Raw genomic sequence first — 67,469 nt, forward strand, 5'->3', positions numbered from 1 at the left:
CTTTCATCGTCCTCCATCTCCACCAAATCAAAAACTGTCTCTATACTCTTTCCAGGGTTCTCTTGGCACTTTTTTGCCAATTCCTTGGTAAAATGTGGGAGTTGGAGGAGCATGGAATCACGCTCCCACATGCCCTGAGTTACCATCTGACTCACTTCCATCGCAAGAAGGGCAAGACTTAACCAACCACTGCTGGAAATTACATCAACCATGGCTTGGAGCAATCTTGAAGCAAAAATAAGCACCTCTCGCTGGTCAGATGCCAAATTCCCACCTAAAAGTTGCCGAGCGAAATGAGCTTGCAGCAAAGCATTGGCCTTCACATGAGGGTCAGTGCATTTTGGGTTATCAAAGGAGAAACGCTGGTGATTAATCAACCTCCTAATCAACTCTTCTTCACCCGGTCTAATGGGAAGTTGTTCATACTCTGAGGCTGAAGCCAAGATATCCAGTAAACCCTTCAATTTGGTTTTGGAGTTCAAAGAAGAACTAAAACGTTCAATTGTTGTATAACTGATATAATAGTAGGATGCTATCATGCCAAGATTTAACGGTGAAAGTAAGAAATCTTCTTCAACAAGAATGCATTTACTTGCTTCAAGATCACTGATTGTGTTCTCAACAAGCTCTGACAGGTGATCAGATAGATGCCTGTGACTAACACCCTGCAAATTATAGTAGTTTGGATTCTGGGTGAGCCTCCTATACATGAATGTCCATGTTAGATAATCCACAGCATCCTGCTTGTTTTGTATGACCTCAGCAACCACCTCAGCATTTAAATTGTCATGCAGATAATGATGCAAATGGCTTTCAACTGGGAATGCTTCATATAGGAACTTCTTGTAGTACTCCTTCCTTGGCGCATGACAGAAGATGACACATTTCCCCGAGTTATCAACAAGGGGTCGACTGGCATGCCCCATCATCTGCAGCAAATCAGTAACAGGGTAGTCACTATGAGCACTTTCTCTGCCATCATAATGTTGTGTTCCCATAATCACCACCAGATGTGCAGACAAGGCCACTCCCCAGCACATTGAACTAGTCATAACACACACTTGAACCCATCCAGTTTCAAAGAGAGTCTTGACTATATCTTGATCAGTACCAGTTAAGCCCTCATGCAAATAACCCACACCATAACGAAGAGTCTCTTTCAACATTGGTTCTTTTATTCTATCAATAAAAGGTTCCAAATCTCCTGCAGACTGTAAAAGGAACATTATTTTGTCTGCGTCCACACTTGCATAGGTCATCAGATCCACAGCAGTCAAGCGGGCATGCTTCCTGGTAGGAACAAACACAATTGCAGGTTTCCCATTTTTGGCATGTTGGACGATAGCAGTATATGTGGGTTTTGTCATGGCCTGCATCCTGGCTTCAAAATTAGCAATGTCAATGCCCTGAATATGAATTTCCAAGGGTACAGGCCTCACACCTGGAGGAAAGTTGAAAAGACCATGAGAGGTAGCTCCAATCCATTCTCCCAAATCTTTGGCATTAGCAAGAGAAGTTGATAAAGCTACAATCCTTATCTTGTTCTCCAGCTGACTTGCAATATATCTCATTCTAGAAACTATAACCTCCAGAATGGGACCACCCTGGCCCCCAATCAAGTGGAGTTCATCAACAATGAAAAGACTAACTTGCTGAACATGCTTTCGCTGTTTCCAACGGCGAGATATAGCATCCCATTTCTCTGGAGTACTAATAATTATCTGACCTCTTTCAAGCAGTTTGATATCTGTTGCTGTCTCACCAGTCAACTCAACCACTTTCATCCCTAGCCCATCTCCAAACTTCCTTTTCCAGTCATTATACCGCTCCTTAGCAAGAGCCTCAATAGGAGCAATGTATACAGCACGCATGACACTTTCAGGACCTTTCTGGTGATTCCTCAATATGGCAAATTCTGCACAAATTGTCTTTCCACTACCAGTGGGTGCAGCAACTAAGACATTGTCATCTGAGTTGTACAGGATAGTGAAAACCTGAGTTTGGACAGGATTAAAATGCTTAAACTCTTGATATAGAGCTTCATAAGATGGATTTCTTAAAGCTGTCACAGGCAAGGGTTGTAAGTCTAATAACTCCGTGGGAGGAGGGTACTTCTCTGGCAGAATCAGATGCCTGAAAGAAACAGGTAAGATAGTCTGCGACCCAAGCCATCTATCTGATACGACACGAATGAAGTACTGGGGAGGCAGTGGTTCATATATTGAGACTGTAAAATCCAGTGTGTGATCCTCATCAATATATTGCTTCTTCAGCAAGAAATATTCATTATGGAGAATATATTCTCCGTCATTATCCTCGACAATTACCCAAAATGGTTCCACAAATCCATGTACTTTGTCATCCCACTGGAAATCTGGTGTAATAGTGAGTTCAACCCTCAGAACAGAACGAGTGATCGGTTGGACATGAGCAGCCAAGTTAAGCTTTGGGAATTGATGAATCAACTTGTGCAGAGTTCTCCCCATCTTAGGGAAACGGATGAGTTCTCCTATCTCCTGCGAGGAGAGGTCATAGTACCTTTCCCAAGCCAGATCTTTCTTCTCCAACTTCATCAAAATTTCATTTGGAATCCCATGAAATTGACGGAGTGGTGTCTGGACACTCCATATTCGCTTGTTAATCATTTTGCACCACTTCAATGCCTTTTCAGTTAATTGGGCCCATCCTCTCTTCAAAACAATCTCAAATAATGCTCGCATAAGACGCCCTGCACTCTGCAACAAGAATATAGCAATTTTAAACAAACGGAAGACCCATTCATACAGCCATAACAAATATAAATTTCAGAAGACAATGAGCAAACTCAGATAGAGCAACAATAACAAACCTGGGTAATGAACACCATGTCAGATGTCAAAGAGAGACCTTCAAGCTTCAGTTGAGAAATATATGCCTGTAGAAGAACATTGATCTTGGCACTAGGCTCTTCCAGACTTTCTTTGATAGGGATAGGGACACGTTCCAGAAGCTTTGCCAATTCCATCTTTTCATCTTGTCTCACTGTCACATACTTGAATTCTTCACTAAGGGAGAAAAGACGACATAGCTCAATGTCCCCCATTGTTGGCTTCAAGTGCTCATTATATGTAGAAATCGTTCCATGAGTTATATAGTAATAGCTGGCAATGCGTCCCAAGTCAGTGACCTGGAAATATCCACTTTTCCTGTCATATTTCACCAGGTTATTCTTGTCCAATAATGTTGCTGCTGAATGAACCTGCGGCATGAGAACAAAGTCATGGAATCAGACATGCAAGTGACACTCAAGAACAGATAATGTTACAAGCATTCCAGATGTAGTCATGGTTTGAATATAGGATACCATCAACTGGCAGCTAACAACATGATACATTCCAAGGGCAGAGAAATACTATTTCAAAAACAGTGATCAAACGCATGAAAAGATAAATGAAAATTCTAACTCATCAAGTAGGAAAACAACATAATGACAATTATTGCACCATAGAAGTACAAGGCATCATCCACAAGAAAAGATGCAACGAGAAAGACACATTAGAATCAACCCAATAATGGCATAGAGTTTCTTGCGCCTAATCTAAGGGTTTCAAGGGTCAAATCAAAGAAAAACCAGTCAATAGAATTTTCATGACCTATATACTACCATTAAATTAAATTAGTAATCTGATGGTGACAGAGCCACCATCCCCCCCCCCCCTCAAAAACAAACAAACAAACAAAAAAAAAGGAGGTCCGAGAAAGTCTGTTTGATCCACCGCCCATTGAATGCCATCCCTTCCCATCCCAAAATTCCAGGTCTTGTGGAAAAAATAAAGAAAAGCTACTTCATTAAAAGTGCACATATGTCTTAATCAAGCCAGCGAGTCATAAAACAAAATAGAAACCTCGCAAAGCAAATAGAATATAACTCAAGTAAAAAATATGGAAAAGATATAATGTTGAGCCATTCACATACCAACATTGTATTTGCAACCTCCCTTCGTAGAAGGGAGCTTAAACTTTAAACGTGTCTATCTTACAAAATCAAAAAAAGAAAGTCGATCAAAGTTAACTACCGCAGCAGCTTATCATTCCAGGTCTATTAACCAATCCTGATCTTTGATCCAACCAACAAGAATTCTATGCTTTCCTTCCAGTTTTCAAGTTTTCAAGCCCCTGACTCATCTATAGCTTTGGCATAAATGTACAATAAAAGATGGGGATTGTTTTATTTTAACTCTCATACTGGAAAATTTTCTAATAGGCCACAAGATCAAGGCAAAAGCAACAGCAAAACTCAGGGTTTTTTTTTTTTTTGGCTTTTCGGGGTGTGTGTGTGTGTTGTTAACAAAAAGCAGAGTTCATGAGAGTAAACTGGGTGTGAGAGGATAAATCTGATCTCAGACTGTATCTCTACTTACCACCTGGGTCCATAATGAACTTAACCTATCCCTAGCCATAACGGTGAAAAACTATAACGTGTGATCTCGTGAATTCAGGATTTGCAAATCTATAAGAGACCAAAAAAGACAGAGAGCAAGAAGAGACACAGAGGCAACAAGAAGGACGAGGAATGGGGCTAACAGTGCAGCAAAAAAAGTGAAGAACCTGAAAGTTTTTTCCCCCTTTGAAATACATCATAAATTAAACCTTAATATTGGCTATATTCTGACTCGATACTTGGTCTATTCTACCATATTAAAGGATCCAAAGTACTATTGCTGGAGCCAAAATCACTAGTAAGCGAAAAGAAACACAAGTCCCCTACACAATCACATGGCATGTATATGTTGCAACTAACAAATGATGATATCAGAATTGGCACACATTGGTGATTTGCATGAGAAGTCAACACTTTTCCATTTCCAAAAAAGTGCAGAATCAGCTTGAGACAACATTCAGCTCCACACAAACAGGCTCTAACAGCTATTTAAGGTAATTCAACCAAATTTTTGGGGGGCTGTGGAAAGAGAGGAGGGGAGAGATACTATGATGTGCACCAAATCAGATGAATGAAGAGACAAGGTATATTGCAGAATTCTTACCAGATCAGCTCTCCTTTCCTGCAACATATTATCTGAAGCAAGGGCATCAGCAGCTAAACTATAAACGGTAGGATTCCGAACCATGCGAACATAAAGATAAGTATAACCGAGCCAAAGGCAAGCTTCTTTAGCATTCTGAACGCTTCCAAGAACAATTTCCGCATTCAACTGATCAGCCAGCTTCGATACAAACTGACTTTCAATGGGAAGCTGCTGATTCATCAGAGAGAGATAATACTGTAGCTCGCTGTGTCCAGTAATAATAATTCCTTCACCATAAGTGTCAAATTGAGGCCTTCCAGCACGACCAAGCATCTGCATAACATCAAGGGGGCTTAGTTCAGTCCATGCTCCCTTTTCAGGATTGTATATCTGGGTACCTTTGATAATCACAGTGTGTGCTGGTAAATTGACACCCCAAGCTAAAGTAGCCGTGGAAACCAACACTTGTGCATGCCCATCTGAGAAAAGATCCTCAACAATTTGACGATCAGCTCTAACCATCCCAGCATGATGAATTGCAAAACCATAGGGTAGCAAGTCCTTGAGATCATTGCTCTTTACAAGCTCAGTGTGACTCTGAAGAATTTCACGGCTTGCACTGTCCTCTTTTAAGAACTTACCAAGAGTATCATTGGCAAGTGCAGCATCACGTATTGCACGAGCTGTCTTCGCAGTTTCTTTCCTGGAGTGCACGAAAATAAGCACCTGATGCTTTCCTGCCACACTGATTACTTTCTCATAGCACACGTCATTCATCAACTGAAATCTCTGCAGAGGCTTCTTTACCGAGATTCCTACATACTGTTGAGCTAGAGGCACAGGTCTATAGCTATTGTCAAAGTGAAAGAGACCTTTCTTCACATCAACACGCAGGAACAAAGCTACATCTTCATAGTTTGGAAGTGTAGCAGACAAGCCCACCAACCGTATGTGCTCTTTAGTGGTCTCAATTTGCCTTACAGTTCTTGCTACGATGCTCTCCAGCACGGGACCCCGGTTATCATGCAACAGATGTATCTCATCAATGATGAGCAGCTTTACCATCTGAGTGTAGGTACGATCACCAGATTTCCTGGTTATTATATCCCACTTCTCTGGGGTTGTAACAATGATCTGAGTCTCTTCAATCTGTTGACGGGTCAGTGTCTGGTCTCCGCTCAGCTCTTTCACCTTGACATCATAATCCTGGAGACGATTAGAGAGGTTACCAACTACTTCAGCAACCAGTGCCTTCATTGGAGCCACATAAACAATTTTGTAATTGTCATGGTTAAAAGACCCATCTTCATTTCTGTTCAAAGCAAGCTGCTGAAGGATGGTAAGCATAGCAACATTGGTTTTCCCTGCACCTGTGGGAGCACATAATAGAATATTATCTGCACCAAAAAGTGCTGTCTCATAAACTTTACTTTGAACCCTGTTTAATTGGGTCATTCCTTTGAAAGCCGGCTGTGCCCAGTCAGGCATGGAAGAGATCTTTACTAGTTCTTCACCAGGTCCTAATGGTTTCGGCTTTAATGCTGGTACATGAACTTCTTCGTATCCCTTTTTCTGATTCCTAAAAGAACCTTCTGGAAGCTCACACCTTTTGTTGGCCATCAAGAGACCTCCCTGGTTAAATGCAAGGCTGTCAAGATCAATTAATTGACGTTGCCCTGACAGCCAACCACCATCAGCATCTCTATCGCCTTGCCCCCTTCTTTCTCGTTGCCCATCTCCTCCAGTTTCATCCTTCAAACGGCGAGCCTCTTCTCTAATGCTCTTCTCCAAGTTCTTCTGCCTCTCTTTTGCAGTTGCCCTGGTGGCATACAACTGTTCCAGAATTGCAGCATGATCTGGCCCCTGCACCATCATCTCCTCTTCAATTTTCTTCCTATCCTCTTGGTCTGCAGCCCTTGCCAAGCGGGTGCACCAAACAATCTTCAGCCGGTTCCGCAACATATACTTGACAAGACTGAACTTATCAAACTGCAGATGCAACAAGAGCTTTGTTTCAACTTCACGATCATCACCTTCAGCAAGAATTTTGAGGACCTCCTCAGCAAGCTTCTGGCTCTGTTGCGGATCAATCTGTTGCTCATAAGCCTGTGAAATCTTCCTCTGAAGCCAGTAGGCATCAATGTCCTGAACATTCAAGGTCATCCCCTCATTAGCATCCTGCATCTCATCATCATCAATCCCACCACCCATCTGCATGGCACCGGCATTCGCATCGAGTCCATCATCTTCATCCTCTTCATCCTCCTGTACTAGATCATAGTCACTATCATCATCCTCTTCTTCATTCTCCTCAAATTCAACAGCAACACCAACATCATCATCAAGACCCTCATCACCATTGGCAGCAGCAGCTCCAGCAGCATCACCAGCATCTTGATAGTCAGTAATTAGCCGCCCGATAGATACCAGATTATCAAATACTTGGCTGGGGATAGGATTCAAAAGCTTCTCAATCTCCTTTTTCTTGTCAGGATTCTTGAGATTTTCATTCTTAAGAACAGCTAAAATCTCATCGGCAGCACCACTGACAATGTTAAGAGGCTGGCCACCTAACTGCTGCTGAATAGCACTGAGCAAGGCCTCATAGGCAGCCCGGGTTTCTTTAGTTTTAGGTTGATAAACACCCTCATCAGTGGTAGTAAGAACACTTTCCTCCTGTAGAAGGCGCCTCTTCTTGCTCTGCCTGCCAGGATTGGGTTCGGAAGCTAGTGGTTCTCGCTCCTTCTTCTTCTTGGACTTTTGAAGTTGGTCTTCCAATTCACGAGGCTTACCCCGCGAGGCACGGTCACCAAAGGTTTTGGGATCTATCTTGCCTTGAAGGGACTCAGGCTCACCAGTGGGCTCATGGGTGTCACGTGGGCGCGAGTCAGTGGTCAGGACAAGACTGGAGTTGGCTCGATACTCATACTGTTTGAAACGGGCATGAGCCTCAGCTCCACCACCGATATGCGACATCTTGATTGAACCAAAGACCCAAAGAAAAAAAAGAGTAGGGAAAAATTCAGTCAGCTACCAAAAGACCAGTACAGATAGGAACCTAATAATCAACAAACTCCAGTAATAAAACAAGGCAGAAGAGTGAATGGATTAACCAATAGATTAAACACAAAATTTTGAAAAAGACAATAGTCTTCAGAAGGAACGGCGATACGGAAGCTAAAACCCTAAGTAGGCAGTAAAACCCTAATACAGGAAGTAGCAACTGTAACAAAAGACAAAATCAGAAAAGGCAAGAGACGATTTCCTAGATACTTTTATCAGCTACTCCAATAAGCTTAAACTAACAGGCCGATTTGAGTCGGTTTCATATATTCCAATAATTAATTCACAAACTTTCTCAATAAGCTACCTGCCCTAGATTTCTACAGAGAATATATACAATCGAGCTTCTATAGAAAAACAACAAAAGCACCAAAAAGAAAAAGGAACGAAAAACGGCAGGCACGTGCAATAGAGACTAAAAAATAATAGCAAGAATAGTAAAAGTAGCCATTGTTGGAACTTACAGCTCACTATTTTGTTCAGAAGCTGCCGCCTACGGCGGAGTTATGGCTTCTCCTCCTCTGTTCCAGAGAAATATGGACAGCTACTAATCGTGTCTGTAATTTACTAGTAGTAATTATTAGGGAAGGAGGATTTAGGGCTAGTGCTAGGGCTAGGGCTACCTATTTTATGTGCACATCTAAATTTATGCAGATATACAGAGAGCCGACAAGGAGGGAATCAACCGCGGCCGAAAAACAGACCGACTCAGACGTAGGAGAGGCAAATCCTCTTTTTTTTTCCCGGAAACGATAGAAATATAAATGATAAGTTGTAACGCGAAGGCGGTGTAAGTATGGCTGGAGCGGGTCTGGGTCCGGTCCAGGTCCAATCTATCCAACCCGGATCAGAATTGTCCAACAATTTAGACATGGACCCGGGTACGATTAATATAAGGGAAAATCGCCAATTTAGTCCCTAAACTTTTTTTTTCCGTCAATTTAGTCCCTATATATTATTTCTAGCCAATTGGATCCCTAAACCTATATATCGGTTCCAATCAAGGATCTTTGCAGCGGCGCCACCGTATAATTTCCATTAGGTTCATAATCGTGCAATACAAAAGGGGCATTTTAGGGAATTCCATTCTGGCGCCTTTTCCAATTAAAAAGTAAATCGATGTAAAGCCCAAATCTAGGTACTACCTCTCTTGCACCAAAGAGAGCTGTCCAATTTTTGCAGACCCGCGTAGAAAAAGCACTGTAATTCAATGCATTCGAGAAAGAATTGGGACAAAGCATCCTCAAGCTCAGCCAGTGATCAATTTATTAACACCGTCAAAGGATCAAATGGTTCAGAAACAGGAAACTCGATTTATGAAGGAAACGAGAAATACTACAGTGGAGACAACATCGTGCGATGCTATTGCCAAGAACAATGCCGAATTGTGACTGCTTGGACAGAGGCAAATCCATCAAGAAGGTTTCATGGTTGCAGAAATTATGGGGTAATTTTTTTGTATGTGCATAAAGTTTAGAATTTGTTAAAATATTTCTTGTCTTTTAACTATGAAATGGTGGTAAATGCAGAAACGTGGTGCTTGCAGATTTTTTTTGTGGTATGATCCACCCATACCCCAAAAGATGAAAAATATAATGGGTGCACTTTTAAGGGACCTGAGAAGTGTTGAGAGAGAAAACGCAGCATTATTGATTGAAATGAACAAGTTGAAGGCAAAAGTGAAAATATTGTTTATAATTTGTATCTGTTTTGGCGTTTTACTTGTTTTTGTACTTGGAGGCAAGGAAAGGAAGAAACAAGGTTTGCTGGAATTGAAGATGTTGCAGTAGTTTTGAAGAATGTATGGAATTGTATGGTTCATCTGTACTTTAAAATGAAGTAAATACAATTGAGTTTTCATCTATGTTTGACTCTGTTTTGCTTCTGGATTTGTTATTACTCTGTTTTGCATCTGGATTGCTCATGTAAGTTTCTGTGACAAGTTCAATGTTATGCTGACAATGTTGACTGAAGTGGAAGAATTGCAGAAGTGATGGCCATTAAAAAATTGGGTAAACAACAAAAAAGCCCCCTGTGGTTAGGCAATCATACATAAAAACCCCTTGTGGTTTCATATCATACCAGTCGATACCCCGTGGTTTGAATTAACCTGAAAAGTGGACGGAAATCGTCAAATATTCGGCGTGTGTCTTAAACGAACTGCAAAGGCGCGTGCATATGCGAAAAACAGATTTCCACCACAAACTTTCACCTGATATGCCTATTTTAGCATTCACTCTTTAATAATAAGAGACCAGCTTCCGTTTCTTCTGAGTCTTCATTCAATCTGTTTCCAGATTATTCATTAACTACTGTAGACACCAAATTTTTAGTGTATTTTTATTTACTGTTATTTTTATTTTTCATGCTAGTTTTTATTTACTTTTAGTCTTTTATTTTTGTTTTGAGTCATTTTAGCATAGAATTTATTTTTTTTAAAAAAAAAAAAAGAGGGAAACCCGCAAGCGGGTTTCAGGCTATTTAACAAATTACTTAAAAGAAAAAATTTTTTTTTACATGCAAGCTGCGTTGAGTTGCACATGCCCATCGGAGGGCCCTAGGATGCCCAGCAAACCTCCCCTCTCATCCTCACCCTTCAGGTGAGGGTTTGAGAATATGTGTTTGATATAAATAGAACAGAAACGCAGCTTTTAGTCATTTTACATAAGGGGGAAACCCGCAAGCGGGTTTCAGGCAGGCTATTTAACAAATTACTTAAAAAAAAAAAAAATTTACATGCAAGCTGCGTTCTTCAAAAGGGTATTTTCGTCTATTCACTCAGGAAACCCGCAAGCGGGTTTCAGGCAGGCTATTTAACAAATTACTTAAAAAAAAAAAAAAAATTTACATGCAAGCTGCGTTCTTCAAAAGGGTATTTTCGTCTATTCACTCAGCTCCGTCTGTTTTGCCGATTTCCGTCCACTTTTCAGGTTAATTCAAACCACGGGGTATCGACTGGTATGATATGAAACCACAGGGGGTTTTTATGTATGATTGCTTAACCACAGGGGGCTTTTTTGTTGTTTACCCTAAAAAATTGTTGCTCAGTCGAGTCATTTGCTTTCTTATGCCCTCCGATTCCTTATTTAACACGATTTGCTTTGATTTTATTTAGCAGATCATCGACTCAAGCCCTGGATTTTGTCCAAGACATTTTTTGTTTTCATTTTGGATTTTTGGGTGTGTATTTATCGCAGACTTGTTTCGTTTACTTTTTAATTGGAAAAGGCGCCAGAATGGAATTCCCTAAAATGCCCCTTTTGTATTGCACGATTATGAACCTAATGGAAATTATACGGTGGCGCCGCTGCAAAGATCCTTGATTGGAACCGATATATAGGTTTAGGGATCCAATTGGCTAGAAATAATATATAGGGACTAAATTGACGGAAAAAAAAAGTTTAGGGACTAAATTGGCGATTTTCCCTTAATATAATACAATATAATATAAATATATAAATAAGTAAAATAGAATATGCCCATCATAACTGATTTGGAAAAATGGCCAATTTCTGCGTTAACTTTTATATAGTGTCAATTTCGTCTCAGTATAATTTTTTGGCCAATTTGATTCCTAAATTTATTTAGTGGTTCCAATTGAGGAATGTCGTGGTGGTGCCACCATGTAAATTCGATTAAGCTACTAATTGAGCAACTAATGATAGGTATTTTGGATGCTTTAGTGCTGGGGCGATAACAAAAGAAGTAAAATCGAAAAAAAATAACTAGCACATTAAATTTTTGAGAAAAACCCAAAACCTTGCAAAAACCCCAAGCTTTAGTGAATAATGTGTTGAACAAAATCGAAGAAAATCATGATGAATAAAGAGTCGAATAGCATAGGAGGTCGAAGAATGGAGATCGCAAGCGACGAAATGCATGAAAGAAGCAATTTTGACAAACGGGGGTCAAGCAAATTGAGTTGAAACACTTAAATCTTCTTTCTTTCATTATGTTATTAGTTTAATCATATTCAATGGGGGTTTGTCTTGTTGCAAACAGAAGGTATTGTACTTCAATAGCAAGATCGAATCAAAATTTTTTGCTGGAAAATGGTTCTCTCTCTCTCTCTCTTGAAAAGGGGTTTATGCGGTTCGTGACCATAAAATTAATTTGTGATGTTGCTTTCATGTTCTTCGAAAAGGCAAACAATGATATGCAGAACCATGTGTTTGTAAATTACAAATTATGGTTGTAATTTTTATAATTTTTTTGAAAATAAAATAGGTGATCACTCAAATTCGTTCAATCTATATGTCTACTATGGTGGAGCATACATTAAAGAATTGGAACAAAAATATATGGGGGGTACCGTGGAGCCTTTTGAGAGGGTTTTGGCTCCAAGATTAACATAGCTTCTGTGAAAGCCAAGCTTTTGGCTGTTTACTTGGGTGTCACCAAGATACCAACTATAGGTATATAATCCCTACTAGAGATGGCAAATCAAAACTTAGACAAATAGATAGTAAAGAGGATTTCACGGACATGGCTAGTATAGGTAAACAAATTGAGAAAGTTGAACTTTACATTGTCCATGACTTTCATATTAGATCTATGGATCCTAGCAGCAACAGGTCAACTTTTGAAAGTGAAGGTGAGAATGAAAATGAAAATTTGTTCTGTGTGGACATCATATTTGATGACTTCCTTGGAATGAAGAACTTCCAGTTAATGTATCTAAAAAAGCAGATTGGGGAAAATAAAAAAAAGTAAAGGGAAAGCTCCTACTATGATTGAAAAAGATAAAAGTGCAGATGATGAAAATGAAGTAGAATTAGAGTCAATGGACGGTGGTCAAAGCTTTCATGATAGTGACTACGATTTTAGGGAAGATGAGAATGACATAATATTCAAGAATTGTGCTACTACAGTTGACAAGGCAATTGATGGTCAGATTGGCATAAATGATGCTAGTTTTGGAGGGAAAACTACCATCCTAACTGGTGAAGAGAAGAAGGGACGTGTAGGCACATAGGCAAGAAAAAGTAAAAGAAGCTATTGCTGCTAACCATGACTTTAATATTTATGATGGTGACTAGATTCCAGTCGAAGAGGAATCTGATTCCATGAGCACAAAGGAGTTAAATAGTTGCTATGGTTCCTTGAATGAAAATACCTCAAGAAAGAAGCCGAAATATTAAGGTTCAGACAAAAAATTGATACGAAGGACCCTAAATTTTTTGTTGGTTTATTGTTGACACAAAGATGATGTTTAAAAGAGCAGTTGAATCTTATTCTATGAAGTGGGGCACGGAGCATGGTTGGGAGAAGAATGATAAGAACAGGGTCAGGCAAAATGCAAGAACGAAAAATGCAACTAGTTTGCTTATGTTGCAAAAGAACCAAATTGTGATGCAATTGTGTCAGAATGATGGACCAGAACATTAATGTGGTAGAACTTTAACTTTCTATAATAAACATGCAAATTCAGGTTACTTGATTGGGTATTACATGGAGTTCTTGACGACAAATAGGAAGGCTACAATTAGTGCATTTAAGTACAAGGTACATGAAGAGCTAAATGTGAACACTACAAAAGACCAAGCATACAAGACCTTTGGGAAAGCCAAAATTCTGATCCATGAAAAGTATAAGTAACAATACACAAGAATTTAGGACTATTGTGAGGAATTGTTAAGTTCAAATCCAAGTTCCACAGTGCATGTAGAGACAGAGGTTGATGAGAATAATGGAAAGGAAAGATTTCAAAGGCTATACATTTGTTTTGTATCCTTGAAAAAAAAGCTTTAAAGAAGGTTGCCGTCCTGTACTTGGTGTGGATGACTGCCATCTAAGAGGACCACATCCAGGAGCAGTCTTGACAGTTGTTGGGATAGAAGCTAATGACTGCATCTATCCTATTGCATATACAATAGTGGAGACTAAGAACAAGAGATCTTGGACATGGTTCATTGAGTTCTTAAAGTTTGATCTCAATATCTATGATAAAAAAAAATGGATATTTATCAGTGATAGGCAAAAAGTAGTATGATTTCAATCAACTAAACCAACCTTAATTAGAAAATTCAAATGTTGGAAAAATAACTTCTTATGACTAATTTCTAAATTTTTTCATATTTTATATGATAATGTTTGGGTTCTACCATCCAAGATATTCTTCCCAGATTGGAGCATAGACATTGTGTTAGACATCTACACAACAACTTCAAAATGCTCCATCTTGGTGAAACACTAAAGAGTATGTTTTGGGCTTTGTACAAGATCCTCTTATGTCAATAAATTTGAAACCAAAATGGATGTGTTGAATTAGTATGATGAGAATGCACACAAATGGCTAATGGACAATACATCACTATACCATTGCTCTATGTCACATTTTAGGACCAAAGCCAAATGTGATATTCTTCTTAATAACCTGTGTGAGAGTTTTTAATTCTGTGATATTAGAGGCAAGAGAAAAGTGCATCCTTGGTATGTTTGAATGCAGTAGGATATACCTAATGAAAAGATTGAAGATAGAAAGAGAGTGGATGAGAAAAAAGAATGATGTTATCTATCCAAAAATTCGAAAAAAAAAAAACTTGAAAAGGCAAAAGATGATGCTAGATCAAATATTGCTAGGAGGTCTGATGATGACAAGTTTGAGGTGACACATATGTATGGGAACACATTTGTTGTTGATTTAAAGGCAAGGACATGTACATGCAAAAAATAGGAGCTCACTAATTTACCTTGCTCACATGTTATAGGCTGCATTGCATTGATTGGAGCTGAGTTAGAAATTCTAGTGCATCCATATTACTCTGAAGACGCAAATTTAAAGGTTTATGAGCCAACTATTGGTCCAATTAATGGACCTAATAACTAGAAAAGATCTAACAAGGTCCCTATGTATGCACCTAAGAAATTGAAACTTCCTGGTAGGCCTAAAAACGCAAGAAGGATAGAATCGAATGAGCTAAGAACTAATTTCAAAGGGTGTACAAGACTATCTAGAAAGTGTATCACACAGATGACTTGCTCTGAATGTTACCAAGTTGATCAAGTGCCTGAATAAATTGATGTGCAACCCGCTGCTCCAAATGAAAGCTCTCAAAGGCTGTGTAGGACCATGTGTTTTTTTTTTTTTGTCATGTTTTGTGGTAGAGCAAAAGAACATGCAAGCACAAGCTTGGAGAAATAGGATGGTTGTCGTGCAAAAGAGAAAACAAACAGTAACCTTTTGTTACCCTGAAACTCTATACAAATTATTAATTGTTACTTACACTTGAAGGTTCTCACTAGACATGAATTTGCAGGCTCATATGATATTCAATGAGCCTGATGTATAGTGAAAATGAATGGAGCTGAAGGAGTTGCTGCTGAAGTTGTTTGATTGGTGGTTGGAATTTATCTTTTGTCCTTATTGGTAGTTGTTTAAGTTGCTGCTGAAGTAGGCTACTAAAGTAGGTTGAAGTGGTTGCTGTTGAATTTGTCTTTTGTCCTTTTTGATAGTAACAAATGGCTAGAATATGTGGCTAGGATTAGCTTCATTTGGCAACGATTTCAAGTATTTCTGAGAATTTGCTAGAAATTGATTTCATGGGGTTCACATGTTTTTGTAATGAATCTTGGAAGTTATTGTTTTTGGCTGTTAGGAGTTGGATTCTAAGGCTTATTTGTTGTTTTAGAAACATTGTGTAGCTTCTAAATAGCTAATTCCATTTGAATGAAGTTATGTTAGTTGATAACTATATACTCCCTCCGTCCCACTTTGATAGTCCTAGTTTTTTTTTTCACACAGTTTAAGAAAAAGTAGTTAACTTTGTTGGAACAATCAATTTAGGTAGCTATTTTCCTAAAATACCCTCACATTAATTAGAGTACAACTTTATGAAAACTTGAATTGATGGTAAAAAAAAAAATCAACTCTCATTAAATGGGATAGATTTATAGTAACAACAACTTACATTGAATAAGGGTATTTTAAGAAAATTAAAATACAACTATATTCTTCAATTGGAAAGTGGACTACAATTTGGGACAGACGAAAAAGGAAAACAACACTATCAAAGTGGGACGGCGGGAGTATCATATTATTCCATTTGACAATATTATTCATATGCAAGCAAACTTAATGTTATGCAATTCTGCCAATTTAGTTAACAATGACCAAACAATATACATGTATCACCAAAAACTCAATTAAGCTACTCTCCTTCATATCCAACATTGAATTTGTAAACATACAACTTGGAATTCAAAAATATTATAAATCCATAACAATCCATATCCAAAACATATCACTAACTTGATGAAAACTCAGAATTACTTCATTTTAAGAAGACAACATTACATGGTCCAAAACATATGAACCATAAAATTTCATACAATGTCCAGAGCTAGCACAACATCTTCAATTCTAACAAGCCTTGCTTTTGTCTTTGGGTGTCTCCAACTACAACAAGAACTAAAATGTAGCAACAGATACAAGCCAAGAACAATATTTTCACTTTTGCCTTCAATTTGTTGATTTCAATATTTAGTGCTGCATTTTCCCTTTCGGCATTTCTCTACTCCCTCAAAATTGCAGCCATCGTATTCTTCATTATGGGTAGATCATACCACAAAAAAATTTACAAACACCACGTTTCTGCATTCACTACTATTTCATAGTCAAAATTCAAGCAATATTTCAACAAATCTTAACATTTAGCACATCGACCTTCTCCTACCACAAAGCCACCGGCCGTTGCTCTAGATGGACTTCTCATGATTGACTACATTGCCCAGGCACTGGGTCTACCTCTCCTGAATCCGATCAAGGATACAAAGGCAAATTTTGAGCAAACAGCAAATTTTACCGTAGCCGGTGCTACGGCACTATCATCAGCTGTTCTCGCTCGTCATCATGTTAGAAATCCAGTGACCAACAGTTCCCTTGACGTACAGCTTCAGTGGATGAAAGATCACTTTCACAAATTTTGCCACAATGATTGTGAAAGGAAGCTTCAAAACGCTCTATTTATGGTCGGTGAAAGCGGAGACAACGATTATAATTATGCATTCCTTCAATACTTTGATGAGGCTAGAGATACGCTTAGAATTTAAGAGTTAGTACCTCTAGTTGTTGCCAAAATTAAGCATGCTGTTGAGAAAGTTATTAGTTTTGGAGCAAGGACAATAGTGGTTCCTGGCAACTTTCCAATGGGATGTCTGCCAATTTATCTTACAAAGTTTGGGCTAGAAGCGAAGTAGATGAGTTCGACGAGAATCATTGCATATGGCTATTGAACAGCTTTGCAACTTTCCACAATGATCACCTGAAGAAGGCGATTGCCGAGCTGCAAGAGAAGTACCCATATGTAACAATCGTCTATGGAGACTACTACGCTGCATATGAACAGTTTCTCAAACTAGGTGAAACTGAAGGTTTTGAGCTGCAAAAAGCTTGTTGTGGAGTTGGAGGGCTGTACAACTTCAATGAGACGCGAATGTGTGGATTTCTAGGTGTAAAGGCTTGCCGTGATCTCGAAAGATACGTCAGCTAGGATGGAATTCATTTAACACAGGAGGCTTACCGCATGATAGTGGATTGGTTGCAAGCTGATCTTTTCTGGAATTTGCGTTGCCATCATTGAACAATTCTATCAACTTTATCATGTTCTTCAAGCTCCTACAGTAGTAGTACTCGAGTCCCAGTATGCTTTTTCAGTCCAGTAGCTTAGTTTAGTTTTAGCTAATGGGAAGCTCTTGTGTGACTAATTTCGTCACCAACTATTTGAGCACTTACTTTTATATGAAACTTTTTCAGTTTTTATCAAAAAAAAAAATCTTAACATTTAGCACATACAAAAAATTACATCCATACAGTCACAATTCGGCATTGTTGAAGGCAGTGGCGTCCATGATTTTTTCTCCATTATAATATTTGTCATTTCCTTCATAAATCAAGCTTTCTAATTCTGATCCATTTGAGCCAATGCTGTTTGGGACTCGATCACTAGTTGAGCTTGAGAATGCTTTGTCCCAATTCCTTCTCGTATACATTTCATTGCAGTGATTTTGTGCACAAGTTTGGGAAATTTGTGAATTTATTTAGATCTCCTTTTTTTTGGATGAACCCTAGGTTTAGAATTGGGTCCGTCATCGATTTTACTTCTTTTGTTACTACCCCAGCATTGAAGTACCTAAAATACCCTTACTTAGTTGTTCAATTAGCAGTTTGATAGAATTTACATGGTGGCGCCGCTGCGGTGTTCCTCAATTGGAACCGGTAAATAAGTTTAGGGATCAAATTAATCAAAAAAATTATATAAGGATGAAATTGACACTATAAAAAATTTTAGGGACAAAATTGGTCATTTTCCCTAACTAATTTATAACCATTTTATTGAAACAAATGTTGTCGTATGAATCAAGTAATTATCTTGTCTTGTTGGTCGAGAATAAAAATTAAATATTAAATTATTAGAAATTTATTATATAAAATTTCTAAATTTATAACATTGAAGGTGGTGCTAATTTATTGGATAGTACTAATTTGGGTTTAAAATTACAACATCATTATGAATAGTCTTAAAATTTTTGACATTTTTTATTTATTTTGATGGCATTTATTTTTTTCTCTTATTTGGTGCAGAGAATGTTTTTATCTCTTTTTATCATATAAGAGGCGATGAGAGACTTTTTTTTCTTTTAATTGTGTTAGGAAAATATTTTTACCTTTTTGACACATTGCACTTGAAAGTTGATTGAAGTATAATTTTGAAAAACACTAGTGGATCAATAATTAAGATGATAGTATCAAACAATTTTAATTAATTAAAATTTGTAATTGGTTTTATAAACATCTCTAGTTGTATGAAAAGACATGTTTTTGTATTGATAATTTTTTTTATCAAATTGCTATGGGTATTTTTGTCATCTTAATAATAGAGGTGTAGATTTAGACTGAGGGGGTGTGGATTTAGCCCTACCCTTTCTATTATTTGCCATAAGACATATGCAAGCTTACCTCAAACATTTCTTTCAAACAGAAGTATGAAGAATATTTTCTCGTAACTAAAGAGAAGATGGAGTAAGGTCAAGATTAGCGTCCTATTCGATAACCCAGTTAATTATTTAAATTTAATGATTTAAATCTTAACATGTTTAAACGTGTTTGATAGCCAAAAATAGAACATCTAAATTAATTAATTGACATTGAATTTCCTGGCAAAACTTGCTCCAAAAAATAAATGATAAGTTGTTTACGTATCACTTAATGTGATATATACTCAAATGTATTAAATTTAGTAATTAACAATTCAGTATCTTAATTAATTCAGATTTCAGTTTTCAAACTTTAGTTTTATCAAACGCACGTGAAGCACCAATGCAGCTAGCTTGAGCCAGCTAGAATAATCACTCACCAAGTTTTCCAAGTAATCTGCTGAAGCTTTTCGAAGCTATCCCGCTAAAACAATAATCCAAGAATTTTCTACTTGTGTTTACAAAGTTAGAGAGAAATCAAATTAACAGAATTAATTAACTTCATCATATTTTAAACAAATTTTCAATCACAATTAAGTACATTTTATAATAGCATCCCTTCTTGCCACCAACAATTTTGAGTCAAGAAAGACGTCACAATAAGAAATTACAGACCATCTTTATAAATTTTAAAGCTACATTTACATACTAGAAAGTCTAGAATGGCATATAGTTCTGCCACCCGGGAATCAGCAATTGTAAAATGCAGAATGGGAAAGTTTGAGAATGAAAAGCACAATTTTCTAGTACGTTATCTATTGACAAACTGGAAAACAAATGGAGGACTAGAAGGTAAATTTGGAGAGGCCATTTATCAGAGACCATATTTTGTTTACAGGCACATTATGGTATGATTTAAAGACTAACTAAATTCTTCTCCTCGAAGCTTTTCATGGTATCCTTTAGGCTCATCTCCAAAGGGATGTAGTGAATCCCTAAACTTCTGACTTTTTCTTGAGATATTTTGTAGTCTGGAAAAGTAAGGCTGCTACAGTCGATGAATCTGTCGGATGACAAAACAATTTTTGAAATCAATAGTAAACAAAAGTGTAGATAAAAATGAAAGAATGATACGCTGCAAAAGTATGTAAAGATCATAAATCTTTCATGTTTGATGAAGGGTAATCTTTAAATCAGAAACCAGATTAATTGCCAATTTCAAGCTGGATGATGCATGGACTGTTCAGTAAATTCTTTTCTTTTCCATAATGTTGTTGAGGAGGTCACAGGTCTTCAAATGCAGTGCAGATACCAAAAATGGATCAAAGAGCCTAAATAACACATAATTAAGAAGGGAAAAATACACTCACTTTGCCGGGAATTCGAGAGTGGGGTAAAGTTCTTGAAGAACCTCGAGGAGCTGAGAACCGTTTGCAAATCTTTCAACGAGACAATATCTTCCATTAGCAGAAGGGATTTCAAAGGCGAGAATATGTGCACAGGCAACATCTCTAACATCAACCCATGGCAGAGTTGCATTGGGAAATGATTGAGCCCCTGTATTGCCATTAACTAGAATGATCATTCTTGCCAGGATATAAGTTTAGATATCAGTATGACTGCACGAAGCCTTGTTCACAGGAGTTCATTGAGCCATCCTTTCTTTGTTTGAATTTGAGAATACAAACATTTAGCGAGTGATAAAGCTCACACTAGATCAACATTTTCAGAGATAAAAATGATGATTAAGTGACCTAATAGTTTCCTGAAATTACCTGTTACTAGGTTCAGGATGAGTTCTACACTTTGGTTGATCGTTGGCTGCAAGAGAGGACCAATGACCAATGCTGGATTTATTGCAACCATGTCAATGCCATGCTCCTTTGCAAATTTCCACGCAGCATTCTCAGCCAAGGTCTTCGATAACATATACCACAACTGAAACACCAAAAATTTGGTAAGCTGCTAACAAAGCATTGTTTTTCAATTACAGAAACCATACCTGCATCAGTGAATATTTATATATATATATATATATATCTGACCACCATGCTAATCCTCAGAATTAATTCAGTATTTCTGATAATTTGTGAGAAATTTCTATCAAGTCATGCAGATATCTTATCTTTTCTCCATACTTGGACCAAATTAAAATACCATCAGACTTTGTCCATTTGAAAGCGAAAATTATACTAGTATGTATATGACTTCAAAGATAGTTTTTGCAGGAAGAATATAGTAATGGTTACACACCTCATTCTTTTCACAGTATGATGGATCTGAAAACCAGCTCTCGTCAACCACCACATCATCCTTTAAATCAGTATTGTTTATAACTGCTGCCATTGAGGATGTTAGAACCACTCTCTTGACCGATGGAACTCTTGCACAAGATCGTAGCACATTCAGTGTTCCCTTTACTGCAGGGTCCAGTAGTTCCGCCTAAAAATTGAAGGCAGAACAAGAATTGAGTCATTATTCAGGAAATTAAACGGAAATCAATTTTCGGTTCATACCTATAAAGAGCTACGACACCAAAATTCTGTTTTTAGATACCACTGCAAATTCATTGAGTTAAGTAGGTACATCATGTGTGAAATTTTTATTGTAGCTTTTCGTTACTCCTGATAACTAAAGCATACTGTGTCAAGCTCAAACTAATTATGCTCGCAATTAAGTGAATCTCCACATATTCTGTTCTCTGCACTACCTATATCAGCCCCAGATCATGTTCTGAAGTTGTTTGAAGTTAAAAGTTACATGTGAATGAACTATTATCATCTTAGATAATAGATAGTGAAGAAATAATTTCACTGCGGTGACTATACTAATGTTGCATTAAAAGCATATAATAAGAAGTCTAGAAATTAAATCTGGGAAATCTTTGAAGAATTTTATATTCCACGGGCTCTGTTTGCTGAATGCTAATACCATGTTTTTCAGAAAATTTTTGTCGCGAATCTAGTTATGTTTTTATCTCACATATACTTTTTTTTCACATGTATATATAAATTTAACGTAGCAAACAACAAAAAGTGCCGTTCCTGAAAACAGTTTATTAAAAAACCATCCAAACTGGTGACATAGACGTACCTGTGGATCTCTGGCTGGAACTGAAAATTGACAAGGAGATGCAGTATGAAAAACACCTTCGCATCCATTAACTATTTCATCAAAGGATCCCTCTTCTAGCAAGTTTGCCTTAAGCAAAAGAAGCCTCTCCTTGGCTCCATCAAGTGAAGTCAAATGCATTGTTTTTGTTGGGTCATCTGTGCATTTGTAGGTAGTACTCAGACTTGTTAGTGACATTTACGCTTGCTTTGGAAGTTCAGGATAGAATATGAAAGAAGAAAAATCTTACATTGAGAGAGAAAAGAGAACAAAAGCAAAGAAAGGAGATGACAACTCTTTACTATCCTCTATAGAGAATGTATAATCGTTGCCACTTAGAACACCTTAGTTCTTATGTTTATTTGAGAGCAAAAAAGCAATTCAAGGACTCGTGATGAACTGTGCAAACTTTCTCTCCATTTATTCCCACCACTCAAGCAAAGAAATGGGAAATAATGAATAAAATTTCTTTAAGGATCTTAGAATTATCTCCGTATCCATCTAAAACTCTTAAACATGAGAAAGTTTTAATTAAAAAAAGTACTTCTAAGCACTTTCAAGGAATGGTAAAGTATAAGACTCCACATGTACAGCGTGCAGTATGGTTCAAGTTGGTAACAGGCATAACAAAACAATAATAATATCCTAGAGACCTGTATGCAAACAGGATACAGGGACCATTCTTGATTGATGATTCTGCTCATGAATGAGAAGAACAAATGCATGGAACAACAAATCCATGGAGAAAAAATGGACTTACTGAGGTCACGAACTGAAGCTTTAACAGTATAACCGCGCTCAAGCAGCAGCTTCACCAGCCATGAAGCTATGTATCCTGAAGCTCCTGTAACACACACCACCTTCCCTGCACCAATCATTCTTGCTCTTGTATTTTATGTGAACTAATATTGCTGTGTTTTCCCCTCCTAGTTTATCTTATGTGTGCCTGAAGTACAAACTGTTCTGCTACATATATATATATATATAGGAGAAGAAAGTCAAGAATGAAGATTTGACTACAAACTGCATGATTACAATCCTCCATTTACCTTATTCAAAATTATAATTCAAAATGATTTATAATTGAATGTTGACCGCAAATTACGTGATTAGATCCTCTATTTCTCTTAAAATTATTGCGCAAAATTATTTTTAGAGACACGAGGTGTTGATAACTCGATTGTTCATTGTGGAAATCTGGTCAACCCTAGTTATATGCAAAGAACAGAATGTACAAGCATGTTTACCATTTGATTATGCAACAACAGATTATGCATAGTTCAAATTAGTATCATGCATAAATAAACATATTGTATAACTGATCTGATTTTTTTATGCAATTAGTTGTTTACTGTTGGTATAAATTTAAGTGGTACATCTAGAGAGTGATTTGGACTCTGCAATTAATCCAACCACAACAATAAGCTAAATCCCATGTTAGACCGTTAAACTATAGAAACACTTCCATTTTAATTTTTAAATTTTAATATTGGACTTTTTATCCCTAAAAATATGAAATTCATCCCGTTTTAGTTTTTAAACTTTAATTTTGGATAGTTTACCCCTAAAGTATGAAATACATCCTATGAATGTATCAAAACTAACAAAATAGTAAGCAAGTGATGCTCATGATTTAATGAATAAAGTGAGATAGATTCATACTAGCTAATTTAGGGGGTAAAGTGTCAAAAATTAAATTTAAGAACTAAAGTATGATGGGGATAAAATGTCTAAAATTAAAATTTGAAAACTAAAATTGGTGCATCTATAGTTTAAGGGTCCAAAATTGAATATACTCACAAAATATTAAGAAAAAACCCTACTTTCCGAACACATACATAGTGGACATATAGTAAAATGTTAAGTGATTCCTGTTTGTTTAGAAGTAAAATGTTAAGTGATTCATGTTGTATTCAGAAGTAAGAAATTTTTGTTACCAAACAAGATTAATTTAAAACATACCTAATTCATTAATTTTAAATATTTAATGAGTTTACCAACACCCTTTTAGTCCTTGAATATTCTCTTTTGACAGAATCAAAAGAATATTATTGTTTTCTTGAATAAGGATAATGTATATAAAAATGAGCAAGTTGATGGAAGTTACTATGTGGAGCAAACCATACTCATGTAGGTGAATTGAAGCTTTGAATTGAATGTCAAAATATGACCCCATTCTTTGCATGGATGTTTAACTTATTCATCAACTAATACAAACACAAACGACATGATACATTTTATTTCTTATAGATCTCCATAGAGGAAAGTGGGTAGTAAAATATACAACCAAAACAATTTATGGTCAATTCTTGCCAGCTACCTTCATAGGGTTAGTTCAGATTGGTTTTTCAAAAGAATAAAGCAAGGGTCCGTGTGTGTGTATATGGTCTTAAGTACTTATCATTTGGTTCTTTCATTTGAATAAAAAATTAAAAATTAAGATAGTGAACTAGACAAAAGCTCGAGTCCAATCATAATTTTATGGTTAATTATACGAATAACTCAAATTGCTTGATTGATTGCCATAAGGTTAATAGTATACATATACAATGTTCTTGATGTATATAGATTGTTTCAGCCACCACATATTCAATTGCTATGGAAAAATATGCTAATTAACCATGTGAAATCTTGGGATTATTTCCTTCTTCCCATTGTTAGTGTGTGCTTTATTTTATTGATGGTCCCAAAGTTGAGGTAGTTGCTATCTATGTTAAAATTAAATACAAGGGTTTAGTCTTTAGTGGTTAAACTCTTGGATTTTGCTTCTTCCAGCTTAGAAACAGTCAAATGAAGTTGGTAGTTGAGTCTGCTCATTACAGGCAAATGCATGTAGCCATGTGAGGATAATGCAGGCCTCCGTTTTCATAGAGTTTTTATAATCAAATATAAGACTTTCCGCACGAAGAGCAACAATGAAAAACTTTACTATTATTCAACCAACTTTTTTGTCCTTAAATACCCAACACTTAGCATCGGTCATAGTCCTACACGGTTGACGATGTTTACCAGGTTAACTTTCAATTCGTCAACGGACAAAAAAAATTGGGAAGTTTCATTGAGAGAAAATTACATAAACACGCTCTAAGAAAAACAGTTTACCCGTATTTGTTTAGTCTGTATGGTTTAAGTTTGCCAATCTCAGTCCAATGCAATTTTACAGAATGAGATCCTCTTGATAACCTGGGGGTTGTAGCATCTATCGTGGTTGGATATAGTAAGTGATGATCCCATCTTGAAAAGTTTGTGGAAGATGAAAGGTTTATACAAGTTTACGCACAAATGCAAATGAATTTGGATGGTGGGATATTATGAAGGAAAATTTCAAACTTTCACTTGCATTTTGCAAGGTTACTTATCTTATTCACCAACTAATAAAAACACTAATGACACACTATATATTATTTCTTAGAATTTTCCTAATAAGTGCTCAATCGGCATTTGTCAGCATACCTAAATTTTACCTAACCTACCATGTATATGCACACATCAACAATTACTATCCACTATTACAATTATAAATTTTCTAATTAATTTTATATTTCCAAAAATTTAACACTTGAACCACATCTTAACGAATGTCCAATAAGCAATCGTTAGATAGACCGTATTTCTTATAGCGCTGCTTCCACATGACGGAAGGTAGCTAGTAGCATATAATACAACCAAAAAAGTTTATGGTCAATTCTTCTTAGCTTGATAAGGGTTAGTTCGTATTGGTTTCCTAACCCAAAAAACAAAAGAATGGTGGTTTGAATGTGTTTTATTATTCCTTTGGTGTTTGGTATTTGGTATTACCGGCTTCATTCTATATCAAGTCGGTGTACAGCTACCTGCCCTTTCCGCAATATATACCATTGCTACAGAAAAAATATGCTATGCCAGCTAAATCGGGTGAAATCTTTTGGTTATTTCCTTCTTCCCATAGTGTTATTTGCTTCATTTCATTGATTGTCCCAAAGTAGTTGCTACTGTATAGCCTCAAACTATTATAATATTTAACTTTTGACTTTTCAACTATTAAATAAGCAGTTTTAACCCTCTAACTAATTAAAACAAATACACAAAGCGTTTCTATCAACCTGAGTCGTTATATCTAATAAAAACAGCACCCAAAGTGTCAAGAACTACATTTACTGTTTTGTTGAAGATAACGATTCAAGTTAACATAAGAGGTATAAGTATATGTTTTAATTAGTTAAGAGAGTTAAAAGTGCTCATTTGATAATTGAAGAGCTAAAAGTTTAATTTTGTAATAGTTTGAGGGTTCTTGGGACATTCTGCCCAAATCAAAATTAAAAAGAACCCACTATTGCCCTACAAACACATCGAAGTACTGAATTTGTTTTTACTTATTAGCAGTGTATGACCCTTGACTTTTACTTCTAGTCTTAACACTTGTCATGAAAATTACTTCTAGGTACATGTATACAATGACTTACTACAAATTAGTGACGGAAATCAAAAAAATTTAGTACCTAGAATAAATATTTTTCTTTGGTCTGTAGGGTTACATTTACAAAATAGTGATGTAAAAATATTTTTTTTGAAAATTTCATATATATAATTCTCATTTTCTTTTGGCCAGCGAAGGCATGTGCGGCGACTGAACAATATATTGATCCCCCATGTACCTATGTGAAATGTAATTTCAGTATTTTCAGTCTTTAGTGGTTGAACTCTTGGATTTTTGTTTCAATTATAGCTCACGAACTGTCAAATAAAAATTGCTTGACGAGTCTTTGAATTAAGACAAATGTACATAGCAATATGTGGACAATCCAGGCCTCATTTATATGAAGTATTTGTAATCAAATAAGAAAATTTTCCGTACAAGAAAAAAAAGGGTTGAAGACTTAAATTTGGCACCAATTTTTTGTCGATGTCAAGTACGTCAATTGTGCCTAACTCGGGGTAGATCATGTGATGTGTTGCTCCTCTTTAAAATATGACCACCAAGGATCGAGTCCCTAGATTAACGTGTTCAAGAGAAATTGGCCTCTTCTCTCGGGCCGCAAGGGATTAGTCGGGTCGAAGGCTCGGATACTTATGTGTCGGAAAAAAAAAAAGTACGTCAATTGTGTTCCAACATTAGCATCTTTTTTTTTTCTTAATCTTTACTTGACCACAAAAGACAAAATAAATAAATAAATAAATAAATAAATATTCGTGACCTTTGAAGAATTGAAAGGTTTATTGAGACAAAATCATGTAGATATGTTACACGCAAGCATGTAATTTAGATTCAAGTAACATAACTTTTATATATATATATATATATATATATATATATATATATATATATATAAGTTAATGTTCGATTGAAATTGAAAGATCTGATTTTTTTCTTTTATGTTTTTTAGCAAGGAAGGAGTTGAATTTAAGAAGTAGGGAAGAGAAAATAAATTTGAATCCAAAATCTCTAAGTTCGGAAATCTCAATCTAATATAGATCCTCTTGATAAGGAAGTAGCAAAAATATCTATAGCCTATAGTAATATGCTCATTTATCAAATTCGACGCAAAGTTGGCAGATTTAACTTTTGCTTGCTGCATGTAAAATAATTGGAAACTTTTGTGAAGTGCCAAATTGGCTCATTTAAAAAAAGAGAAGAAAAAATTTCTCATTTTGGAATTAGGGACCAAGAATCCAAGGAGTCTATGGACTCGATTTGTGTATCAAACGGTTTTTTTTTAATCTTTTTGTCCTTTAGGTGTCTATCAGACCTTTCTATTGTTGAAGATTTAGGAAATGTATGAAATGAAATAAAAACAAAAAACTTTGATTCTTAGAAAGTTAGGTAAGGGATAACTAAAAATAAAAGAAGAAAGATTATTATCACTTTACACCCTTCACGTTCGGTGTCACTATCAATTTCCCCCTTAATGTTATTTTTTAGTCACTTTACCCCCAAAACTAACGATCAAATTTAACGGAGTTTGTTAATTAAAGTAAAAAGACAAGTTTAGCCCTTAAAGTTACTATCACTTTACCCCCATGAACTATAACTTCATTATCAATTTTTCCCATAGAGTTATTTTTTAAGCAATTTATGCTACCATTAAACCAATTTAGCAAGTTAAAAAACTTTAGAAGAAAGTATCCTTCTTTTTGTATAATAAAAATAATAAAAAATTTAGAGTGGCTTTTTTTAATCTTTTTGTCCTTTAGGTGTCTATCAGACCTTTCTATTGTTGAAGATTTAGGAAATGTATGAAATGAAATAAAAACAAAAAAATTTTATTCTTAGAAAGTTAGGTATGGGTTAACTAAAAATAAAAGAAGAAAGGTTATTATCACTTTACCCTCTTAACATTTGGTGTCACTATCAATTTCCCCCTTAACGTTATCTTTTAGTCACTTTACCCCCAAAACTAACGATCAAATTTAACGGAGTTTGTTAATTAAAGTAAAAGACAAGTTTAGCTCTTAAAGTTACTATCACTTTACCCCCATGAACTATAACTTCATTATCAATTTTTCCCATAGAGTTATTTTTTAAGCAATTTATCCTACCATTAAACCAATTTAGTAAGTTAAAAAACTTGAGAAGAAAGTACCCTTCTTTTTGCATAATAAAAATAATAAAAAATTTAGAGTGGCTCTTCTCCTCTTTAGTATCAAGAAAAAAAAAGTCAAAGTATTAATCTCTTTCTTCTTGGCAATCTTATTAATATTAAAAAAAAAGATCGGGAGGAGAAGGGAGAGGGGGAGAGAGAGATAGAGAGAGAGAGAGAGCTCAATTTTTTAAAAAAAATTATTTTACTTTATTGTTTATCACCAGATTTCAATCATAATTCCAACAACCTTAAATTAATACGATAATGTTAGACTTTTTTTTTCTTTGCAAAATCTAATTTTCTGTCTCCTTCTTTTCTATCTCCTTTTCTTTTCCTAGTATTAATAAGTGTGAAAAAAGAAATTTGAGAAAACTCTTTTATTTTTATATTTTTGGATCTCTTAAAGTGAAAAAAAAGAAGAATAATCATTCTAATTTTTTTATTTTTAATTATATATATAGGGGTAAATATATTTAAAATTTTTTTTATCATACTAGTTAGATTAACGATGAAGTAAAATGTTTAGAAAATAATGTTAGGAATTAAAGTGATTATATCACTATAATTTAAAGGAATGAAATAGTAATAACAATGTAGTAATGCTATAGAATAAAAGGGTATTTTTGTCCAAAATTTTTTAACATGTTGAGTTGAAATACTTATAGGGGTAAAGTGACTAAAAGATAATATTAGAGGATAAAATGATAGTAGTGATATAGTTGAAGGGGGTAAAGTAATAATAACCCAAAGAAGAATACCCAAAAACGATAAATTAAATGAAAGAAGAGTAAAGGACAAAGCATGCCCGAAAAGAAAACGCCTCTTTATAGAAATTTTGTCCTGGAAAGGGTCCAGTTTCAGGTTTTGATCTAGTCTTTACCAATTAGTAGTTTTGAATGTTTGGATTGGGCATTTGATTACGTCTTGGCTTTAACCTGTTCGGGAGGTCTGGCTCAAGTTTAATAACAAACTAGTTTTGTAACCGTTCGTTGAACGGGAATCTTCGAAAAATAATAAACTATTTAGTCAATTTTATAAAAATGTCGATATGAAATACAAACTTAATGTATATTCTATTATAACCTTTCTTAAGTATATTTACAATTCTGAACAACAAAGCCCATGATCACTCACAATTCAAGATGAAAATTTAGTAGACATTTTGTCTTCGCAAAAGGAACGAAAATAAATTTGCCCCTCTCAGTTCATGATCACTCAAGAGGCATAGGCCAAATGCTTATAATATGAATGTTTAATAGCAATGAAAAACATAGAATAGATAGTTCAACTAAAGTAACTAACAGACTTACATGTGGTTGGAAAAAAAGGTCGGCGAAAATAACAAATTCAACTCTTGGAGTATGTGCTGAGCAAGGATCCACAGCACCAGCTACAAGCCCAATACCTTGGACAAACGAAACAAAGGCAAATTAACAAACATCTAACATGCATCCTATAGCATGTTAGATGTTGTTCAATTCGGTGGAAACATCTAACATGTTTCTATATGAAAACTTACGATGAAAATACTATTTTAAATCCTATCTCTTCATACAAAACAAATAGAAAATAAAACCAAAACACACAAAATTCAAGGCATGTTACTAAATTCTTACAATTGAAGATGAACATGTCTTTTTAAAAAAGAAAAATGTATGTCGAAGGAAAATTTATCTGATAATCAAGAGGAGTGGAAACCCAAAATTGACGCTTTAATGTGCCAATCGCTTGCACTGGAAATACCTAACCATATAAAGAGGCTATATGTAGGCATAAGAATTGATAAGCATATAAAGAGATATTGATAAAAATATTAAAAGTAGTTTTATCTTAATTTAAGTTACTGAAAGTACGTAACTTTGGGTAGGAAATAAGAATTGATAAGAATATAAAGAGATATTGATAAGAATATTAAAAGTAGTTTTATCTTAATTTAAGTTGCTTAAAGTACATAACTTTTGGTAGAAAATAAGAATTGATAAGGATATAAAGAGATATTGATAAGAATATAAAAAGATGATAATAAAAAATAGTTTTACATAAGGCGTGCATGCTAAAGAAATTATACAGGTCATACCTTGTTGTTATACCTAGAAGTTCACAAACCAAAAGAGGAGCAAGCGGCCGCAAATATATGATTATGATAGAATGATAATCGGCCGCGAATATAGGATAGAATGCTAAGGACGGTTTTATAAGCCATACATAGATGATAAGGACGGTTTTATATTTGAAATTTAATTTAGATAAATATTGATAATTGATTTCGTGCTTATGAAAAGAAATTGATAAGCTCCATATAGAGCATAGATTATTTTTTTTAAAAAAGGTGGAAATCATGGAATAAATGAACAAAGGCAAAAGAAGAGAGAGATGGAAGAGCGTAGGTTATTTTATAGAGCGTGTTGAAACCACTTGCCCTGTCGTTAAGCCACGTAGGAAAGAAAAAGCATAAAGCGATAAAAATGAGAATACGACTTTATTATATATATATATATATATATATATATATATATATATGATGCCCGACCCAAAAAACGCAAAAATTCAATGCTTCAAAATAATACTTCCTTCATCCCGTAAAGATGATTCACTTTCTTTGTGTTTGTTATTAATTATAGGCCTGTTTCCTTTTTAAAATGATAGTTGGTATATGGACTTACTACTATACCTATAATTAATGTGCATCTTAATGAGCAATAATAAATGTTCTAAAAGATGCTATTCTATTAATCATCCATTCGATTAGAAATAATAAGTACTCTCTCCGTCCCACTTTAATAGTTTAGTTTTTTCTCACATTGTTTTAACTTTGTTAAAAATTAAATCTAACCTATTGTTTCCCTAAAATACCATTTCATTAATATTAGAAATATAACTAATCACTATACCTTTACATTAATTATAACAGCAATACTGATGGTATATTACTCCATTCAAGACATATATCAAAGCAATTGTTGGTGAAAAAGTTGACTGTCTTAAATAAGGTAGGTTATATTTACTATAATAAAGTATATTAAATGAGGGTATTTTAGAGAAATTAAAAGTTAACTATATTTTTCAATTAAAAAATGAACTATAATTTGGAATAGATGAAGACGAAAAACAAAACTATCAAAGTAGGACGGAGGGAGTATCAATGGAAGGGCATATAAGAAGATTACTAAATAAAAATCATTATGTTAACTATGCTTCTTAATTTGTGTGAAATTGGAAGTGAGGTTATCTGAGAAGTTTTATGTGGATTCGGAGTAACTACAAAATATGCCTAATAGTTGATCCAAAACTAATAGAAAGCTCCACCTAAACATAAAAAATCCCACTTGTTAATTCACATGTTAAATGGGTCACTTAACATGTTAAATGAAACCAAGTCGAACTCTTCTGTGTCCATGTGAAACTTTTTCATTGATTAGAGAACAATTATTAGACATGCCTAATAGTTGATCTTGACCGACATAAAATTTTTCGAGATTATCTTTATGGAACGAATGGAGTATTGTGTTACATATATATAGGGAAAGATAGTGAAGGATGAAGCTTTTGACTGGAAATCGGGATCCTCCATTTATACCTTATAAAAATTTCTATGTAAGATAATTTTGTAATGAAGCTTGACAGTAAGCTACATGATTAGGATCCTCCATTTCTCTGATCATAAAACAAAAATGATTTTTAAACATAAGAAGCGTTGATAACTCATTTCACTTTTCTTTTTTTTTTTTGAGTAACTCATTTCGTAATTGAAATCACGGTCCATTTTAGTTATGTGCAAAAAGTCAAAATGTACAACAATGTTTCACCATTTGATTAAGGCATTAAGCAACACAGATGATGCACAGTCCAAATTTGTTCATCAGTATAACGTATAAACACTTGTAAACAATTGGTACTTTCAAGGGTGAGTCTTACTCTTAACATAATGTAAACATTATTTTTTGGCTATGATGGCCAGATTATGAATGGAAAAGGGGTTACGATGATGGTTGTAAGAGACAACTGTTTGAAATAATTTAATTCCAAATTGGATTTGATTTCTCTCTAGCGGAGTCTCTTTCCATTTCTCATAATGTACATCTGAATGCATAATATATGTCTTTATTTATCGGCAAGAGACATAATTATTTTAAATTTGACTGATCTTAACTTTATTAATAAATGAAGATAAGTATGCACTGTAGAAAATAGAAAGAAAATCTATGGGAAAGAAGTCACGTCCGTCCAAATTCTGCAAATAAGAGAAATTATAAGTTATACGGTTCACAGCATATACCACATAACTCTAACATAAAAGACAAACATACAACTAATTTACAATGAATTACAATTTGTTCATAAAGCGTTACACTAATATTTAGAAATAGTTATCAAGGGTTACAATCATTTCTGTCCCCATCCAAATTATGACTACCAATCTAAGGGACGGATGATCCAATTGTCCCTGCTTGATCCAACTGTCTATGTTACAAGTAGGCGGCCTACCCCAAAATAGATGGAACTCTATTTTTAAACACATTCTTTTTTTTTTCTCTGAAAAAATATATAATTAAAAATTACTATAGTATATTCCAAATTCTAGAAAAATTACCAGCACCCAAATGAATATCTGCACATTTTATAAATCATCAGATCTACAAGTTAATTACTCCATACTCAAATAACAAGTAAATAAATTTAAGAAATTTCATATTTGACAAACATATTTGTAGCACAAAGATCACTAGCTGTTATTAGTTTTGCCAGCGCAAAAAAAAAAAAATAGTCACCAAGCTTTCCAATTAATCTACCGAACTTTTTTTGAAGCTAGCAAGCTAAAATAATCATTCACGAAGTTTTCTTCTTGTGTTGACAAAGCAAGAAACAAATCAAATCAACAGAATTAATTAACTTCATCATGTTAAAACAATTTTCCAATCACAATCAAGTACAGATTGTTATAGCCTCCCTTGTTGCCGCCAATAATTTTGAGTCAAGAAAGCTGTCACAAGAAGAGATTATAGACCATCTTTATAAATTTAAAAACTACATTTACATACAGGAATGGCATATAGTTTTGCCACTCGTATTTTTCATATGTACAGTTACAATAAAGCATTTGAAAAAATCTCTAAAAAAAAATAGCTAATACAAATGGAATCAATCTTATATTGTAACCTGGATGATTTCATAATCTAGATAGTTCAGATACTTTATCGAGCTAATACTTTATGCTAGCAGGATTCAGTTTCATTAGATATTTAGATCAAGAATTTGTTCCAAAGAGAATCCAATTTTAGGTGTGATATATCAAAACACTTTTATCATAGAGAAAATCAAGATTTGGTTGGATGTTTACCACCCTTTTCTATTAAATATTTGAACTGAACACCTAATCCAATCTTGGTTTAATCGGCCATATTGAGTATTCTAAGTTGGGTTTAAAACAACGTTGCAAGTTCAAAAAACAAAAAAAAATAAAATAAAATAAGATTTCCCAGAACAACTGTTGTTTCATCTTGTATATGATTTTATGTGGCTAAAGCACGTGATTTATTACCAAGTGTTTAGGGTTGTTGGTTATAGAAGTGGACTGAACATTTGATCAATATCCATCCTTCAAATTTTACTGAATAACAAACTACAGATTTTCAATGTCTTGCAAAATACATAACCAGAATCGAATCAAATAACTCCTGCTCTAATACCAATGAGAAAATTACATATATTTCCTTCCATAATTGAACATCTTATATTTTCCAGTCAAGGGAAAAAAAAAAAAAAAGTATAGGCCTTGAAACTGGGTTGCCCACACTTAAAAATTAAACTGGAATCTATGTAGCCACTTGTACCACGTTCTGTTCAGAAAAGAATCCTGATATGCCATGCGGAAAATGGATTAGTATACGATAGCAAACTTTTGACCCTTGAAGAGATTCCGCTCCCATGCTGCTGCCCATGAAGCTCGATAGCTGTGGCCAACAAGATCAGCACGTAAGGATTCACCACAACCTTATATAAGCTTATTCTTTCAAAATGGTGAAGATCTGATGGGCGGAATGAGAACTGGAACCTTGCAAGTGCCCATAAAATAACCTCCTTTCATCTATGGTCCCAGAACCCATAAGACATATAGCGAACAAACGTAATACTCATCGTGGACTAGTTAAGCGAAGCTCCATCTCAGTACCAAACCGTGTAAGTGACAAGTTTGCAACACAGTTTGGCATGGAAAACTGAACTCTTGGCAACAGAATGAGCTTCTAGGATAGAAGGCATCCATTAATCCAGCAATCAAAACTGTGAATTACTCAAAAATGTCACCATGCATCTAGTACTCTGGAACAACTTATCCACTCTTTGCCATACTGCTGATTGGACTTCCAAAAGCTTCCTTGCTTTGTCCTGTAACTTTGACTGGCACCGAATTGTTTCCCCATGAATCTGGCCGGCAAAGAACACGAGCAACATGTCATATGACCAAATGGATAGTAGCTAGTGAAACCTAAGCAATAGATGATTATGTGCTCATACTCATAAAATTCAAGATCTCAAAACAGAGAATTAGGAGATGCTTCTCCTTATAAGAACTTGCATGTCATTTTTATTTTCTAATTTTACAAGCTAAAAAAACTCCCTTGTGGAAGAAAAACAAATAGAGAACACTATAAAATTCATACCTTTAAAAACAATCTGATGACAGCCTGAATAAACTCGAAATTATTCCTGCATGAAATCTCGTGCACAAAATAATCCAAAAGCAGTTCAATAAAGTATAGCTCAGGCCTTTTGTCCATTTCTTGATCATCATCATCAATAACCTGAAGCATTCTCAGTTCCATATCCAGAGCTGAAGGAGATAAGCTTTTGATGTAATCCGTGAAAGCTGAAACTGCAACATAGATCAAAGCAGGTGTAAATGACAAAATTACGGAAACTAAACAGAAATCATGTCGCTCCTAAATTCATTATCCACTACACTTAAAAATGCTTTAGGTCCGTATTTACACCACCCAAATGGTGTAATATGGAAGTTCACTTTACTTATATAGGATCCAACATAGATTCATGATCAGCCCTGTCAAATCAATGCTACAGTCGAAAGCGGCAGTTCGCATCTAAACAGTAGAAAGACTGAAACCCTTTTTATGCGTTGAAAAGATGTTTTGGTACTTACTAATTACCTTCTAGTTTTCTATCTCAATTTACTAGCCATTCACAGCACCAGTGCCCCCACAATTATTCAAGTTTTACTCCACATAAAGACTAGAAAGAAAACTGAGTTACCAATACATGTTATTTCAAAATCTAAGCTACCCCCAACCTCACAGAATTCAACTTGGCCATACTATAACCTATGCTACCACTGCTCAACTAGTAGCCCAAACAAATAACAGAGAACCAATGGACTCACAATTTCCTACATCCACAGATGACTGAAGATATTGCAAGAACTGGGATGGTGGTAGATCAGACTTTTTTCCGTTGCTTAATGCTTCACCAGCTTGAGTATCCTTCTCTTTATCAGCAGATTCACCAGATTTAAATAATATCTCACCAGAAAGAGATGGAATAGAAGGTAGGAAAAAAGGTGCCCTTTCAGGTTTTTTGGGAGGCTCAATTGGTTTGTTTCTGGCCTTGATAATGTCCAGATTAATCAAGCTTTGCCACTGACTCTTGGGCAAAAGTGAAAGGGTAACAAGATCAGGGATTTGTTTATCTAATTTTGTGGAGTGAGAAGTATTTTGCAAAGGAGCATCTAAAATGGTCTTCTCAGAGTCATTCTCTGGAGAGCCTTCTACAGGAGCAACGGAAGGCAACTTGACACTCAAAATTTCATTCCTGCTGCCATATGATTCAAAATTAGCAGATCCAGAAAACATTGCCCGATTGACCCACAGATAAACTCCATTTTGATCAACATGAGTTGTTGCTAGGACATCCATATTGGGTGACAATGACAATGCAGTTATAGACACATCAACCTGCATGGCATCTATCTGTCTGGCCAAGATAACATCCCAGATTCTAAGACTCCCATCCATGCTGGATGTCAAAAGCCATTTTCCATCCTCACTAAAGCACATGTCAGTTATACGGTCAGTATGACCTTCAAATTTACGAACCATTCGTAGTGCAATAACATCATATAATCGAATGACTAGATCATCAGCTACAGTAGCCAGCAGCCCATTTACACGGTGATAAACAATCTTTACCAGCGAATTGCCTATTTCCCATCTAGACTTTAACTCGCGTCCCTTGAAATCCCATACTTTGATGTCCCCATGATATCCAGCACTTACCATTATAGTATTTGTAGAATCACATGCAAGGCCAATGACTTCACCATCATGGGCAGCACCTTTCCCTTCCAATGCATCTAGATAACTGCCTCGGCTAATTCCTGACTGTAGATTAAATCGCTCAATCCACCCACCGGCAGTACCTAGAATAGCAAAGTTGCCACATGCACTGATGGTACATGCCTTAACTGGTGTCTGGTCTTCGGTGCATGGAGTAAGAATATGCTCGCCAAGGACAAAATTTTGAAGCCTCCACACATATGCTTGAGCAGTATCTCTATGGCATGTCACCACATTACACCAATCACGTTGCCTAATTTCAGCAACATCAAATGCAATGACAGGCTTCAGCTTTATCTCTTCTTCCTTCAACCTGAGCTTTTTTGCTCTTTTAGAAACATGACGCTGAGATAACTCTCTGCTTTGCTGGTCCTGGATCACAGAAAAAAGTCGAAAGGCACGATCTTGACCGGCTGATAGAATGTGCCTGCCATTAGCATAGAACTTGATGCATAAAGGAGGAGCACTGTGCCCACTTCTAAACCTCAGCAAACGAGGATCCCCATCGCTTGTATCAAAAATCCACATTTTAAGAGAATTGTCCATGGATGAACTCATCAGTACAGGCTCATTAGCAAAGAAGTAGAGAGAAGTTATAGAGCAATCATGGGCCTCTCTAATAATAGACTGCAGTCTTCTCTTCTCAAGATTCCATATGCTTATGACCCCAGAAGAACCTCCAGAAGCTAGAAGGGGCTGCCCATCAGTGCGGAAGGATAAGGCTGTTACAGCACCTCGAGTAGAATGACTAAAGGACACTATCTCTTCATCATAGCGAATGTTGTGCACATGAATCTTTCCATCAGCGCATCCAATCCCAACAACATCTAAAGCTGGGGATGAAACACAACAGCTTATAGATGATTTCCACCCTTTGAACTCATAAAGTTTTTTCCTTGTGCTAATATTCCAAAGTTGAAGAGACCCTTCCTGACTTCCAACTATAACCTGTTCACAATTTGTTGATGAGAAACAAGTTCCAAAAAATAGTCATGAAAGACAGACTATAAAGTCAGGGATATCAGATACCTTGTTCAAGTAAGTATCTGGGTGCATTATGCAACTAGGGGTGAAGTTGTCCTCAAGCATAACATGTCCAACTGGAGCAAGGCTCTTGTCTATTTCTTTGAATGCCCATGTGAATATATTGCCTTCAACATCAACACTTAAGATATGTGCACCAAAAAGAAGCAAGTGATTAACCTTTGCACCATGCCTGCTCCAAGTCGCCACCTGTTCCACATGTAAACCTCACAATAAGGTTCAATTTTTTTTTAGTAACAAACAAACTCCTCATATAACAATCATTTAAAAAGTTCTCTTATTACGATCTCCTTTTCATGCAAGGTACTACTTCGAACCTACATTTAGTCATTGACAATCAGGCACTATGATCATGAACATACATACTTCTGGATAGGAAACACCAAAATTGTGGGGTGAAAGATTTCTATTCCTATTCATATTCATAGAAAATTTTCCAATTACAGGCACTAAGGTTTCTTAGGAATAACTTTCTTAAGCTTCTTACTTTAACTATACAAAACATTGCTTAGCCACAAACCTTGCTTCTTATGACAGTTTTATTTTGGCAGAGCAAATGAAAGTAACATACTTAGTTAATCCCTAGTAAGACTAGTCAAAATAGATTCTCCTGCCTGCTGAAGCAGTTGCTCAAATTGACTACCAGTAGCTTGCTTAGATAGGTTCTTACTATTATCACTAGCTACTTGATGATTATATGCTTCAACTAACTTCTCCAAAAATAATTGAGCCATTTCAAACTGGTCCTGAGGAGCGATTCTTTTTATTGCTTTGATTGATCTGTGGTAAATCCCAGATTTTTCAACCATTTTGTGTTTTCTTCTTGCTACTAGTGCATTTGCTATTGCCAAACTTATATTTAGCTAGTAGACTATATAATCACCTATCTTTGTGGGCAAACACTTTTCAATTGCATAATATTTCTTTAAACCTTACCTTATTCATGTTCATTTCTTAATTTGAATGTTCTAAATCAACTAAACCATTTAAAACCAATGCAGGCTCCCTACCATGTCAAAGTGAATGTCTGACAACGAATAAGAATAATAAATACACATATTATTTCCTTATAGGCTTCATCATCTGGCTAGTATACTAAACATGTTGAAGAGGAAGTTACCACGTCCATAAAAATGGGAGGCCAAATGTGTGCCACAAAAATGTGTGTTCACTAATAGTGCCTGCTGCCTGGGAACATGAAAAGAAGTAATGAATGTGCAGAACTGTCTTAGAAGATTGAGAATGCCTAATATAAGAATACCATTCTTTGGTACAGCAATATGGAACAAATCAACTCAATTCATGTCATGACTTTCTGGCAAAGACATGAAGCAAGGTATAATTGGTCACCTACAGCTTATTCTGACAAATGGTCATGCATCAAATGCAAGAAGTCATGCAAAGTCTAGCAACAAAAGCATGATAACTCATCCGTATGGTATTTGCATTTTCTAACTAGCCTAGCAGTTTCAAGGAGATATGGGGCATTTTCAGTGTGCAGTCCTTTAGAACATGTTGACATAGAACCGTTCCAATAAAACTAATCAAATAGACCAAAAGCCTATTGTAAAGCATAACTGACAGTCCTTTTTACCAAGGAAATGATTCGCTAATAAAGCTACACATATTAAATTTCACATCATGAAGACCTGTCATCCGTGCAATACACAGAACTTTTAGGACAAACCTGATGGGCACGTTTAAAAACTGCAATACTACTCCCATTTGCAGCAAAGGTGTACTCGCGATAAGAAGCAAGAGCTCGTATCTTTTTTGGAAGTTGAGGGCCTTCATTAAAATCCTCACCAGTAAGCATGTTTAGCAATAATTAGAGAGAAATACAAACTCAATAAGTTGATGGAAGAGATAAAGAATCAGTAAAAACTTTACAACTATACAATCAACAACAATTTTGCCAACAGAACACTTTTGAGATACTAATCAAATCAAAAGATCTACAGTTACATGAAAAATTCTATTTGCAACATTTATTCATGCTTGCAACACATTGACAATGAGTACTAAAGGTGCTAGATTTCACAATCAAATACGAAAGAAAGCACCAGACATCATGAATTAATGCAAGTCTAGCAAAACTTCTTTACAACTAATTAATGACACAAAAAACCACAAATACAAGAGGTACGGCAATCAGAAAGCTCCCCAACAAGTCCATCAAATACTGTCCATACAAGTAGGAATTAGCTGACCAGTACAATAAGTAAGCAATACAAATTACATTCAGAAGTATCCAAGAAATCTCCAGTACATCTTTAGAAGCCACATTTTCCCTTTCTCTACAATATGCCCACGTCAGTTAACATGCTGGTAATATGTGCAGTCCCTAATTCTAATGTACATTATTAGGATAGTATTACGCTTCTTTGCCTTTAAACTAAAACCTAAATAAGCTTATCATTGTGCTTGATATCACACAATAAGTGCAGGGATCAATTTATACAAGCCTAAGGTTAGCAAGAAGAACGTACAATGCTTTTTTGTGTTTAGTCCAAGCTTATATAAGGATCGCCATTGTGCTATTGTGCTTATTATATATCTAAGAAGCACAATACAAGCCTTATATAGGCTTAAAGTAACTAGAAGAAGGTAAGTGTAGTACAAACACACAAACATCACAATATTAATACCTAAAAGGGTCAAGAAAGAGAAAGTCCAAAGATAGTTTCAAGATTCCTTTGCAGTAATTCCATATTGAATTAAGTTTTACAGCAGCTCCAGATCAAGAGTTGCTAATTTATGAAGAGCTTATGCGGTTTTGGCTCTTAAATGCTATCCAAAGCAACCTGAGTAAATGTACTTGCCAGGATAACCAACCAAAATGGGCACCATTTTACTGGGGTTATTAATTTCGTTAGAAGTTTCACAACAGGTCACTTAAATTTTAATAAACAATTTTTTCACAATTTAGCAACTACAAATCAAATCCACAAGTTTGGTTATTGATGGTTCAGTTTACTTGGTAAGACAACCCTACAAACAAACCGAAACCAAATAATAGAAGTGGTTAACCAACTACAGGCACAATTAATCATCTAAAAACACATGAACCAAATTTATTGGAAACAGGCAGTTGACCATTTAACCAGAAAATTCGAACGCCCTAATCTTCAGATCCTCTATTTTTTAATTAGTTATATATCTTCAATTTTTTTAGACAGGCCTTTTGGTTGTCATCAGCCACAGCCAGAAGCAAATTTACTACATTTCTATTGAACTGGAATGTAGAAGTTCATCAGTAGTCTATTTACTACATTTTTTTGAACTGGAATGCTACTAAATTTACTTCTACAGTAGTCTATTTACTAAATTTGCTTCTACAGTTCATCAGGCCTTTTGGTTGTCATTCTAATTCAAACTGTGTATATGGTAAATTCCAATTCCAAAATCCAAAATATATCGAACTTCAGAACCTCCTTTCCTAAAGGTATTCTCCAAACGCTTCCAAATTTCCCTTCAGAACAGATTTTGTACAGATGGAAAGAAATCCTTTCTTCTCCGTAACTAATCACTTCATTTTTTAAAAAAAAATTAATTGAAAAAGTAGCATTTAAACACTAATGCTCAAGAAATATGCATTGAAATATAGAAATGAATTGGAGAAACAAAACCACGAGGTTCCAATACTTACCAACTAGTACCAGACTGAGCTTGGCGCACTGCAAGAAACAAGAATTAAAGCCTTCAAAAAAATTCCAAAATTTGCCAAAAAAAATTGTACCCAAATGGAAATGCATAAAATAAGAAAATAAAAATTACGTTGTAAATTTGCCATGCTTTTCCGACGCTGACGGTGACGAAGGTTTCGGTGCCGAGTCTCTGAACGGAGAAAGGGACATTGGTTGTGATGTATCCTATGGCCCTAAACGGTTCAAAAATCCCCATTACTTGAGAACTTTTTTCTCTATCACACACAAAAACACGCTCAGAAACACGCAGCAGAGCTGAATTGAGAAGAGGGAAGAATCAGGATGATTTCCGACCTGCTAGGGTTTTGGACAGGAATGGAAAGCGGCTGTAAAGGGTTTTAGGGCACATGCTTTACATAACGGCGTCGTTCGTTGGCTTGGGTTGTTACTTGTTAGTCTCTGCGTTTTAATTACATTTACCTCCCATGTGTTTTCGTCATGTTACTATCATACCCCATATATTTTGTAAAATAACTATAGGGCCCGTGGACCAAGACGTCAACTAGTCAAGTGATAAACCTGCAACGGGTGGGCACGGGTCGGATATCAGCCCCTAAAATATCGGATCAGCTATTTTGCGACCTAACCCGCTCCTAATGTTTTTGGATACCCGCTATTCGGGTACTCGAAAAAAAAGGGGCTGCTAAAAAAAAAACTATTTTTCAATAAAAAAATATTTTTCACTTAATATCAACATTTTTCCAATAAAAAAAAGTAGCTTTTCAATTAACATTGGTAGAGATATTATAATCAAAATCCATACATCACCATTCTCACACATTTCATCTAATAATCAAACCGATTTCATAAATTTAGTACATATTAGAATTATAATATCTAATAGATAAAACGAAATTTTATGATAATCTTGAGTACATCACCATTCTCACGCATTTCATCCTTCTACAATATAACAAACACAAGGATAATAAGTATATGACAACTTTTCCAACTTTTCCAAGTATAACAAACACAAGGATAAAACGATGTTTTATGATAATTTTGAGTACATCACCATTTTCACGCATTTCATCCTTTTACAACATAACAAACACAAGGATAATAAGTATATGGCAACTTTTCCAATTTCCTTAAGGATATTATGGTACAAGATTGCATCCAAAATTAGTCGATTGTGGAATCAAGTCTGGAAAAGAATTGAACAGAACTAATAATTTTTGAAGAAAGTATAACCAAAATAATCTTGAAAAATTTTCCTCAACTTTCTTACATCTTTGGAATAGACCTTGTTGCATTAAAGGTGATGAAAAAGAAAAATAAATTTCTTGCACTAAAATAAAGGAGACAAATTTAAGAGACACAATTGCAATAAAATAAATAAATAAATGAAAGACACAAATGTTTTAATTATCTAGCTAACAGAAAATTGGAGCTCCAAACACAAATTTTTTATTGAATTGGTGAAAAATTTGCAGGAAAGATCGATAGAAATAGAATAAAAATGAAAAAGGATGAAAGGGATAAACAATTTTTGTGATAGAGTTTCACAAATTTTTCTTTGTTTTATTCATTTGGTTCACGTTTCACCAAGAATATTCACTTTTTTTTACACAAGATGAGGAGAGGCGGATCATATGAGATTAAAATATGAGGTTGTGAACCACTTTACTTACACTTAGAATTAAAAATTATAAAATCATATAATGAACCCTTATTTTTTTAATATTTATATAATATATCTTGCGGGTCGGGTACCTGCGGGTTTTTATTTTGTTGATCCATATCCGTATCCATTTTTGCGGGTACCCAACCCGTATCTGCCCCGCTAAGAAAAATCGGAGGATATCCTATTTTTCGGATCGGAACGGATCGGGTTTCGGATCGGATCGGATTTTTTGCTCACCCCTGATCGTTGCTGTTGAGATATGCCTAAAATTACCTTTTACAAATAGAAGGATAAGAAGGTTTTTTTTTTCCCCTTCCACCTTTTACAAATAGAAGGATGAGAAGCTTCCCCCCTACCCTTTCCCGCTTAAGGATCGGAGTCGCTTTTGAATAAAAATAAATAAATAAACTTTTAAGTTACATGTGCTATGCTAGTATACACACTTTATAAAAATTAATAATTTGATGATAACTTATTTCATTCACTCTGTTTTTGGTTGATGTGTTACTCTAAATCAAGTAATTCAGCATTTCATTCTAAAGTTTAACAAAGAAACAAAGCTACACCATAGCAGCAAGTATGTATTGTAAATTATTGGTTGGCTTTACCTTGCTCTTCGAGCAGGGTTGCCCAAGATTTGTTCATGAATAGTTTTTTGTTTCTTGTATGTGTTTTAGGTAATAGGAAAAGTGTGTTTTAGGGTAATAGGAAAAGTGTGAAGTGGTGATATTACTTAGATAATAATAAAGGTTAATAAAATTAGTGAATAGTAGAAAAATGAGTATGTGTGAAAATTTGGGTATGAATGAGATTTTGTGTTTAAGTGGTATAAATATTATTTTCATGAATAAATGTATGCTGGGAAAAAATATAAATAATGAAGGTGTTGAATATTTTTATTATGTATGGCTATACAATAGTAGATAGGTATATATGTGTAGAAAATTGATATAAATAGGGGAGTAAATGGTTTTGTTGTTAGTTTTCATCTAGTGAAAATCAATAGCTTTTTTTTGCTTATTGTATTTGATAAATGGTTTTGATAATGATTTGTTGCCGGCCGACTCGAGTCAGAAGCGAACTCTGTCGGATAGGTTGGTAATCTTGAGATAGTGTTTTGGTATACTCGAATATTAGCACGAAATCAGGTGGAGTACTGACCAGTGAATAAAATGAATTGAATGAATAGATGAAATGATCAATGTAGAAATTTTTATTTTCAAATGTCAGAAGTTATAAGGAAGAGATGGGCGGAGATTGAATGAATGAATGAATAAATAGCTCTAAATGGGCTCGTATCCTTTAAATGATTGAGTGTTTACTTCTTGGAATGCCTTGAAACTGTTTATCACTGTAAAAAGTGTGTGAAATTGTTAAATGGAATATTTTGTAATTTGGCTGGTGTTTTGTTTGGATGCTTGTTTGGGAACATCACTGGGAGTAAGCTCATCCTATTAGTTTGTTTTCCTTACAGGAGTGGAGGTCAGGAATTAATAAGTTTGAACTAATGTGTAATGATTCTCTTGCACATGTATTTTGGCAGATAGATTATATTTTGATATTTGGCGGTGTATCTTACGTTACACTTTTGGTTGTAATTAAACTTGAATTTTGGTTGAATTGTAGAACTCTAATGTTAATTTGGAGGCTTGAAAGATTATTTTGAGAATTTATTATAGTGAGTCCTGGCGATAGTTGAGCAGGCGGTCTGTCAAACCCTTAGCTACGCCTAGGGGGAGGTGGGGTCGTCACACCAGTTAACGACAAATTTATCTTTATATTGAAGTCTTAATCTAAATCATGAAAAATCCAACAATTCCCTTCTAAGGTTCAACAAAAAAAAAAAAACAAAATCTCAAAATGTTAACGAGTTTCTATAAAAAAAATTAATTGTGCAAACCTATTTATATGAGTGAGAGAGAGAGAAAGAGGGGAGAAGAGAGAAAATGGGACATGCCATTTGACATTATTAAAAAACTTGGGGCTTTTTTTCATTTGGAAAAAAATTGGCTCTGTTTAGACTCATTTTTTCCCAAACATTATATGGAATATACATCTATGACAATAAAAGTGAAAAAATTAGTCTAAAACACCAAAAAAGACAAATAAGAATGCCAATAGAAAGCACCACAGAATACAAAAAATCACTTAAAGAACATATCCACACACAAACACATCATCACTTCTTTCTCTATTCTCAGGCACCAAATCATGACCCTCTAATCTGCGCCACCCTTCTCATTTATGGCCCCTCGATCACTAGGGGATAAGCATAAATGGATTTACACCAATTTACTATTTAATTTTGAAATGAAGTTGGTAATTTTAAACTGGTAAAGTGAGATGTGATGCGCCGTTAGTATTTGCAATTAATAATAATAGGATTTGCAAATTGATAATAACCAATTTTAACTCAAATACAGAAAATAGGATAGGCTACCATTTATCGCATTCATTTGCCAAATTAGTTTATGTACTATATATCTCAAATAATTGTATGTTTGTATATAATAGTAGTATTATTATATATTATATAAGTAAAGCTATAATAATAGTAGTATTATTATATATTATATAGGTAAAGCTATAACAGTAGGTAGAATTATCATATACCTATTTTAATGTTTGTAATATAACTATAATAATAAACTAACTATAATACTTATCCTTATATAAAGAACTAGATAAGTATAGTTCTAAAGATTACACATAATTAGTGATTAGACATTGTTTCATGTTTGAATTATTGAATATTTGAATATGTAACATGTAAGCATACTCTAAAAGTACACGTATAATATATGAATTTATATTCACTAATCACTAATCTTATTTAAGGATGGACAATTAAGGACAATGCACATACATTGCACATGAACATATTAATGTATTATAATTCACCATTGAAAGTAATCAGATCATTTGAAAATTAAGCATTTAAACTACATAAAATAAGAATAAATTAATAAGTGTAATGCATTACATGTTAATCTCATTTCATGAATAAATGTATAAGTACACATAACTACACAAGTGAAATTGGCAAAGTAATCACTTATCATTGTAAACTGTAACTTATTATGTTTTACATTGAATTGTAATTTGATTTGAATTAACCACTTTTTGTTTTCTTCTTAAATCATTCAAGATATAACTAGATATAGGAAAAAATGATTACTAATGGATTTTCCAAATTGTTAGAACAGGATTAGCATGTTAAATTTTGAATAATTTTGGGGTTCAAATCAAAATAAAAAATTTTACTAGTGAAGAACATAATCCATATAAAAGAATTTAGGATCCCAATTTGGTAAATTAGTATTTAGTAATTACTAATTAGTAACTTATGACTTTTGAGTAGGTTATTTAGACTAGAGAGTTAGACTAATAATTAGCAATTAGTCAATTTGTAAATTTTGTGGTTATAAATTGAGTAAATTGACATTTGACAAATACAAAATGACAAAATGACGAAATTGAGTAAATTGCAAGAACCCTAACCACTAACTTCTTATTTCTCTTCGTCACTCTTCTTTGCTCAATTCTTCTCCTTAGTCCTCACTCACTCATTTTCCTCCTTTTGATCACTACTCATACTTGTCCTCTTCTTATCATTTTTGAATCTTTACTCACTCTAACTCTTAATGGGTTAATTCTTATTATGGTTAAAATTCCAAAAAAATTTTGGTTGAAATCGATCAGTTACCGAAATTGTTAAATAGGTTAGTTTAAGTTTCGATGTTCACATACCTTGTTTTTCTTTTGCTTCTTTTTCTTTTTATAGTGTTTATTCTTATATAGGGTTGTCAGTAGTGGGAAAAAAGCATTTCGTTTCATATTTGAAATGTTATTGCTTTATTTCAATGTATTTCTTCTTGTAGAGGTCGAAGTTAGTTTTGTTTTTGCTATGCAGAATAAAACTCAAGCTAAGATGCTAGAATAAGGAGTCTAAAAATGATATACTTGATTTTTTTATGCTAGAGTAATTCGAAATTCTTAACTAGTTTTTTATATTAATTGTATCTAATTTTTTGAGTCCAAAATGATAGACTTGGTACATGTTCCATTCTATTTTTCTTGTTTTTTTAATGTTAATTGTAGTATTAGTACATCAATTGGTTTTCTTAAAGGTTTGTGAACTCAAATTGCTGATTTTTTTTAGATTACCCAACCAGGTCGAGATAATAGTAGATTGGTTTGATAAAAGTTCTAATCCAACTCTAGTTTTTGCTCCTAGATCGAAAGATTTAGGAGGGTCAAAAAAGTGAGGACCATACAAGAAGAGGTCTGCAGCTTTGTCACATTTTAAAGATGTATATAGGCGTGATATCAGACATGGTAAGTACTTATACAATGGCCACCTTTCTCATACCTCCATTTTCTATCACCCAATTTTGCCTTTACAACCTCTTCCTCTTCCTTTTGACCCATGGTCATTACTACCACTACCACAACTACTCTCTTCTTAATTTTACTTTTTTTTTCTGGCAATTCCTACCCCTTTCCTACCTTTTTCCAATCAAATCCCTTTCAATTTCACATTCTGAAACTCTTCATATTTCCTAACGCCTTTCTATATCCCCTTCCATTTTTGCACCTTCACCTCTCACTTTTCTATACCCATTTCCTATCTTGAGTGCCCATTCTTATATCTCCGCTCTTCCCACTTTCGTCCAATAGCATCTCTCACCTTATGCTCCCTAACCACAAAGATCGCCTTCTTCCCACAATTACTTGTCCCCCTTTTCTCTCATCTCCCTCTACCCCTTCACTGCACATAGCCTATTTTGCCATTTTTAGCAAATCTAAAATCGTTTTAGTAAATCATCTCCAAAGAAATTTCATCAAAAAATATTTTGAAAAAGGATACTATTTTTGACAAATTATATAAACACATTCCTTTTGAGATATGTAAGGATTGATTATTGACATTTAAAGTAGCTCTATTATCTCATCTCCTGAAACATTTCTTCTATAATTTTTTATCTATCATGTCTTCATTGTCGCTTCTTACATCAACCTATTACATTATGCACTAGAAATTTCATCAGTTTTCATTGGCTCAAATTCTATTTCTCTTCTTACTCAAACTTGCTCTCTAATGCAATATTCTTGTTTTCCTCATTTTCTATTTTAGTTTCATATTTTATCATAAATACAGTTAAATATATCAAAATTTAGCCAACAATTTAGTTTGTTGTTCCTTTTATCTTAAGAAAAAGAAAACTAAAATAAAAAAAAATCGAACTTTGTTGCATGGGGCTCAAAATCTTTATTGGAGTTGCTCGGTCAATTGACAAATATACAAGGAGTTCAAGCGTTATTAAATATCAATTGCTACCATTAATGAGTATACAAAAACAAACTATTTGATTAATCTAATGAACAAGAAGGAATTTAAATGTGATTAGAACATTCAAACTATCTTTGGAGATTTGTGCATCACATAAAAATTAATGATTTTCTAGAGATATCTAGTAATATAAACTAGGAAGGTGTCTGATATTTTACATGGAAGACTATCAAAAGACTAGAGTTTAAAAACCTCCTAAAAGTTGTTCATGTAGGAGGCAAAATTATGGTGAATTTCTTGATATATTGTTAATATACCAAAACATCACATTTGTGATGTTCTGTAGGATAGTGTCACCGCAAATGAGAAAATTGGCGTACAAAAAATCCAATTTGTTTTAGCTTTTAATTATGCGAGACCAAAGCTTAACAACTTTTTTTTCTAAATGCTTCTAGTCGCCGCTTGCCGCATCCATTAAACGTGATTGGCCATTGATCAAGCATGATCAACGGTCGATTTTTAAACTTGCAGGAGGAAATTTTTTTATTTTTTAGAACAATTTTTAATAACATGCTTCCTGTCACCGCAAGTGTCAGAGATTGATGCATCCAAAAATAGATGTTGTGAATGTGATTGGTTGTTGATCAAGTACGATCAATGGTCAACTTTTAAACTGGCAGGAAATTATTTTTTTTTTAATTTTTCAATAGCCACATGTGACGTTTGTATTACATCGCATCCAAAAATAGGTGCGGCATAGTGGTATGACTGTTGATCAATACTGATCAACAATTAATGCTCTCCACCGACAATTTCATTGTTATTGAAAACGACGAATTTTGGCCGTCGATTTTAAGGAGATCAACAGTTTTTGTATTTGATACAAACGATGTAAACCCATCGATACAAACGAGTGAAGTTTTTTCTATAGATAGGTAGCCAAATTCATCCATTTCTCTCTCACCAACCCCTTTTTTCTCTATTGTCCATCCCTATTCGTGGATTGTCCATCCTTGTATTCCTTTCTCCTCCAGTGTCCTCCCAAAGTAGTGCTTCCGCCAGTGTCTTCCCAAAGCAGAGGCAGAACTAATGTCTTTCCAAAATAATGCTTCCGCCTCGCTTGTGTCGTCTGAAGCTTTCAAGTAGTCGGTTCCAATTGCATGTCTCCTGTGTCTTCTTAAAGCAGACTGTGCAGCCGGTGTCTTTCCTGAAACTCCGGAGTGAGAAGACGAGCCTCATTCGTCACATTTGGCAAAATAGGTACTGTCATTCAGTAATTAGTATTAGTAATTTTTTTGATATAATGGATTTGATGTTGTGTGTGAAGTTGAAGTTGATTAATTAATAGTATTTAGTAATTTTTTATGCATAATGTGAATTAGTATGCCGTTATTAGTAAATAGTAACTAGTAAATAGCAAATAGCAATAATAAATAGTAATTTTAGTAATTAGTAATTAATAGTAATAGTAAACAGTAGTAGTAATTAGTAATCGGCAGTTACATAGTAAATATTAAATAATAGTAACAATACTAGTAATTAGTAATTATGAGTTAATGGAGAACCGACACTTTAAGGTTGAGAGGTTGAAAGTTGTACCCCTATTAGAGTTTTTATACGAGTCTCTTTCAAATGATGCACCGAAAGAATTAGTTTGCCAGCATGTTCGGTGCTATATTTTGATGTTATTTGGAAGACAGTTGTTTGCCGATATATGTGGCAATGTTTTCAGTTGTCTTTGGTTAGATTATATCCGACACAGAGGGTATAAGCCAATACAGTTGGGGCAGTGCAATATTTGCTGTTTATACTCTTATCTCTGCAAAGCATCGTAGGTTTCAACGAGCTACACTGTTGGCCCATATATGCTTCTATAGGTGAGAATGAAATAGCTTTTGGATGTTTGAATGTCTTTATTTTAGTCGAATGCATAAATAATATGACTTGGACAATTTTTTCTTTATTAACAGTTATGGGTATGGGAGAGAATGCCCAAAATTCGCTCCACCGTGTTGGTTTCCACTGCACAAGGAAATGAATTTCCTAAAGGCGGTCGGAGGGGCGGCAGCCGTACAACGAAATATGTGCTCTCGCATGTTATGTCCTCCTTTTGTGATCAACTTACCAAGATGGACATTGATGAGCTATTCTACTAATAAATATTGCTATTGTAAAGTCAATATGTATTTACTGTCGCGACTAACTCCATTTCTGATTGCCATAGTTTATTTGGGAGTCTTATCCTGATGACCTTATTGCACATCTTTCTGCCTATTGCTCAGTAGGGCGACACATCTGACGATCTATAGTTCCGTTGATATATTGGAAAGTTGTCGAAGTTCACCTTTTACAAATTTAACAAATGAACACATATAAAAAGGTAACTAGAAGCTAATTCGTTCATCTACATATTTGTATACAAAAACATATTGGTAAATTCTCAGTTATTATGTATAATTTAGATCACATATATATGCTAAGAATATACATAATTTCAATTTCATAAGAGTTTATGTATTTTTAATATAATTTTTTTTCAATTGGTCTTCTCTCACTAAAACTTTTATATCAAATTTCTACTATATATTCTAATTATTTTTCTTACTTTATTTCTCCTATAGTAAGCTTTATATTCGTCCAAGTGATACATGCAAGGTAAAAAAAAATATATTATGTATTGTACGTATGGAGACATAAGTACATCCTAATTATTCAATAAATAAAATGATTAAACTAAAAAATGAACATCAGAACTCAAACAATCATCCAAATATAGCCATAAAATACTCAAACTCGGTAGTATGTCATTAAAACTATTTTATATATTTGACGGTAGTAATTAGATATATTTTTTGATAATTAACCGCAAAGTTGAATTTGACCAAGAATTTTCTCGTTTCCAAGTTATACTAGTTCATATGTCCACATTTACATATTCACAAATTTTGTAGTTCATAAATTGTAATAGATTTGCATATTGACATTCATATACTCACTTACACATGTTGCCCATCAAAAAAATGGAAATGTTAATTTCATTTTAAATTGAACTGATTCAAATTCCATTTTGATGAATTTGTATTTTCTAGCTACATCTTTAGAACCACAAAACTCCATGAAAATCCCTTCAATTGTACAATCAAGAATTTTATTATATTCTACAATGAAATAGTGCAAAATCATGCATTACACGTGATTGTATATTTATGAGAAAATTCTTATATATCACTTATTTGAAAAGATACCTAAGAATGACTATCACAATAGTCACAATAAAGATGTAAAATCAAACATACCAAATTTCAAAGCATATCATAAAAGAAATTACCCAAAAAAGTAAATGATTTCGTTACAAGAAAGAAAAAAGAAAAACACTACTATGTGCATACAAACATGTGACTTTATTCTAACTATTCAACAAATCATGAAATAAATACGCCAAAAAATGAGTACTAGAGCTCAAATAGAAGGGAATACAAAAGTAAAACTTTTTTTTGAAGGCCTTGATAGTGTATTAAGTAAGGTCAAAGATTTTTGGGTAAATCACTAATAACCTTCTATGTTTTTGTATAGTGCCATATGACACTACTAAGATCAAAGATATCCACTTAGCCAATAGTGATATGTAAAGTGCAAAATGGCTGAAAAAGCACCCTTATAACAAAGATGATTCTTTTACTTTTTTCAAGCTAGTAATTGAAGATACGTGATATTCCTCCTTAGACAAATTACAATTTTTATGCCAGAAAAAACTCATAACATTTTCGCTGAAGAAACAATCAGAAAATATAGATTAAAGGATGAAATTTTCAATTTAACTCAGTTGACTCACCGTGTAGATCATCCTTTAGTTGTAGTAATGCAGCATTCAAGTTCTTTTAGCCAAATAAATTATTCATATATGCACCATCAAAAGATTTCTTAATTTGCAATGTTAGCATTGGCTTTTCTAATAAAAACCATAACAATTATCATACGTCCATTAAGGAAAGAAAATTCTATATTTGTGTCTAAGAGTTGAAAATAATGAGTAAGATGATGCTGAAAATGAAATCCATACTAATATTATCATCACTCACAGTCAAGTAATCTTTATCACCAACAAAATCAATGTTCTATAACAATTTATCTAAAATTTTAGTGCATGTTTACTAAATATATGCACATAAGTTTTTTAGTGTGGATAAATGAAGGCATTTGATTATACAATTAAGATTTATTGAATTATATGCCTTCCACATGTTATATAATAATACAACTATAAAATAGTACATTAAGCGATTTTTGGTATAATAATAACCATTTAAATGATTAATCAACTATATATTTAAATTATTAAATATCATAATTTCAAGAATAACATATCCTTGTGCCTTACTCTCTTTGAATGTGAGATAGAAACATAGTCTTATTATCTAACCTATTCATCACTCCGTTGCTATTTGATTCTTCTAAATTGATTAGTTAGCCAATAAAGTATAATGAAAAAATGAAAAAATTCAACCAAGGTCCATTTTTATATACTTAGGATTAAATTTTAGTTAAATGATGGTAACTTTTTACTCGCTACTAATGTATTACTCTAGATCATGCAAAATCTCAAAATTTCCACTTCCAAAGTTTAAATCGATGGAGCAAAAATCACACAATGTTAGTAAGTTTGTGCGTATAATGTGATAATGTGTGTCTATATAAAAGAGAGGAAGTGATTGAGATAGAGAAGGAGAAGATATAAATCTAACTTTTCCGTTTTATGCATAATATCTAATAAATTTACAAGATGCAAAAAAACCCTTGTAGTTCAAAAAAAGTCAAGAAGCTCTTCATGGTTCAAATTTTTAAAGAACCTTCCTATATTTTGAACGTAGCTCGAATTTGGATGGAAATTAGCCAAACTAACAAAGAGTATAGTGGACTAACCTTATGTGTGAGTATAAGTGATAAAATCAATTTATTGTTAACAAATTTCTTTTGAAAAATATCCATTTTTCCTCAACCAAATTACTTTTTCATCTTCTCCATTTTTTCCCTCCAATTCTTTTTCTCCAATTCTTTTTTTTTTTCTTCCTTTTTTCCTTCTTTTTCAATGCACCAAATCTAAGCTCTAGTAACTACCTCTAATTCATCTAAATCCATCAAATCTCTAGATTCTGAAACCATTACCTCTAATTAGACTTTGATGCTATTTCTGATTCATCTTCTTTTTCATTGGAGACATCATCCCATCATCATCTTGAATTTGATATCTACCTACATCTTAAATTAGAGGCTGATTTCATTATCCTTATTCTTATAGCCATTATCAAACTTCTCTTTTAAAATGCCTATGGTAGTAGTACTGACTGTTAATAGCCCTAAGTATGGGTTTTAAGGTTTGGACCTCTTGATTCATAGATCTCTAAGTTTTTTGTTACCAAATTTAAAGCATAGAAAATTTCTTTAAGGGCTTCCTAACTTTCACTAAGGCTATAAAACATTTATTGTATTAAAACAGTTATGATATGATGGAACTTATAAAATAATAATGAATTAAACCTATCAGTTGGAATACATCATGGTTTCTGATTTTTTAAACTCAACTACATTGCGAATAGTTTTGCTATATTATATAGACATCATTACTATATATATGCCCCATACAAGTTGCATTAAAGTTATCAAAGTAATCTCTATCTTGATAAACTATATCCAGTTATTCTTTTAACTTTGATAGTGTATCTATTCATTTATTAATATTATCATCTCAATATGATATATATCAAAGATGAGATTATATATCGGATCAAATACCAACACGTGATCTTTTAAAGCTAAACTTAAAATATTAAATGAAATAATTCTACTATGTTCTAAACGTAATATGAACTTTGTATTAATTGATAACCTAAGAAAAGTTATTATAGTGATAAACGTAAGAGAGAGAGAGACAGAGTATATCCTAACTTATGTTATTTAAACTTAGGTATGGATGCCAGATTTGGGTATATGTCAAAATGTCTAGTTTAACAACTATCTAAAATTAAGATACGGAGACATTTCTAAAGACTCCGATACCTATGTTTTTAGGCTCGGACTGGCAAAGCGGTCGGATCAATCGAAAGGGAATCAGCCAAGAATCTGCTATGAGTTAGCTTAAAAACTCAGGAGTTAAAATACAGCTTTTTCCAATTTTTAACATTTTTTAAGTACAACGTTGACTTCTCTTGACTAATGAGTGACGAAATACTAAATTGAGAATTTCTCATTTCTGATTCTGAAAGATTAAAACGATGAAACCAAATAAGGATCCCTAGCTGCGGCCACTCTCAATTTTCAGATTCTCTTCGCCGGCCACCACTTGAAAACACTACCATTTTTCTCCTTTCAACTTATATTCTCTCTATACTAAATTCACAGTGACTGTAAGTTCACTGGTGGCAATCCTCAATTCCATCCAAGCAAAGTAATTTTTCTACTAACTTGGGCTTTGCAGATGACAACTAGCAAACGGTAGCTTCAATGCTCTTCGATGACCTTCCTTTCATCATGCGAAATTGAGATCCTAACTCTTACTAAGGTGAGTTATTTTTTCTACTCCTTTTTCTTTTTCCTTTTTCTCTTATTTTTATAAATTTTTTAGGAAATATTTCAATAACTACTTCTTGATGTATGATTCTTATCTACCGTTATAAAAAAATTCTGCCAGTCTAGACTTAAATTTATATGCTGAAGTTAGAGTAAATGTTTAAGTTTGACATGCCTTTTATCTGCCAATAATGTTTAGGTGTGAATTGGATTGGACTTAAGCAAAAGTATTGGAGTTATTATTAATTGATAAGCTATTGATGTTGAATGGTTGAACCATTTCTACCTTTTTTTGCTGCTGTGCACAATTTTTCTTTTTAGGGGAATAGTGTGAGAAATAGCAGCTTGTGATATTTTAATGGAATATGGATTGAATGGTATTTTTCACTTAAATTGTGAAACATATGGATCTAGTGAAGTCAGATTCACATGACTTCCAAACATGAATAGGTTAAGGTCAAATTTAGAGATTGCTTTTACTTGTTATTGCTCAATTTTAGTAGTATGATGTTAATTTAAATATAAATCTCGAAATTTTATTAAATGAGTTCAATTGGAGAGTCAATAGAGTAGTATTTTACATGATTTATGTTGATATAGCAATATCTTTCCCTCAGTGCTCTGGGTTTAAGTTAAAAGCAAGTATAATCTTTCCCTTAGGGCTAATTCCCTTAGTGATCTATTTGTTTTAATAGTTTGCTCAAGGACTTATTGAATGTTGCAAAAGCTTCTTTAACTACCATATTATGAATTATTCTTTGATAGATGAAATTTTGCCAAATCTCAAGCATGTACCACATCATGTCATGGCTAATTTTTCTACCTTACTATTTCTTTTCTTTTTTTTAAATAGAGTTAACACTTTCTCATCTTGTGGCTTGGAGAATTTATTGTACCTTACTATTTTTCTTTTTAATAGAGTTAATATTTCCTTTTTTTAATAGAGTTAATATTGTTGAACTCTTCAATGAAGTTGTTGATCGAGTCAATCGATCCTATTGACCATTGACCCCTGAATTTGGCCAAGTCGATACCTAATTTGAATCTGAAAATATAGTCTGATAAGCATACATGGGTATAAGAAATTTTTTAAGAAATTTATAAACTATATACTATAGTTTTTACGTGTTAAGATAATGATTGTTAAAGTTTTTTTTTCAATAATTCGACCTTTTATTAGACCTTCGAAAATACATGAGCTCAAGAGTGGCTCGACCTGACCTCGAGAAGTTATTGAGAAGAGTGGGCAAACATGTTACTCTCTCACCCTCTGAGAACAAACATAAGGAAAAGACCTAAAATCTAATGCCAGAACTGACCGTAGGAAAGCCGGTAAATGACTAGTCAAAGAAACGAAGGACTCTTGGCCAAACCTCAGTGCGGCCATCCTATTCGCAGCCAAATTTACTTCTCGAAAGATATGACGGATCTCCGAGTTCATCAAGACTAGTAGCGAACGAATTTCACGCAAAACATTGCAAAGAGGCCATTTAGCCAGGGTACCCCTCCTTGACTAAAGAAGCCAGAGATTTTGAATCCACCTCTACATGAAGCAAACTATAGCCTTTTTCCTTGCATAGTTGAAGACCATGCAATAACGCCAAGCCTTCAGCCAACAACACATCTGCAGCACCAAACTCCTTGTAGAAGGCAAAAATCAAGTTACCCTCATGATCCCGAAGGAGCCCCCCCCTAAGGCCACCCTTTCCACCATGCTTGCATCAGAATTTAACTTGAGAGAACCCAGCGGAGGCTTAAGCCAAGACACACTGATGCTACACTTGCTCACCTTCAGGGGAGTGACCACATCGAAACCATTTACAATCCGTGTCGCCTAGGAAATGCAATTACCGAAACACCTTGGCTCTTGCCAGTTGCATGAGAAAAGAGTCTACCAACCCGATCACCCTTTGCACCGAGAGCAATCCCCTTTGGAATAGCACCTGATTGCAAATTTTCCATAAAGACCAATAGATAACCACAGGCAATCAAGATCTAATATGAGAAGCGGCACCCAAGGAGGAAGAGAGAGTCCAACCCATAAACATCATGGCAACATTCGATTGAGACACCTCTGTATTAAGAATACCAAATTGCCTCGTGAAATGATTCCACACCTGTGAAGCTACCTGGCCATCTAGGAATAAGTGATTCAATGACTCCGCCTCTGCCGAGCAACAGACACACATGGAAGGAAGAGCTAGCCCCCGTTTCCTCAACCGATTGTCTAATGGTAAAAAGCCACGCAGCAGTTGCCAACCAAAAAAGAAAACTTTGAGAGGAAGAACCTCATTCCAAATCCTTCAATCAACCCCGGATAGGTTGTGCCTTTGCCGAAGGCTCTCCCAAGCTGATTTAGTTGTAAAGGTACCATAAGATGATGGGGACCAGACCATTACGTCGTCAAGCTCAGGGAAGAGTTGAATGCGAGAGATATGCCGCACAATAGGTTCAGGAACCCACTGGCAGAGCTTACCAACATCCCATCCAGCACTCCTAAAAAATTCCGTCAACAACATATGCGACGGATCTTGATCTTGTACCCTCAACATTCTTGCAAGGGTTGTTAAAGTTATTTAAATGTGAAAATAATAATTGTATGTTTTAATTAAGGTAATTGGCTATCAATTTATGGAAATTGAAAGCAACTAAACATATTGTTATTAATGTATTATCAAATAGAGTCATATTTTCCTTTTCTGGTTCAAAATAGATTTATCTTCTAATTGAAAATAGATGCAAGCTGTTACTTTTTTCTAATTATCAATACAACTTTAAATCAGTCATCTTTCTTCCTTTTGTATTTTTAGTCGTTTTCACCTTTTAGTGAAGATAATTGAATATTTTTAAGGTCACCAACAAGTCATACCTCATAAGAACTGTAGTGAATTAAAGATTCTAAAATAAATATATAAAAAATGAACTAGCCAATCATATGTGAAAACTCACTAACAAGTAATAATAAAATTAGAAAAATGTTATTTGCACTCTATTTTTTTCTATTTTCATTCTCACTATTTTTTTATCATATAGTTTAATAAATGAAAACTATATGATTAAAATAATAATGGGAGTGTGATTAATAAAAATGAGAGTATAAATAAATTTTCCTAAAATAATTCTCCCATTGATTGTTTCGTCATCCTTAGACCCATTGTATCTTTCTTTGCTTCTCATTCTTTCACTTTTTTTCTTTTTCATTTCCCTAAGTTGCTCTCTTATATACAAAGCATGTACCTCTCTTCATCCATCAAATTAAAACCAGAAGAAAGCAACCAACAATTGTTATTAAGTTCCAAAGTTTTAGAGGTGAAACAACTTTTAAAAACTCATATCTCCATTGTTGCTGCATAGTATGAAAGTATGGTTGTCAAAAAGCATTTTTGGTTGAAATTATTATAGTTTGCTACTTCAATCTCCCTAGGATAAAGCAGTACCGAAGTTAGATCTGTTTCAATCATACATCTCTTTTGCTCAATTTTCTCACCAATCTCTCCTCCTTTCCTATCGATAGATAAAAGTCAAAATCTATGAAAAGTATTCAATGAGTCAAAATCGTATTCCATACCCATACCTATATCGTGCCAACATTGATACTTTGGAGTAAACTGATGAGTTGGATAACATACATCCCAACTCAATTTTATTAGAAAAAACCTTTGAGAAAAATGGGAAAAAAAAGACATATCTATGGTACAGAAATTCACATGCATACTCTACTAAAAAATAACTAACTAAAGCACCAGAGAACTAATCCTTGATTGTTTGTATATCTAATTTTTTTGGTAGACAAGTTAAGAGAATTAAGATATAGAAATCATCACACACTTAAATTTTTCATACTAAAAACATACCAACTAGCAATCCTTTGACAAGCAATTGCCTTTTGGGTATGGTTGTGGATTCACCTTACTTTCCGGGTGTGTGTGTGTGATTAATATTTGTTGAAAAAAAAAAAACAATCCTTTGACAAATAAAATCAATAGCAAAAAGCATGATTAGACGTAGCTACTACTAACACTCGTAAGAGAAGGATAAAGGGGTGAAATTTTTGCAATAGATGGATTATAGCCATTGGAAGAATAATTGATGAAAAACTCGATTATGGTAAATAAGGTAATGTGAGGGAAGCCTAGTTTGCTCTCTCTCTCTCTCTCTCTCTCTCCATTCACATTTGGTCTTTCCTTGCAACATTAACAAATATTGAAAAATAGCTTGCTCTAAGGAGACTGCAAAATTAGTTTATTTAGAAACTCTGGAGGTATTGTATTAAATGACAATCACAACCTTAAAATATAATACACAATTATACTTTACAAGATTATAATAAGATGAGTGAGGAGGAGGCCAATTCTATTTCTCATATAACTCTTTGATAAGAATGCTTTTTCTCGAATTTTGACTTGATAAAAGCCAACAAAAGAAGAAATAAGTAAACAAGTTCAAAAGATTAATTCACACAAAACCAGACCCTAAGATTTATATTTTATCTTGATATTTGAGTTGAGATTGTGCATTGAAAAAATGTTGTACGTAATTTTTAATCATAAATATTGTGAAAAGAAAATCATGCAAATAGCTATCGCGAGGAGGACTCAACTACAAGGAAAAAATAGATATATTTCAAATTAATAGGCTAAGTTGTAAAACTTTTTATAATGCTATCTAAGGTCATTGTATAATATTGTGGTTAAAGTATTTCATTTTATTTTTGAAATTTCAAATCTATTACAACATTGTGCATAGTTCGTGATTCATTTCCAACTTTTTAACTATAGATTTAACAATAAAAGTCTAAGAAAGAAATAAAGAGGAAATTTTGATAAAAATATCAAAACAACAAAAAATGAAACGCAAAATTACTAGATAAGAATACTAATTCTAGAATCAATTAAAACTTTGATTTAACTATTTCAATTTGGAATATTTATGCCTTATTAACTGAAAATTGGTGACAGGTGCCGAACCTGTGCAATAATAATAAATAAAACCTAACTACCACCTGAAGCAATCAATAATCAATTTTAGTACTAGAGCAGGGACCCTAGGTGTGCAATGGGTTACTTGATTCACCCTATTCTCGAAGAGTTTGCTTAATCCGATATACCAGAATTAATTATTTAACTGAATTCACTAAATAATAGACAGTGGCAAGCAGGGTCGTCTCCTCAGGGACTGGGGAGAAATTTGTTTCTTTTCGAGTCAAGACAAATGGGGTTTTCACGATTAAATGCTATCTAAATAAATTAACTGCAGAAAATAATTAATTAAAAAAATAATTGGGAGAACTCAAGCCAAGGGTACACTTTAGAAATGGTTCATGCACTGATCATCGATTCACAGATAATTCCAACATTTATTAATAGATTGGTTATAGTTGTCATGCACGACATAAACAACCAACTTTTTCTTAATTTCTCGATAGTTAAGGTACGACCATTAACTATTTCTCTAACCCGAAAACAACCCTAGATACGACCGTAGGATTTAATTTCTAGATTGCATTAATAATTAAAAAGACTCAATCCTAACTAACAAACACGCTACGAGGGTTTGTTTAAATTAGATCATATGTTTCCCTGACATAAACCCAATTACGCCAGTTGCTACTGAGATAGGGATATTCGAACAATTACGGATTCAATTACCCCTAATTAGCAAAATAGCCTATATTAGCAATTAATTATTGCGCACTAATCAATCATACACAAGAGTTATAACAATTAAAAGTAGGAAACATATAAATACCAATAAATGAAAAAAATAATTAAAAGCGGTTTAGATTTTACAGTAATTGCCGAACCAAGTCGTCAGTTGCCCCTTTGACTAGAATTAGGCATTTAGTTCTCCATAATCAGAGAACAAGCCATGCGAACAAAGTTGAAAAGAGCCGTCAATTCCTTTTTCCCAAAATCGATCAACCGAGAAAAGAAAAGGAACGAATCATTTCGATTGCTTTCGATTGTCTTCCGAGGCCAAACGTACAGAGAGTCTGAAGCTCTTTTTTAATTTCTGTTAAAAGCAAGAATGAAAAACAATTCCAATTGGTCCACAATGGCGGCTAGCCTCACAAGCATACAAGAAAGGTTTCTCTTCTTTGTTCCTTCAATTTGGTCAATACAAGAATGAAAAGTGTTTTTCAAAAGTCAACAATGGTGGCGTTTTGTCTCCTGATTGTTTTCAAAGCATAGCAAAGCCAAACAAAATACATCCCAAGCCAAGCAGACCCCTCGGGAGTCTAATACTTCCCTCATTTTTTGTTTTGGTAGCCACGAAATTGAAGGGATTTGTTTCCTTCTACTCCGCCGGCCCTACTAGAGGGAAAAACAAACAGTTCCCCCAAATTCTTGTTTTTTTACTCCTTTCCAAAAATTCGTATTCAAGTACCAAAAACTCCCTAAATAAAAGAAAACCTATTACAATTTAATTTCTTCAGCTTCCTTAAGCGGACCCCACTGTTTGAAGTGCCCCACGTGTGATGAATCCTTTGAATTTTGATTTTAAACACTTTTCAGCATCAATTTCTGCAATTAGCACCAAAATCATATTTGAGTAGAATCCACCCAATTAATGCAATATTTAGTCAAATAATTGTGCAATATTACCCAAAATATCCCACTAAAATGCACCCTATCAATCTCCCCTACACCTAAACTATACTTGCCCTCAAGCATAATTAATTCAGAAGTGCAATCAAGATACCAAGCAATTCACAGCAGTTCATTCCAAAAAACGGCATTCCACACTCCCCAATGACCTCATCGAAATCAGAGTATACCAAATCGACAGTTCTCACATTTAATGTGCACTGATTCACTCCAAAGTGTATAAGATATATATGATGGCTCTCAAATCCACACAATGAAATGACATTACCATAGACTTGCTCATATATCACATCTCCACCACTTACTTATGAATTTAAATGCACCAATCAAATGGACTATGCAAGGTTGTAATGGGGCTCGGGTGAGAGGGTAGGTTAGAAAAGATTTTAAGGGTGTAAAAATGTTAAAGAAAGTGCCCAAAAATTCATTGCACAGAATCTCGCACATTTGAACCTTCAAGGCACTTCAACAGCCCAACAAATGAAGTAAGAGTCGGCAGTCGTCACAACCACTTTGATTTCGGCTTCTTTTCTTTCTCTCGTTTTCTTTTTCTATTTTCTTCTCTTTTGGTCCCCCTTTTTTTTTCCTTTTTTTTTGAACAAGCAGCAACACCATAAAAATCAACTTCACTTGTTCATTACTTGCATTTTTTTGGCGTATGCACTACCTTTCAAATAATATTCCAAATTCCTATGCAATGAAATAATTGCACTTCATTACACAAGGTTCAAAAAAAAAGTCTAAAGAGAGGTTTTACGGCTAACAAACAGGGTAGCAACCGAAGAAAAAGGGTTAAGGCTCAACTTGATTCACTAAAGGTAGATAAACTAAAGGCTAGTTTTTTAAGAAAGTAAAAAATGGTTCAATCCTAGGTGCTCTATCATTTTAATGCATTAAACTCATTTAAATGTGGTTTTGACATGCATAATCGAGCAGGTTCTAGAATGACAAACCATGTGCAATAACCACTCAACAAACGAAAAATTAGGCCCAAAAATCGCACAAGTAGTCAAATTCATGTCAAATTCAGTATATTTATCAATCAATTCATCATCAAGAAAAGTGAAAATCCCATGAAATGAACTTACTACTCATGCCCCTGTAGACACCAAATTTTTTTTAAATCATTTTTTATCCTAATTTTATTTTTTGTTTCAGTAATAGTTCTTGTCTATTCTTTATTTGTTAATTTCATGATTTTAGTTTTAGACTTTTAGTATTTTTAGGTTATTATTATCTATTATTTTATTTTAGTTTTATTTTGTATTCGTTTTCGCCCTTTTAGCTGTTTATTTTTTATTGTAAGACTTTTTAGCATAAAATTTGTCAAAAGAGAAAATTATTCATAAAAATATGTTTTATTTCTTTTTATTGTTATTAATCGAAAAAAAAAGAAAAGGAAAAGACAGGAAAAATCTTAGTTTTTTGTTTTATCTTTTGTTATTAGTTTTGTACATTTTATTTAAATTTAAATTGTTATTGTGTGTAATTAAGTGATTGAAAAGAAAAAAAAAGAGCCGCGCATGCAGCATTACAGAAGCATGAAGAAATATCAGTCATCAGGATTTTTCGACGGGGATTTTTTGCTGGTCATCGGAGGGCTCATGTTTTTGGTAAAAACCAACTCTCCATCCTCACCTTTGAGGTGAGGGTTTAGGGGACATAGGTTCCTATAAAAACAGCCGCAGCCGAGGGAGAATGAGAGGAGGACAGACGGCAAGGAAAGGAAGAGACAGGGCGGCGGAAAGAAAGAAACTGAGGGAGAGTGAAAAGGAGGAGGAGAGTAACAGCGAGGGAGGTGAAGAGGGCTTAAGGCCAAATCAAAAAAAAAGAGAGAGAGGCTGCCGGGGAGAAGAAAGAAAGAGAGAAAAGGAAAAGATCCGAAAGAAAGGAAAAAAAAGAAAAAAGCTGCAATTTTTCTCTCAACAAAGGCGGATTGTCAGCCATCTTGGAGCTCTCATATCTTTCCGACCTTTGATTCTTTTAAGAAAATTTTAAAATCTGCTTAATCTACAAAGTAAAAGGAGTAGTTTTGGTTCAGACATCTGGAAGAAAACACCACGGGAAGCTCTTCAAATCTGGCCACAAACTGGCGCCTTCATCAACTTTGGAGCATCAGCGACGAAGCTTGCATCTTCCTTTCTTGAATCAGAGCGACTTCCTGGGGCGTTGTACATTCATATTACTCCTCTAAGGTAATCACGGATTCTCCTTTTTGATAGTCTTAACACCATTTTTTTTTATGAGAGTTCAAATCCACAAGATATGAGTCTTGCGTTATTTGCTGACTGTCAATGTTTTATGGTCACGGTTGTGACTTTATCATTCAAATCTTCATGAACATTAGTTAAGTGCTGGTCTTTTCAATCATCTGATGCATTTTCGTTAGTCTCTGATGGGTTTTGACGGAAGAAATGAGAGGGTAATGATGATAATCTTGCAATTATGAATCAAAAGCTTCATTTTTTTTCCTTCCTAGTTATCTTGTCAATAGCTCTCTCGACATATTGCATAACCTTGGCTGATTGCAACAATGTTAACAGAGTTCCCTTTTTGGGGTTGCTGAAACTTTTGGTCTATCTGAAGTTTGAAATCTGCTTGTTGTTTGATTGTTGTATCGTGCATGAATTTGCCGCAAGTTCTTTTCTTGCTTTCCTGCATTTCCACGGCTAGTAGCATGCTTGGATCTTCTGGGAATGGACAATTTTGCTGGGGGTTCTTGAATGGGTTTTGATCTGTTTGCTTTACCTTTTATGGTGATAAATGGGCAAATGGTTGGCTTTTGTTGGAGTTCATGCGCGTAAATGGTTGCCGTATTGTTTAGTGTCGGAAATTAAAAAAAACCAGCAACCAGAAATGTTGCAGTGAAAGGGTATCATAAAGGAGAAAGCTATAAAGCTTAGTCATCCTATTCTGAGGCTCATTTTTGCATGTTTAGATGTTAAATTCCAGTGGTCTTACTATCTAGACTAGAGCTTTGATGTTTTAGTGGAGAAAGTTTGATCAAAGCGTGCGTTTGAATCCAAAGTTTGGGTGCGAAAGTGAAATGGCAGCAGGTTTGAATTGCAGCGAGCATCTTCGTGGATTGCATGATGTTGCCTTGAAAATTCTTGTACGGATGTCTAGTACCTTGGTTGATTTATGGTCCGAGTTTTAGCATGTTTCATTGAATGTTCTGGTTTGATGTTTGGAGCAAAGGTTAAGGATCTCTTCTGTTTCTTTCCTTGTTTTCTTGCTTGGATACTCTCTGTTGGGATCACTAATGATAGACAATTATGTTTGGGTTATGATAAAATTGACAATTTAGGATTCATGTGAGTTGGGTTGGCAAACAATGAGCTTTGTGCATTTTCTGGTATGAAATACGCATGGTTTGAAGCTGCAAAAACTTGCAGCAGAAATTCGCAGAAGTAAAGAAGGTTTCAGCCTTCGTTGCATGCATGAATCTATTTCTGCATATTGCACTTCAGTCCCTCTAAATTACCCATAATGCTACAAAGGCCCAATGATGTTCTGATTTCTTACAATTAGGTCCTAGAGTAATTGCAATTTGAACCATTACTTGACCCCTTCTTTGCTCTTGGACCTTGAATTTCCCAAAATGTGTTAATTGGGCTTGAGTGATTGGTTAATATTTGCAATTGGGTCATTAGTGGTTTTTCTATTTTAGAAATTTGATCAATGATTTACTTTCCATGGAAATTATGCATTATTTGATTTTATTTAAATTGCAATCGGGAGGGATTTGGTGATTTTATTTATACTTTATTATTTAATTGGTGCCTTGACCCTTTTATTGTTTTGAAATTATTTTTCCTTCATTTGAATACCAACTCAAGGGAGATACACCTCATCCTTTATTTTTGACTTTATTTGACCCTACGTGCGTATATGTGTCTTATGTGAGCAATTTGTATGACTTTAAGTGTTTATTTCATTTTTACTTTATTTATTTCTTTAGTTGCTTAGTTTTTGCTTTATTTTTGTTCAATTTTTGATCATTTGAAAGGCACTTGAATGCCGCCATTGTAATAGTTAGGTATTTTCTTTTTAAATTATTTATTTAGTTATTACCCCTCTTAGATTGTAGTAGGCTTCCCCCGAATGTAATAGTTAGAGTTTTATTTGCCTTATGTGTGTTTTGCATGTCTATTTGCTATGTGTTACCGCTTTCCTAGGATTTAGCATCTAGATATGCATGCCTATGTGTTACGTGAATTACGTGCTCACATGCCTACTTGCTTTAACTATACCCATTTACTTGTACATGTGGTGAATGCAAATGCACGATGTAACCGTGGCTAGTCCAATGCTAGTCATGGCTATTTATTCCCGATCGCTCATAAGTCCAATGCTTGTAAGAGAGCGTTAGTTAAGGGCTAGTCCAATGCTAGACCCAATAGGGCCACTCCCTCGCTAGATCATGTTTGTATGATTATATTTCATCTCATGCATATCTTTACTTTCTAGGGCCTCTTTCACTATGTTGCATGACACTTTCCTTATATATGTATACCCCTTATCCCTAATTTCCCTATATATATCCCCCATACGAATGATACATAACATTAGAATTGCATTTCATGCTAGAAATAGGATTAGGGTAGTGTATTTGCTTGATTAGGGTAGTGCATTTGCTTGAATATGGGATATGGACGAGTTTGGCTTTCTAGCCTTAGCACGCTCGTATTCCCTCTATTAAAGGGAAAATTGAGTCACGAACATTAGTCCCTCGTACCCGACATGATGCATTCCTTTAAGACATGTATATTTCTATAATTATTTTATCCCTTTTCTTTTCTTGAAGTCTCATACTTTTGCATTATTCGTGACTTCTCCAAAGAGTCATTATTGGGTGTCACAATTAATGTGATTGGTACCATTCAAGTTTTGAAGAGAAATTTTGCCCCTCGATGCCCCCTAGGTCTAGGGTTTGCATTCATATAGTACATCCAAATGTGATAAATCTTTAGGTTAAAACAAGAAAACCTTTGACTAAATCACGCAACTAGCCTTGGCTAGGTCGAAGGGGTGCTTTGGATTTTTATCCTTGTCTTCCCCTTCGTCAAATGTGACTCCCGAACCTTTTCTTTGATTTTCGTAGACTAGAAGTCGTTTAGAAGGGGTTTTCCATTTTTTCTTTAAAAATTTCATTTTAGGTGACTTGGTACACCTTAACTCTATACCAAATGGCGACTCCGATTTTATTGCAAAGAAACCTTTTTTAAACTATTGTTTTAGGTCAAATCGTCGCATTTTCAAGTCCCATTTAGACCCATATTTTTCATTTTCTTTTTTTATCAAAATTCACTTTTTAAACTAACCATTTATTTATTTTATAAAAAAATGGGGCGCGACAGCCCCTATTTCAATTGCATTCATCACTGTTGAAAAAAAAGAACTACTAGGGCAAAGAAAATGCAAATCAAACAACTAAAAGCACAACCCAAGCATAGTTAACCCTCCCCCACACCTAAACCTTACATTGCCCTCAATGGAAGCAAATAAAGACCAAAGCAGAGGTATTGGGGCAACGATACTTCCCTTAACACGGAGGAGGGCAGAAGTGAACTAAGGCTCTGGAGGGACGGGCGGGCGAAAACCCACGTGGTAGAGGTACTACACCA

At 34.5% G+C, this 67,469-nt stretch overlaps 4 protein-coding genes and 2 long non-coding RNA genes across 7 annotated transcripts in view; 3 read left to right on the forward strand and 3 right to left on the reverse strand.

The window, feature by feature from the left end:
• The window catches only part of LOC113732324 (DExH-box ATP-dependent RNA helicase DExH12), a 9,804-nt gene extending 973 nt beyond the window's left edge, over positions 1 to 8,831 (reverse strand). The window contains exons 1-4 of the mRNA XM_027258024.2: positions 8,534 to 8,831; positions 5,025 to 7,982; positions 2,849 to 3,238; positions 1 to 2,735 (exon numbers count right to left, since the gene is read on the reverse strand). The exon at positions 1 to 2,735 is cut by the window's left edge and continues 474 nt beyond it. Coding sequence (XP_027113825.1) covers positions 1 to 2,735; positions 2,849 to 3,238; positions 5,025 to 7,982 — 6,083 coding nt within the window. The 5' untranslated portion in view covers positions 8,534 to 8,831. The remainder of the gene's footprint in view (positions 2,736 to 2,848; positions 3,239 to 5,024; positions 7,983 to 8,533) is intronic.
• Positions 8,832 to 8,979: 148 nt separating this feature from the next.
• Positions 8,980 to 9,931, forward strand: LOC140036966 (uncharacterized). The gene is made up of 2 exons (XR_011840655.1): positions 8,980 to 9,516; positions 9,599 to 9,931. It is a non-coding gene; the product is annotated as an uncharacterized lncRNA (long non-coding RNA).
• Positions 9,932 to 17,221: 7,290 nt separating this feature from the next.
• LOC140036211 (GDSL esterase/lipase At5g03980-like) lies at positions 17,222 to 17,560 on the forward strand. Its single transcript, XM_072077528.1, has one exon. The coding sequence runs from the start codon at positions 17,222 to 17,224 to the stop codon at positions 17,558 to 17,560; it is 339 nt and encodes a 112-aa protein (XP_071933629.1).
• A 2,058-nt stretch (positions 17,561 to 19,618) lies between these two features.
• On the reverse strand, positions 19,619 to 23,056 carry LOC113732327 (phenylacetaldehyde reductase-like). Its single transcript, XM_027258029.2, has 6 exons — positions 22,855 to 23,056; positions 22,077 to 22,252; positions 21,237 to 21,425; positions 20,759 to 20,921; positions 20,354 to 20,540; positions 19,619 to 20,046 (listed from the first exon to the last, which is right to left on the reverse strand). Exons 1-6 carry the CDS (start codon positions 22,970 to 22,972, stop codon positions 19,899 to 19,901), a joined length of 981 nt encoding a protein of 326 aa, XP_027113830.1. The 5' UTR covers positions 22,973 to 23,056; the 3' UTR covers positions 19,619 to 19,898.
• Positions 23,057 to 34,233: 11,177 nt separating this feature from the next.
• Positions 34,234 to 42,120, reverse strand: LOC113732331 (U3 small nucleolar RNA-associated protein 21 homolog). Of its 2 annotated transcripts, XM_027258033.2 has the most exons (7): positions 41,821 to 42,120; positions 41,693 to 41,720; positions 39,731 to 39,831; positions 38,029 to 38,232; positions 36,048 to 37,947; positions 35,314 to 35,525; positions 34,234 to 35,077 (listed from the first exon to the last, which is right to left on the reverse strand). In XM_027258033.2, the coding sequence occupies exons 1-7, from the start codon at positions 41,944 to 41,946 to the stop codon at positions 34,928 to 34,930; spliced, it is 2,721 nt and encodes a 906-aa protein (XP_027113834.1). In that variant the 5' UTR covers positions 41,947 to 42,120; the 3' UTR covers positions 34,234 to 34,927. The 2 variants fall into 2 exon arrangements, with proteins under 2 accessions (XP_027113834.1, XP_027113835.1); XM_027258034.2 differs by lacking the exons at positions 41,693 to 41,720; positions 41,821 to 42,120 and adding an exon at positions 39,164 to 39,231.
• Positions 42,121 to 49,508: 7,388 nt separating this feature from the next.
• LOC113732333 (uncharacterized) lies at positions 49,509 to 50,917 on the forward strand. Its single transcript, XR_003458723.2, has 2 exons — positions 49,509 to 50,547; positions 50,641 to 50,917. It is a non-coding gene; the product is annotated as an uncharacterized lncRNA (long non-coding RNA).
• Positions 50,918 to 67,469: the final 16,552 nt, after the last annotated feature.

Source organism: Coffea arabica, chromosome 2e (assembly GCF_036785885.1).
Source record: "Coffea arabica cultivar ET-39 chromosome 2e, Coffea Arabica ET-39 HiFi, whole genome shotgun sequence".
Taxonomy (NCBI): Eukaryota; Viridiplantae; Streptophyta; class Magnoliopsida; order Gentianales; family Rubiaceae; genus Coffea; species Coffea arabica.

Excerpts from the sequence above, each read along its gene's own strand:
- LOC113732327 (XM_027258029.2), bottom strand. The coding sequence starts at position 22,972 with ATGATTGGTGCAGGGAAGGTGGTGTGTGTTACAGGAGCTTCAGGATAC. Across the intron at positions 22,253-22,854 it reads AGCTTCAGTTCGTGACCTCA|ATGACCCAACAAAAACAATG; the intron begins GTAAGTCCATTT and ends ACAAATGCACAG. Across the intron at positions 20,541-20,758 it reads CATCCTGAACCTAGTAACAG|GGGCTCAATCATTTCCCAAT; the intron begins GTAATTTCAGGA and ends ATGGCAATACAG.
- LOC140036211 (XM_072077528.1), top strand. The coding sequence starts at position 17,222 with ATGTCTGCCAATTTATCTTACAAAGTTTGGGCTAGAAGCGAAGTAGAT.
- LOC113732331 (XM_027258033.2), bottom strand. The coding sequence starts at position 41,946 with ATGGGGATTTTTGAACCGTTTAGGGCCATAGGATACATCACAACCAAT. Across the intron at positions 39,832-41,692 it reads GCTCAGTCTGGTACTAGTTG|GCCCTCAACTTCCAAAAAAG; the intron begins GTAAGTATTGGA and ends ATTTTAATGAAG. Across the intron at positions 37,948-38,028 it reads CAGATACTTACTTGAACAAG|GTTATAGTTGGAAGTCAGGA; the intron begins GTATCTGATATC and ends AATTGTGAACAG.